The following is a 72,089-nucleotide window of genomic DNA, read 5'->3' on the forward strand; positions in this document are numbered from 1 at the left end:
CTTTGTGTGGTGATTGGAGGCAGCTGTCATAACCGCCCCATAGCTTCTGTCACGACCTGTTTGCGGCGACCTCTTTTCGTGGTGAGTGGTGGCAGGTCAAATGCAGAAGGGGAGTGAATTGCACATGACATAGGTTGTGCTTTGCGTATGGAATGTGGTAGTTAGGCACATGGTGGCATGCATCTTTACCAAGCCCATGTATAACATCTTTACCAAGCACCTGTTCTGTTTGATGATCTGGACCAACACTAACTATGCAGATGACACCCAGATTCTCATCCTACTTTCGGGGGATCATGAACAGGATTTGGCCTTGGTGAATAGGATATACCTCATCATCCAGTCATGGATGGTACTTTATGGTCTATGCCTGAATGATGACAAAACGGAACTCGTCATCCTGGGGACGACACCCAAGAAACTTATCCAGGACTACACAGCCTTTGCTATATAGAGGGACATATTATCAAAGTTGCTAAGGAGGTAAAAACACTAGTTTTTTACCTCGACTCTAGCCTCACACTAGCAAAACAAGTGAACGCTATGGCATCTTCCACAGCCTACACTTGTAAGCTGATTAGATCAGCGAAACCATAGCTATCCACTACCCATTGCACCACCTTGGCAAGAGCACTTGTGCTGTCCAAATTGGATTACTGCAATGCTCTCTACCTGGGAGCTAATAAATACATCACCAAAAAAATCCAAATATTGCAAAATAATGCCCGTAGAGCAGCCCTAGGAATGCCCAATAGAGGACACATATCAACGATTAGAAGACAATCTAACTGGCTTTCAATCACTGACAAAATCAAACTTAAAACCGCTTCCCTTACCTCAACAATCTAGCCCCTAGCTACTTGATAGAGAGATTCAAAAGAAGAGCCACATCCAGACCCACCAGAACAGCTTACACTCATTGCGTAGCAGTTCCCCCTTTCAAAATGACTACAATAGGTGGTCACAGCTTCCCCATTAAAGCAGCCCAGCTGTGTAACTCCCTCCCACCAACCTTAAGGACTGATCAATCTTACCCACATTTTCAAATAAACATCATCAAGTGGCTTAATGATAATGATCTGTAACTCCAGCATGACCGGCTGGCTACTCTTAGTACTTGACTGCAACCTAGATCGGACCCACCTCAGCTGTGGTGACATACTTGTAATTGAATTTGTATTTTAAGTTGTATTGTTGTACTGACCTGTTGATTTGTTCTGTGACTATGTAATCTTGTAACATGTAAGCCTAAAGTATTCTTGTTTTAGCGCCCTGATACATTAGGGTCTGGCGTGTGCTACAAATAAATAAACAAAAAACAAACATGGTTGAATGAAGGTGCGGTGGTTCTGTGGAAGGATTAGACAATTGGGTGCATGGCCGAAGGTTGTAGGCTGTAGGTTGTAGGGCATGCTCTCAAGAGCGTAGGGCTGAAACATACCCACTGCAGACTCTGCATCCAGTAGATGGTGGTGCTTGCATAGTGTGGTGTGTGCAGATTGGTTGCAGTAGGGCCAGTGTTGCGAACAGAATGTGGGTAGGTAGGCAGTGACACAGTACTTTGTAAATGGAAGTGGGTATGCCCATAGTATGTGAATGAAAGTGCACAGGGGTGCAGGAGAGAGTGTTTTGTGTGAACTTTATGTTAACTGTTGCAATGTGTTGGCAGTGCTGTATGTGGATGATCGTAGTTGGTGACATGGTGACATGCATGGTGGCATTACGTTGCTGAGAGTGTGTTCAAGGCCTAGGCTGTGTGCAGATTTGTTGAAGTAGGCCCAATGTTGTAGCTAGTGACACAATACTTTCTGAATGGCTATGGGTAGGGGTGGCTGAGGCTGTGATATGTTTGTGGATTCTGCTAATTGCAACCTGTTTTTGAAAGTGGGTGTTTTATGGTGCAGGGGAGTTGGGGTGAAGTGCTGCTACCTACGTATGTAACGTTTGTGCATAATGTTACCTGCCCACATGGGTGTTATGTTAACTGTTTCAATTTGTTGCTACATACCTCCATGGCGGTGCACAGGTTGGGTAGGAGTGCTGGTGGCAGTGGTGTGTATGTAGATTGTCGTAGTTGCTGACATGGTGACATGCATGGTGGCATTACGTTGCTGTGGGTGTGTTCAAGGCCTAGACTATTGGGTGCATGGCCAAAGGCCGTAGGCGGTAGGCCATGCACTCAAGAGCCTAGGCCTTGAGGACACCCACGGCAGTAACACATTTTTGACTGTGCATCAGTTAGAGGTAGCAGAGACATGTAAGGAATGGTTGTAGAGCACATTTCAGCCGTTTTAGGCCAGTGTTGCAAAATAGAATGTTGGTAGGTTGGCAGTGGCAAAATACTTTGTGAATGGAAGTGGGTACACCCATAGTATGTGATTGAAAGTGCACAGGGGTGCAGGAGACAGTGTTCTGTTTGTACATTATGGAAACTGTTGCAATTTGCTGATGCATAGCTCCATGTTGGTGCACTGTGGTTGGAGATACTGCAGTGAAAAGCCATGCAGTGTGGGCACTGAGTGCAGTGTTTGCATTCTGTCAGTATGGTAGAGTGTATGGTTGAAGGGCAGCTTATATGTGCTTGGATAGTGTGCTGTGTGCACAATGCTTGCAGTATTGGCAATGCTGTAAACATTTTGTGGTTAAGTTGGCAGTGACACAATACTTTCTGAGTGGAAGTGGGTAAGACAAAAGTATGTGAATGAAAGGGCGTATGGGTGCCGGAGACAGTGCAATGTTTATACATTATGGTAACTGTTGCATGTGATGCTGCGCATGTCCATTGCATTGTGTAGGTTGGTTAGGAGTGCTGGTGCCAGTGATGCGTATGTGCATAGTGGTAGTTAGTGACATGCTGACATGCATGGTTGCATTATGGTGCAAGAATGTGTGCAAGGAGCACACCCACTGGAGCAATGCAGGTTTCACAGTGCATGAGGCACAGGGTGGTGATCTTTGGAGAATGGGCATGGAGCACATTGTCAGTGTGCTACAGCACCACAAATGAGTTGCAAAGCGTGTATTGTGCGTTCCATGGTTGTGGTGATAGTTGCAACATGCTAGAGTATTTGGTGTGTGGCAGTAGATGGTGCAGTGAGAAGTTGTGTAGTGTGGCCACAGGGTGCAGTGTGTATGTAATGTGAGTATGGAAGAGGGTATGGTTAAAGTGAAGCTTATATGTGGTTGGTTACTTTGCTGTGTGCAGATTTATTGAAGTAGGCCCAATGTTGTGAAGCTGTTGTACATAGGTTGCCAGTGACACAATACTTAGTGAATGGTAGTGTGTAGGGGTGGTGCAGGTTGTGGTATGTTTGTGGATTCTGCTAAGTGTGACACGTTTTCATGAATGGGTGTATCATGGTGCGGCGGAGTTGGGTAGAAGTGCCACTACGTATGGTACGTTTGTGCATTATGTTAGGTGTCCACATGGTCGCTTGCTTGGATGTATACTGTTATGGTGGGTGTGGAAACGGCTGCACTGTTGTGTGCATGGCCAAAGGTGTGATGGATGCGTCTTAGGATTTTTGTGGATGCTGCAATTGTGCATTCCTTAGCAGAAATGTCTGGTGAAGGGGCTTTCCAATACAATGGAACGTGTATTGAGAGTGTTTAATGGTAAATATGGAGTGGTGTATAGAAATGACATTGTGCAATGCAGAGGTTTTGTATGTGATCGCTGGATGCGTGGTTGAAAATTTGACAGCACCCAATGGGGGAGTGCTGGAAAAATTACAGTGCAAAGGGAAGAAGTATTGTGTGTGCTTTACTGGGCTGTGTCTCTCACTGTAGATGGGTTAGCGCATGTGCCATTATGAGCAGGGTGGAAAGGGAAATGGAATTGTGGGAAATATGCAATTAGGAGTTTAGGGTGTGGTTCACTGTAAGGGGTGGTACCATTTTGTCCCAATACTGTGTCATAAGGGTGGTGGAGATGGAGAGACGCACAGTGCTTATCGTCAGTGATACCTTTGTGTGTCACCTGCACAGGTGTTGCGTGCAAAGAGGAGTTGCTGGTAATTTCTGGTTGGAAGGAGTGGACGCTTCCTGGGTCTGTCAGGATGACTGCAGTTTCGGCGGGATGGTTCGCATTTGGAGAAATGTGATGTCCGTCACGAACATTGACTTTGTCGTGGTGCACTATAGAAGTCTACATTTGGGTTACATGTATTGTTGACAATTTATCTGTCATCTGAAGAGGTTGCTGACCGCAGTGATGCGTATTTTTCCTGCTGCCAAGGTCTTTTTCTCTTGCATAACACCAAGAGGAGTATGGGTCCATGACGGTGTAATTTGTTCCCAGCCAGAGGTCGGAAGGTGTGCTATTAACAGAATTATGCATGAATTTATGCAGACTGCTGGTATGTTCTCCACCCACTATGAGATCATGAGGTCGCAAAATATGCATTGGTTCTGTAGAAAAGGCATTTATTTGAGCGCCATTGGCAATGCCATTTTCTTTTACATGTGCAAGAAGCATTGACCAGAATGTGGTCAAAATGTGAGGAGAGGCAAATAGAAACGCAAATAAAGAGAAAATACAAAAAAAAGTTTCTGACAGGCACGTCCAAAAAATAAAAAATAAAGAAAACCTTTATACATCTACGATGGAACACCGAGACCCCTAACCAGTTTGATATTGTTTACCCCACCACCCCCCCCCAAGAAAATGGCATTTTGTTGTCACCCATTGGCAATGCAGTTTTGTTTGCTAGTCTACAGGATGCGGTGAAGAGTTTAATGTACTAATGTGAGCACAAGAAAACACAAAAACTAATAAAAACCGAAAAAAGGTCTTTCTGTAGAAGCACCTAAAAAAAAAAAAAACAGGCTCTTTCAAGAGCCGCCCCTTACCACAAACTCCCCATACCCTGGTTGGAACTGTGAGGATTGTCCAATCAGATGCTTAGGGTGTGCTGCCCGGATCTGGACATACTTGGGGACCCGCACGTGCCACATTCAGCGCTTCTCATCATGCCGGCCTATGGAAATGGGACTGTAGTGATTGTCCTATCAGGCTGTGCTTAGGGTGTGTGTCACAGCAAAGCACACCAATAGGAAGAAGGACTCTTCCTGCTTTACTGGGGCACAGCCTTCACGGTACTTGGAGAAAGGCACGCGCCACATTCTGCGATTCTCTGCATCCTGGCCAATGGAAATGGGACTATGGCCTTTGGCCAGTCAGGTGCTCAGTGTGTACGTCACAAGAAAGAGCACCAATAGGGAGAAGGAGTCCTCCTGCTTCACCGGGGTACAGCCCTTATGGTCATTGGGGAAGGGCACATGGCACATTTTGAGTTTCTCACCGTGGTGGCCAGTGGGAATGGGACTATGGCCTATGGCCAATCTGGTGCTCCGGGAGTGCGTCACAGGAAAGGGCGGTGTTCACTTTTTCCATTACTTAGTGTTCTGCAGTTAGTAAACATGGCAAGATGCACAGTTTTCTTCATGGGTGATGGCTTTGTGGAAGATTTGTGCATGTATGCCCTCCAAGAAGACTTGTCTGGCAATTTCGGTTTGGAGGGAGTGGACGCTTTGTGGTGTAGTGTCAAAGCATGCTGTTTTGGCAGACTGATTGTAGAATGTAGACGTGTGGCCTCTTCGGCAACTATACATGTTGTCATTGTGCACTTTGGAGCCTTCTTCTTGGGATACATGCCTTGTTCCTGTGTGTTCTGTCAACTGAAGATCATGATGAAAGCAGTGCAGCACAGTTTTCCTACTGCCAAGGTGCTTTTCTCATGTATACTCCCGAGAATAGTGTGGTATTATTACAATGATTCCTGTCGCCAGCCAGAGGTCGGAAGGGGTCTCATCAACAAGAGCATGTGTGACTTCTTGAGTGCTGCTGGGATGTTCTCCTGTGAGATTGTCTACATTGATTCACGATACATACACCTTCTCAAGGCAAATGGCATGTATTTGTAAACCAGTGGCAATGAAATGCTGTTTTGAAATCTACACACTGCACTGAAACCCCTATTGTAAGAATGTGAGCTGATGTTGAAAACACACATTTGCGTATGAAAACCGCAAAAAAGTGCTTCTAGGTAAGCAGCTTTAAAAAAAAAAGAAAAACACAGGGGTCTGCTCCCCTGGTTGAAAGTTATTCCCCCGCTCCCGTACACGACCAGCACAAAAAGTCAGCAAATATTGCGATAGTTGCAGAGTGGCACGTGTTACCTACGCCCCTTTTGCAGCTGACGGCCATAGAAATGGGCCTACAGAGGCTATGGGATTGGGCAATAAAGTTTGTGGGTGTGGTGTGTACAGGCACACTGTGCTACACAGTGTCTTTGTCGACTGAAATGCAGAGGGTGCAGTTATGGCTCTGTGTTTCACGAGGCACAGCGTGCGGGTTTTAGGGGATTCAGACATACATTGACTGAAAGTGAATGGAAAATACTGCGCAGTGGCTACTCATTTTGCAATCTATCATGCGCATGTTTAGTGCTATGGAGTAGCTACAATGAAGTGCCTGATTTTGGTTTCTCTGTGTGGCACTTTGGTGAGACACAATCATGCTGATATTATTGTTGTTCATTGTACAGGGAAAATTGCACAGCATGTTATACGTGTTTCAGTGCCGTTTGCGATGAAGGAGGCACTTGCCCAGATCATGCGTTTGTTTCCGATCTCTTGCATAGGTTTCTATAGCATTATGCAGCCACCAATGTGGCAGAGTCATTTTCTATTTGGGCCATGAATGCAGACAGTGCGGTACATTGCAAAGAAGTGCATTTGTGCCTTTGTTTGACATGTGCCAATGGCATACTTCGCCGACGGGAATATGATGTTACAAAGCACACATACTTTTCCCCAGCTATAAAGTTCATCTTACTATGCTAGATATCCCGATTTCTGCACACCCCATCTAAATTGGATTGGTGCCCTTCTTGAAAGTAGTGATATTTTTTTTTGTATGTGTTGCGCACTGATTCTTTTGAAAATGCTCTGCAACACGTAAAGAAACCTCTTTGCACAGCGACCCCCTTTCTAACCGATTGAACTACAGTGTTTACCACACTGCCATGCCTCCCGCCCTGTATGCCTGCATTGGCAATTCCGTTGTTGATCTGTGAAATGTGCTTTCTTTATTTATCTTTTTTCCTTTGCCATTTCATTTTCAATTATTATGGTGTTCTCACAGACGCCATAGAAGGATGGGCAGGAAAGGTCCGGTACAGAAGGGGCTGCACCTGCCTGGATACTATAGGGGACATGCCCGGAGACAGAATTATTGGGTGGCCCTCACCTACATAGGTGGAAGTCATTGTAATGCTCCTGTAAGGACCATTCCCACACGCTTCCAAGTACCTTCCCTCTGTACAGTAGCGTGTTGCAGTACATGCACAATACAATGATCTTTGGCGGGTAACAGTTTGTAGTGTGGCATATGGTTTGAAAAGGTTGTTTTACAGCTCTGCTGCCCTACAGGAGTGCCCCTCTTGTTGCTCGCAGAACCTGTGGCAAATGCTGTACATGAAAGTATCCTACGTAATTGTTGGAAGGAAGGTAGCCTGCCCACTGGTTCCTTGTGTTTTCATTTCAGTTGTTGTCACATGCAGTACAAACACTGTATGGTACGCCATTAGTGTTAGGGGTAGCATTCCCAGATACACATACATTGAGGAATACAAGAATGTTTACACCAACGCAAAACACAGCTTCATTATGTGCAGCAGGAAGCCATTTATTCTGTGTGACCTTTGCAGCTACAGCGCCTTTCTAACCACCACTTAGATTGTTTGCGCTCTGCATATTCTTCTGTTTCCTTACTTACTTTTATCTGCACTAGTATGTGCATGAGGAAGGTGCAGCAGCATTGCCATTTTGCAGACTTACTACAAACTGTCTCACCTGCAGTTACATGTTTTCTTGAACTGTATGACCAGAAGGCAACCTCTTGATACTTTGCGTCACACTGCTGAGTGCAGACACAATGTATCTGTTTCACAGGTCATAGAAAGGCAAGAAGCAGATCAATCAAAGTAATGCGACATTTACCATGCCCACGTGACATTGCAGGTTGCTGTTCCTTGTTTACCAGTGGCCGTTATACCATTAGGAGTACTTCAGCCACACATTGGTAAGTTTGCAGAGCCACCCACAAAGTCGGCAGCAGTACTTTAAATGCAGTAGCCTACTGCATAAATCCATAGTGCTGGCGACAGGGGCGGTGTTACCAGCATACAGTGGATGACCTATGCATGGGTCTAGGTGTGGAATGGAATTACGTGCGCTTCCACAACTACTTTAAAGTGCATTTGAAGATGCAGACATGCAGTCACTAATGGAGTCCTATGGATACTTGCAGTGTTATTGCACATACGCCAACCAGGTACAGTCTCCCTAGGAAACATCCATATTGCTCATATGTAGTCATCTCGGCCAGTACTGTGTGGCACAGATTTATCATGCACTGTTAACACAAAAAGAGAGCCTACTGACACACTAAACAACATTTACTTGTACATCTGTAATTGTTACGATACACCAACACTATTCGGAAAAGTAAGGGGTAACGCAAATGGATACATACACCAGACAATTTGCCCTTTCCACAAGTTTATCATGAGAGCAGCCAAGGAATCAGTGACAAACCATTGTTAACGGGACGTTACGGTTATGTTGCTGTACCAAATACCTATCCTCTTTACAGAAAACGCTATGCTAAAGCAACGTTCTGCTTACAATGCCCTAATAAAACCCCATGAAATTCACTAACAAAAACAGGGATGTTATGGATACAGGTCAAACCGGCAGCTATAGTAAGCTAAGCATCCATAACTCGTGTCACCAGTGTGCACTGCAAGGACTAACACCCATAACATCAAAGATGCCATCAAAAATGTCATTCATGACATCACTCATTTTGTTTTTTTTTTGGTTTTACCTGTAACCATAAAGTCCCTGAAACAATGTTTTTCCATTGAATTTCATAGGTTTTTTTCTAGTGTAACTTAACCATAATGCTCCTTTAACAATGTTTTTGTTAGAGAATATATATATATATATAATACTAATATAACATGTGTTCATAAACATTTGTCATGCACATTTGTTCACCCTTGTTTTATTCATGCTCACTGTAAATGCATTTAGTTAATCAAACAAGTAATGCTTGATAGCAAAAAAATAGAGCATGTGTTTACTTCAGTGAGCAAAGCATTATCTTCTGGCTTACCTTGTTTCTATTCTATTTTCTTTACGTTTGCTGTATATTATCGGGACAATCCCGACTGCATCAAAACGGATATTCATATATCTCTTATAAGCCCCAGTTACAGGAAAAGCTTCCTTCATCAAATACAGATAATAGCATAACAACAGCAGTGGATAGGCTTCTGCAACAATGTATGGTCCGTCATTACATAGGCCCTCATTATTGGTTTGTACTCTCTTCCAGCGTTGAACATTTGGCTTGTTAACAGCACGTAATGAAACCATGTGCAAGAGAACAACATCAGACAACTGCCTTTCTTAGCTAATAAGCCTACAATCTCTCTTTAGTTAGGCCTTAAGCCAAGGCTTCTTCTTTGTAGTTGACCTTGCTGACTGTTCTCTTCCTCTGAACTTTAAAGGGAGTGAAGGTTCATTGCTACCTTCGTCTAGAGCTTTTATGAATAGGCCTTGTTTTTCAGTCCTGAATCACATGTTAGGCACCTGTGATACAGTCCATTTTGTCCTTCTATATAGTGCTATTTGATTCAATTATTTTGGGTGTTATTACTCTCCACGGCCTCTGGTGACTTGGTTTCTCTATCCTGCAGGTGTTTTCTGCATCTTTGATTGTACAATACTTGGCACTCACAATTATTCACTCCTTTACTTAATCTACGAGAAATAAGTCCTACGTATAAGGCTTATCCTCTTTGACTATTTTAGAGCCATGCAGTTGCTTCTTGCTGTGACATACTTTTGAACCCATGGTGGGCCCTTAAATCAGTAACACGTCATAAAAGGATGAGGATGCAGAATAACTCTTGCACCAAATAATAATACTGACTCAGGAAGTTGGCAAAAGGTCTCATCTGACTGGTTTATTTTCAATTGTCTAAAACAGAGAGTTACAACGGACATCAACGGACATCACACAGCATAAGTCTCAACGCATTTCAAAAAAACAATTCTTTTATAACAGAAATTTGTCATACGTGGGGTCATACTATGCAGCAAACTAAGCAAAACTACGGGGTGTTGTGGTTGGCTTAAGGGGAACATCTAAGTATACTTTCTATATAGGAATGGGTTGTGCTTGGGTCTCTTCTGTTAGGTGGACAACTTATGCCCACCCCTACTGCAAGTCATCTTCAACAATTAAGTATACACAGCGTATAATTAGCTCTCAAACTATAAGGCCCTTCATTATATGGCCTTCTCCAATTGGTTGGCACACTTGTACCCTTCTGGAACATTTGGCTCACTAGCAGAACATAAGCTGGTACCCGCAGCTGTCAATGGTTGGACTTGAACATATCTCCCCATCCAATTAACCCAACGTCTCTCATCACTCATGCCGTCTACCATTCAGACTGTCTTTGAAATTGTCCTTGCAAAGTATCATTGTTCCTGAGAATAAAACGCAGTATAGGCTCACTCTTATCGCATTTCAGGTCTGCACACTAAACTCTTATTTCCATCCTTGACTCACGTGACAGGAGACCATATTTCGGCCTGTTTTGCAGCATTTAATTGTCTTGAATTAATAAACTTGGCACTCATTGTGTTCTTTCCTCGCACCTTAACAGAGGCTGATTCAGTTTCTCACGTTGACTGTTCTTCAAGAATAGATAACCAGTGCTTGGCCACTGAATCCTTTGACAACAGGCCAGGCAGCTATTCCAGGCTTTTCCTCGATCATCAGCTGTTTTCCTACTGCCCTCCGATCATTCTTTCTACGTGGGTCTGAGCTTACTAAATATGTGACACTGATGTCCAGAATTCTATATAATGGTGGCACCGCCTGAAGTCTATTCACTACGTATAGCTAGCCTTTAAGATTACTTAGTCTTCTTTCGTTGCTGCATCTGTACAGTTATATAAATGGCTTGCATTTTCTGCAGTGCTCTTCACACGTGCAATCTTCTTTCTTCATAGGAAAGTTTACTTGATTCTTTACTTCTTTATCATTTTCTATAAGGTCTATGCATTCTCTTCTTCAGCCACTCTTCCCAGTGCATGACGCTTGCTTCTGGTGATGTCACCGGCTTCTCTTTCTCTCATCTTCATATTCCTTCTGGTATCTCCTCCAAGAGACTGTCATCTATATGGGGATGCATCATACAGGGTATTCTCAATGGATACCTTATCTTAAAGGCTCTTCATGGAATAGGTACCATCACTGCTGTTGTGCATGTCACAATTTCCAGCTTCCAACATATAGGTACATTGGGGGCGGGACTTCCTGCAGTGGCATTCAGCTGCTCTTTACACTCCCCCCTCTGGTTGATTGATCGACCACTCTTTCATCAGTCTTCACATCGTGGTATCCTCTCTTGAAGAAGTGCTTCTTCAGAGTCCAGATCTTTATCACTCCTTTCAGGGATCCTGCTTATTTTAAATGTTCAACAACGCTCCAGATCATATGACTGCACTGTCCCTTTGGTTAACAGTAAATCCATTGTCCCATGTACTTCCTGTGATTTTTTGGATGCAGGAACCTTGTTCCCTTAGGTACTAAGAAGCTGGTCTTTACATATTTTCAGATTTTATCATCCGTCAATTCCTTGGGTCCAAACCCTGATTTCGACATTGATCATAATCTTCATTCCTACTGCCTTTCTTGCTGTCTTCTTGCACTGTGTGATTAGTATCCTGAACATGCATAATCCAAACATTATCATCACTAATAATGCTCACAAGAACATGAAGATGTTCACCATCTATTGTCAGTAGATAGACACAAACCAACTGTCATCTGTGATGTCTTCTGTCTTGTCTTCCATCTGATTGTGCAGCTTCATCAGCAACGTTATGGCCTCTGTCAAGGTCCCATTCTCGTCATCATGAGAAGGTATGAATGTGCAACATGATTCTCCAATTTTGGCGTAAACTCCTCCATCCATTGCTGTGATCATATCAAGGAGATATCTGTTCTGGGTGGCCATCATCCTTATGGCCCTCAATTCTTCTTTGATAACATTGAATCCCTGTATGGTAGTGTTGATCCTCTCCAAGAGCTCCCCGCGAGTGATCTGTAACCACTTTGCATTCACCATTGTCTGGATCCCTGGCAAAAAGATAGTCGCAAACATTGCTGAAGTCTGGCTAATCAAAGTGAGCTCATATGGAATAGAATCAAAGGCTTCCATCAATTTAGCTCAAAAGTAATTCTCCCACTTTGTTCGGTTAAGACATTTGAATGATCTTCTCCTCCTCAAATGGGCATCTGCTTTTGGAAACTCTCCAATATTCAGGTCACTCTTAGGAATAACCAATGCTGGAACATGGATAAGCATTATAGAGCAGATCCCTCCCCTTTCCTTAGGCAGCTTCATGTAGGCTCTGGACCCAAAAGCCCATTAAGAAAACTGTTCCAACCTTCATATCTGGTACATTAAAAATGCAGCCACACTGATTATTTTCATCAACTTTCCTCATGCCACTATTTCTGAAACACAAGGATACACTTGCTAGAGGTACTATCTGCAATGGTCCTCCTTTATCGTCAACCCATGTCAACAACTTTGCAATCTCCGGCCAGTGATGTTTGGATTCATTCTCTGCACTATCTGTAACTGGCTCAAAATATCTAGCTAATGCTGCTGCTTTGCACACAATCAGGCCTTCAGCTCATCCTTCTATTTAGCATCTTGTCTTCTTTCCTTCTGATTCCTGCTCTGCTCCTTCCAGACTGTTCATATCTTATTACTAGATTCCTTGTTTCTGGCTTCACGTTTGTCTTCACATATTGCACATAGTTATCTTCTCTTTGATATGTCTTTTCAGTTATCCATACCAAGGGTGCTGTTCTACCTTGGAACTTCCTGTTGTCATTCAGAGTGTGAGATGCGTTAGGCAATTATCTCTTTGCACTGGTACTTCTGTAGCTATGAATATCTTAGTGAATCCCATAGCATAAGGTATGAGAGCGCAAACATAGCAACTCTCCATAAACATACTCTCTCCCACCTTTTCATGTGCTGATACCACATGTTATTACCCATGTGTGCTGCTGTATCTAGCTAAGTGTTTATCCTGCAGTTGTTTTCTTCTGCACTCCTCCTGTGTCTTCCTAACAGGAGCTTTGCAGCCCATGGAAACAACTCTAAAGCAGCCTTATGCTAGGGAGACAACACAAGGGGCTTTGGCTTATCAGTGATGGGCAAATCTGCATGAGCTACCGGAGTGGGGAGGATCAAAGGGACTTCTGCCTTCTTTGGATTCATAAAATATTAAATCAGAAGAAACAAAAAGGCACAAAGCATAATAGTGCATATGTATATCGCAAACCAAATATTAACCCCCACCACTTGTGGCATTCTGGTATCTCTTGGGCTTGCTCATTCTCTGAAATTGTACCATATTCAACATTCCGCATTTTTACTATAATTTAAGGAAGGAAAAACACTTTACTCCTGTAACTGTAGTAGATTGGGCAATTGCAGTAACTCCTCTATTATTGCTACAAGCAGCCTTCTTATTACATGGCCATTCTTAGGATCCAGTAAAAAAGTGTCTATATCCACGTCTCTTCTAACAAGGGCCGGATAAGCTCAAAGAATAAACAGAAAAACATTAACCACAAGACAATGTATATCACTTTCTGGGAGGACCATACATTCAGTCCAACAAATATTCAGTAAGAAACAAATCGGGGTACTGTTCACACTTCCAATTCTTAATCAAATATTGTCATTCAGGCATAACTGTGATATATCAGCATTTCTCTAAAGTTAATTATAAATATTCCTGTGGCTCAAGGAAACGAGTTGCACACCTGCTATACTATCTATCCAGAGTGTCCAAGGGAAACCACAGTCCAAATGCAAATCTGCATTTATCAATCAGTTCATAGCTTTATTGTCCTTCTTCCTTGTCATCGATCAAGTCTGCCCAGGCTGAAATTCTCCTTCTTGTCTTGCTTCTGGATCGATGACTGGGGGTATAGCTTGACGTCGGTCAGGTGGATCCAAGCTCGTCTGCCTTGAACTTTCACTGTTGAGGGAATAACATTCTCTACAATGAATGGGACATCAAACCTTCGCTCATGCCACTTCCTAGTGAAGTTTTTAATCAGCGCAGTGTTGCCAGCAAATAATCTAGGTGATGATAAAAGTTCAGAAGATCCGGTTGCTGAATAGTTTTCATTTGTGTTCTGAGACTGAGCCCTGTGATGCTTGAGTTGACCTGAAATGAGAGAGATGCTATAAGTCAGACATGTCAAATATTCATTTAATTCATTTCCTAATGTTTTTACTGTACTCTGGGCATCCCTTCTACTCCTTGATGGCGGAATCAAATATGTTCTCATTCACCTTCCTGTCACTAGCTCATGGTGTGTTAAGTGGTGGTCCAAACCAGGCTGATTCCTTAGGGAATATAAAGCTAAGGGCAAGCAATATAGCCATCATTTTTTCATTGTTAGCTTAAGCTTGGCTATCTTTTCATTAAGGAGGCTCTTGAGTCTCTCATATATATCCTGTTTACTTGTGGGTGTTATGCAGAATAAAATGTATGCTTTATGCTCATCAATAATCCTATCTGTTCAAATACTTAATTGACAAAGTATGGCCCATTGTTGTATCTCAGCACCTCACACACTCCCCATCTTGGAAAGACTTCATGTACTAGAAACTTTGCTGTGCATGTGACATCAGCGTGTGTACATGGACCTGCTTCAATCCACCTGGAGAAAGGACACACCACTACTATCATGTACCTGTATCCACTACATACTTGCAGCATATCAACATAGTCAGTATGCAAAAGCTGAAAAGGACCATTCGGTCAAGGAATTACTCCTCTAATCATTTGCAGTGTATGTCCAGCAGTACACTTTTGACATACAATGCAGTTCACTACATAAAATGCAATGTGTTCCAACAAATTTGGAACAAACCAGTCTTCCGCAATTGTTGCAGAAAGACTTTCCCTAACATGCACAGGATAGTGCAGCTGTTCAAGCGCTACCCTTAACAAGGTTACAGGCATCTCCAGCTTTCCAGTGCTGTCCTTTCACCATAATGCTTCTGTGGGAGATAGAGAACACCCCCTTCATTTCTCCACAATTCCGGCTATTCCTTTGGTTCACTTCTTTGAATCTCCATTAATTGGGTTCTCTGCAAAATACTAAATCCTTCTTTCACTACCATAATCAAGACTACTTTCTCTTTGGCATCTAGAGTATCAAAACATGAAATATCTGGTGAATATGCATCCCTTTTGGCTTCTGCATCTGCGGCTTTGTTCCCGCAAGAAATAAAGTCAGTTTGCTTAGTATGCAATGTGCATTTAACTATTGCTCTGGCTACTGGGAGTTGTAATGCCTTAATAAGCCTGTCCAATAATGATGCATGCTGCACTGGAGTGCCATCCGCTCAGAGTAGCCCCTCCTTTTCTAACATGCTAGCCCTGCATGTACGGTTAATGTCACATAGGCAGAGTCACTGTACACCGTCACTTCCTGTCCTGGATGATTCTCGAGCATGACAATGAGCGCTACCAATTCTGACACTTGCACTGAAAAGTGAGATGGTAGTCTTTCACTCGCTACAACCTCAAACTCGCCATTTACACTGTGCCTCATGACAGCTGCGCCAGAATGCCTTTGTCCACTCATTTGATCCATTTCTGAAGAAACATCCAAAAAGAGAATTTCCCCTCCTGACAGCACATTTTCTTTTACGCGTGGTCTCTCATCATAACATTCTATGTAATTTGCACTATCATGCACATGCTCACCCTCTGCCACTGACTGAGATAAAAATGTGTCAGGGTTCACTATTTTACATCTGAAAATGTTAATCGCTGGGTTTGAGATCATCACTTTGTATGCCCAGGCTCTATGAGATGTCAATGTATCCTTGGGTTTTTCTAAAACGGCAACAAAGCATGTTCCACAAAAAGCATAAAAGAGGAACCCATTACAATACTTGTAGACTTCTCAATTGCGAATGCGGCGGCTGCTAATAACTGTTTGCAAGGAAAATGCCTTTTCATAACTGGATCTAAAATCCCACTCTAATTTGCCAGAGGTTTGTACCCTAATGTAGTTCCCTGTGTAAGCACTGCTGTCATGACTTGTCCCATTCGTGTGCAAAAATAAAAAAAACTCCTCAGTATAATTGAGAATTCCTAAAATAGGAGATGTACAAATTGCTTTCTTCAGTTCTTCTAATTCTCCCTCCATCTCCTCAGTCCAATCCATGTTTTCCTTGTTCAACCGTGCTTTCTTTAAAGCCTGCAAAAGGGGTCTCATGTATGAAAAATAATCAAACTATAAATGAAAATAAATAAAACACCCATGCTCTAACATACTTACATAGGCCCTCATTACAACACCGGCGGTAACCAATGGCGCTATTAGCACCATGGTTGCTGCCGGTATTGTAACGAGTCTGCCATGGTGCAATGGGGAATTACCACCCCAATCCAAGGTTGGCGGGGTGGTAATTCCCCATGCACCATTGGCCCTTCCCCATTCCCATTTTTGCCCCATAGGGCTCAATGGGAATGGGGAAGGCGGTAATTACGGTAGCGCAAATTGCAGTACCGTAATTACCTTCAAGGTCCCTTTGCGGGTCCCTACTTTAACGACTGGTCCAGACCAGCCGTTACGGTCGGGAGCAGCAAAGGGACCTCGTAATCAGGCGCTAAGGGTTTAACGGCGCCGAAGCCTTTTACCCCTAAGCACCAGGGTCGTAATGAGGCCCATAGTCCCAGACCCTGCTGCATCTGCTTCACAGTGTGTGGTTTTGCAGTTTTCAGAATAGCCTCAGCTCTCTGAGGTGTCACTTTCTTTCCCTTGTGTGAAACCAACTGTCCTATGTATAACACCTCTTCTTGATAGTACTGTAACGTCTGTTTGTTTACCTTATATAACTTGTCGGCTAGGATAGTCATCAACTGAATCGAGTCTTGCCTGCACTCATCTTCTGTGGTGCTACAAATTAAAATATCATCTACGTACTATATCAAAGTGTTCTTCAAATAAATATTGCCTAAGGCCAATTTGTAGGACCATTTTAAAGATTAATGGGGACTCACAGTACCCTTGGGGCAGCCTAGTATGTTTCAGATGGATTTGGCAAATCATAAATGAAGTCAAGTCTTGTGAGTCCTTGTGCAACGGGATTGAGAAAAATGCATTTTACAAATCAATCCCTGTGGAATATCATGCTTCTACTGGGATACTGCATAGTATCGTCGCTGGGTTAGGACCGAAAGGAAACTCTGCATCTACAATCTGGTTAATCGTTCTCATGTCCTGTGTGAAACTCCACGACCCTCCCTTTGATTTTTTCACGCGGCACACTGTGGTGTTGCATGATGATTCTGACGGCAGAAGGATACCTTGTTCCATCATCACTGAAATAGTCTTAAATATACCCTCATCCACCTCTCAAGACATTGGGTACTGTCTTGCTGGAGGTAAAATTGCTCATGACTTCAACTTTATCTTCACTTCCCCGATCACCTTTAATATGCCTATATCATAAGGGCATGTAGTCCATAAGGTGCTCCGCACTTTCTCCAAGGCTTGGTGAAAAAATGCTGGATGCTGCCGCATTATCACCATTTGCTCTGCAATCTCCCTTTTCTCTGTTCTAATCTAATATGTGATGCTCACAAAGAACACTACTTCATCATCCAATGGATCACCTTTAAACATATCATCAGTGACATCAGTCAACCTTTACCCTTCTCCAGTAGCTATCACTGTCCTCCATGGCCTACCCTCGTCATCTGTTCCTTCAAGCATTTCCATTTCCTCTAACACTATGGCTACATCTAATTCTATAGGGATGTTCTGTCCCCCCTCTTCGTTCATGGGTATCTGTGGTCTAAACAAGAATTAATCAGGTATCCTCATAGTCCATCCCACTAAGCCAGGTAGCCAGGTCAATAGAATGCTCACCCCATAAAGAAAAACCTTGGGCTCCATTGGAACCCCTGACAGTGCCACTTGCCCTGTGAATGCCAATACAAATTCACCCACATTCATATAATGTATTCCAGGAGTGGAACACACTATCCCTTTGTCAGTAAAAGAAACCGCCATGTTAAGTTTTGTCATCAAATCTCTTCACAAAATGTTAACTGGTGTCTGCCGTGAATACAACAATGGAACAGACATGTCACACTCTCCTATAGAGACTGGTAATTCATCAGTAAAAATAACTCGACTCGTAGCTCCAGAGAACTCTTGAGCATTCATGGAAATTCTCGACATTCAATATTTTCCCTCTTGTATACAAGAACGAGTAGCCCCAGTGTCTACTAGGAAAGAAAAAGATGTGCCTCCTATTGTCACTTCAACCCTCAGTTCCTCCTGGTGGTCTGGTGTCACTGATAGTACTGAACACGTCAAGCTGCCCTGTGAGCTGTCCTATTTTGGATACATACATACCCCTGTAGTTGTAAAGGGATTCCGTCCGGCACACTGACACCCCCTATTCTAGTTGTCAATAATTGTCCTGTGTTTGAATTCTGCTGTATCTGCTTGGGGGCATGCTGCGACTGCCTTTGCAGTGGATTCATGTGCGCTTGCTTTGGTTGCTGTGCCTGCTTCATTTGCGGAATATGTGTCTGATACACTGTCTGTTCTTGGGCAAACCCTTCCCTAGCTTGTGAGCAACATGCTGGAGGGTAAGCTGTCCCCTCTCTTGAGAATTGGCCATTCTATATTGACCCTTGGCTCCCACATACGTACACAATATGCCCTGTCATCCGACTAGTCCAACATACAGGAGGAACCCTTCTAATTAGTCCTCCTTGGTTGAATCTTCCTTGCGGATTCTGATTCTCATTCTTTGCATTCTGAAACCCACCATGATTGCTTTGGATTCCACCCCTTTTTTCTATAGCCGATGCCTCCACTGCATGGTAGAAACCCATTCCCTCCTTGGTCCATCGAACACTGGCTATTCGACTGCGATGTCCCCACTGCTTGTTGTACTTCCAGCCCTTCTCCGCTTGTCAATGCCACCCCTTCAAGGGCATATTTTGACAATTTCTTCTGAACTAATTTAGCTTCCACAAGTTTCTTAGCCTCATCTTTCTTCTTGTTTTTCTCTTGCAACAGCCGACAGTGATGCACTATCATCACTGTATTTCAGTCCATGGTTTTGCTTCCATTCCCACTTGTTTTTTCATCTGCCTTTGTACTGGCTCAGGCAACCCTTGACGTAAAATGTGGTAAAATAATGCCACTGCTTTTTCCCACTGGTCGCGCGTTTCAAGAGTCCAGTGCTCTTGAATGTCATGAATGTAAGCAAGAGAATCCTCATCTTCTTTCATTTTATGTGTCATGATTGCATACATGACTGATGTGTCAGGATACTGTACCCTGAGAGCCCTCCAGACATCTACTCTGCAATTATTAAATGGTGCCCCATTGTGTGCTGTGTTCTGTGCTGCCCCACTTGAATAGCCTGCTCTCCTCCATATGTCATCAGCTCTTTCCCCAAGAATGGCCACTAGGAGACCCTTAATGTCCCCTATCGCCAAGTTCCCCTGTCATTTTTTCAAGTTCATGAATCCATTTTCCTGCACGCGATGTTAAACTCGGGAGTTCGCATCTTAAATTATCGTTATCCATCTGCGGCCATGGAATATACTGTGGTCTTGCTCCCCCTTTTTCCAATAAGGGAAACTGCATAAACCCTAACCCACAATCAGCTACCATCATCGGCCTATCCATAGTAGGGACAATGGTTCCTGACCGCCTCCGCCCTGGCAACGATCTTAACCTGCTCACATATGGCGATGATTCTCCCTTCTCACTATACAATCGCCCTCTCGGATGCTCTGGATATGCTATCTGACTTCCTTGTCTGCCTGCAGGCTTCCCTCAGGGGCACATGTAACTCCTCCCTCTTGCCCATGGAAGGGTTCGCTCTCCTTGTCTGACATATCTAGTCCCCAACTAGTGTGGCTCTCATCCCCTTAACAATTATCTACGGTCAGTCTGCATAAGGATAAGGCCCTATGGTTGAGACAATGGATTTTCCACTTTGCAACATGATTGGAGGACCAGTGTTTGATTTTCCATTCCTCGGCTTCCCGATTTGCCACCTTCTCCTTACTCTTGATAGGCCGTATTGATTCTATATCTGATGCTTCCAATATTGAAGTTCTCTTCTGTGACACTCTAGATGGTCCTGACATCGCTCCCTGTAACAGTAGGTACTCCTCTATACTGCCCTAGTGTTATGCTGGACTTGGCTCTATTAGCTCCTTTTGGATGCAATTAATATCTCGCACCTGCTGTCTCCTCTTTCGTTCTAATTCTTCATCTAATTATCTTTGTTTCTTCGCTTTCCATCTAACTCTTTCCTCTTCCTGGCTTATTTCTTCTCTCCTTGCCAATGATCTTCTTTCTTCCTTGTCACAACTCCAGATTCCAGGCGCAGGAGTGGCACGAATCAACTACCCCCACTACAGTCTGGGTGCCTGCAAGACAATGCTTACTCAAGCCTCCAAGATCCAAGCAGGGAAAGAGGGTTAGGATCTCAATGGTTGGATGGGTATCGAGCAGAGGATAACCGAATGAGGGTTAGGGAAGGGGAAGTGGACAGGCAAGGGAGCATTAGGTAAAATAACAACTGTACATACACATCATTTCCCCAAACATACACACAGTGTTCTACAACAACTTTTGATACAAAAGAGGCACTTAGCTCTGGGGGTGAGTGCTGGCCTCCTGCCTGCACACTCTCAGGCCTGGTGCTGGCAGCAGTTCAAATGCTGCAAGAGAGGTTTAGAATTAGTGACCTGTGTTATCTCACATAGGGCACAATACTAGATTACCGCCATAAAATACGATGACTTCCCATCCCCGGGTTTGGGTAATTTGGACACAAGCTCATGAAATGTTATCTGACCATGCAGCCTGTTAGTGCCCAACAAAATATATGCAACGGTTCCCGCCGCACGTGGCTACTATATATGGTTCAGAACATTTGGCCCAAGTTCACCACACGTGGGTAGGTAATGACAAGACCCATTGAGTTGCCAAAGTTTTGCCGCATGCGGCTTGATGTCAGAAAACACAGTGTGCTGCTAAAGCTTGCCGCACGTGGCTATAACAAGAAATGCACTCTGTGCTGCCAAAGTTAGCCGCACTTGGCTGAAATATGTTTAGTGGCGAAGCGCTGCGCGCATTAGTGTTCATGCAGCAGGCGGGCCAAAATCACCTGGGATTTAAATGCAGTGAAAAGCATCGTGCTTCCGCGCTCTCTCCCTGCTGCTGCTCTCTAAATTCCAGCGTGGGTTGAATCGCTAAGGTCTTGTGGTACTTATCTGGCTAGGGCGAGGGGGAAAGCGTGGCCCCTCACGTAATCCCCATCAGCTGGAGCTCCGGAAGATGCGTCTGCTCTGGTCGGGTGCTCACTGACCACAAGCCCCGTGCCTTTGTCCTGCGTGCATGCGCGTGCGCAAGCCCCTCCCAACCTGGGAGTGAAAAGGTAGTTCCTGGCCCGGAGGCTGCTGGGACTTGTGGTCCGTAGGCCTTTTTGCCTGCAAAAGGGACAAAGAAGCCTTGGATAAGGCTGGAGGCTGTTCCTTTGGGTCTGTCTTGCTTTGGGTTCTGTTGTCCTGTGCCTGGAGCCCTTCACAGAGCCCTGTCTACCCCTGATAACGCCTTGCACCCTGACAGTACTCCCCCCGCACGGAAGGACTCGGGCTTAGGTTTCCCAGGATAATTCACATGGAATGCTTTCACCAATCTTTGGGCATGCACATTGTGTGCAGGCTCCCAGGAATGTTCCTCGGGACCATATCCTACCAAGTCAACCAAGTAGTACAGCCCATCTGTGCGATGCTGTGAATTCAGAATGGCTTGGACCTCATACTCAGGATGCCCATGTACAATTATGGGTGGTTGCGCGAACGGATGGATGGGCTGGTTTTAACAGGGACACATGGAAAGTGGGATGAATTTTCATTTGCTGGGGTAACGCCAGACTCACTGCCACTGGATTAACTATGTCTGAAATGGTAAAAGGGCCCAAAAATTTCAGTTGCAATTTACGAGGCACAGACAATTCTATATTTCGGGTTGATAGCCAGACTCTATCGCCCTGTTTATACTGAGGATTTGCGCCTCTTTTTTTGTCTGCATAATGTTTATAAGTTAGTTTTGCGGCTTCCAAATTTATCTGAATATCCCTCCATACTTGTTGTGCGTGTGCCTGGCGCCCCAACAGGGTGGGCAGATTAGTGAAAAGATCGGCAGGCGTTGTGGGCAAAACACGAGGATGGTATCCATGAGCACCAAAAAATGGTGTATGCTTTGTGGAATTGTGTACCGTGTTGTTATAGGCTATCTCAGCCAACCAAACATATTGGACCCATGATGTTTTGGTATTAGCTGCGTTGCAGCGTAGATATTGCTCCAGGCCCTGATTTGCCCGCTCGGTTTGACCGTCCGTTTCCGGGTGATAACCGGACGATAGGCTCACCTCCATTCCGATTAGTTGACAAAATGCTCACCAAAACCGAGAGGTGAATTGGGGGCCCCTATCTGTAATGACACATGTGGGTAATCCGTGGAGCCGAACCACATTGTGTAGGAACAATTCCGCTAGCTCGCCCGCAGTGGGAACGCCAATACACGGAATGAAGTGGCTCATTTTGGTAAGAGAGTCCATGACAATTATAATTGAGGAGTACTTTTGCACCGGTGATAATCCACAATTAAATCCATCGTGATTGTATGCCATGGGGTTGGTGGAGTTGGCAATGGTTGAAGCAGACCTGCAGGTTTCTGGTGACTAGCCTTTGGTCTGCTGCAAGTGCTATATTCTAAGACATAAACCCACACATCACAAAGTAATGTGGGCCACCAGAAGTGCCTTGCCGCATTTTGCTGGGTCTTGGTAATACCGGGATGCCCTGCTAATGTGGTATTGTGATACCAACGAATGACCTCCTTTCTTAACGCTGATGTGGGTAAGTATAGAGTTTTGGCATAGTACGGGACACCGTCTACCAAAGTATGTTGCAAGCCCCGAGAACACCATTCCTGCAATTCTCGAGCAGGCATGGCTTTTAATACATCATCAAAGATGCTAGTTCTGCCTACCTGCCCAACTATCCGAGTAGCCAGAACTATTGTGCGAGCTTCGCCCGTACATTTGTCGTCAAGTTCTGGACATCGTGACAAGATATCAGCCTTCATGTTGTTGGTTCCTGGGCGATACGTGATCAAGAAGTCAAAACTTGAAAAGAACATTGCCCACCGTAATTGGCGGGGCTAAGGGTTTTCGATGGTCTGTCATGACAGTGACCATATGGTGAGGTCCTCGCAAGTAGTGTCGCCCTTCATCAAATGCTGCCTTAATAGCCAATAGCTCTTGGTCAGCTATTGTATAGTTAACTTCCGCAGGAAATAGCTTTCGGGAATAGTACGCCACAGGGTGTAGTAGTCCAGTTTTTGGGTCTCGCTGGGACAGTACTGCTCCTAACGCATAGCGGGAGGCGTCAGTTTCAACCAGGAATGGCTGGCTCAGGTCTGGATGTCGTAGTACGGGTGCAGATCTAAAGGCCACTTTTAAGCGCTGAAAACCCTGTTCATCTGATTGGTCCCATACAAACGCCTTCCCCTTTTTGAGCAACGTTGTGATGGGTGTCACTAAATCAAAAAAGTTTTTAATGAAACGCTGATAAAAATTTGCGAAACCTAGGAAGGATTGTACTTCCTTTACGGATGTGGGAGCTGGTCATTCAACGACTGCCTGTACTTTTTTCTGGTCCATCTGCACCCCCGATGGAGTCAGGAAGTACCCCAAAAACTCCACCGTGGTACGGGGAAATTCACATTTCTCAGCTTAGGCGAATAGATTGTATTTGTGAAGCCGCTGCAGCACTGCCTTGATGTGTTTGATGTGCTCCTGCATATTGGAAAAATATATCAATATATCATCGATATAGACTACTGTAAAAACGTCCACAAATTCGCGTAGCACTTCATCCAGGAAGTGCTGAAACGCTGCTGGGGCATTGCATAATCCGAACGGCACCACCTGGTACTCATACAGGCAGAATTTGGTTCTGAAAGCAGTCTTACACTCATGCCCAGCCCGCACTCGCACCAGGTGATAAGCCCCCCGAAGAACCAACTTCGTGTACACTGCAGCATTTCGTACCTGATCCAGCAATACTGGGATCAATGGTAGAAGATACCGTCTTTTAACCGTAATACGATTAATTCCCCGGTAGTCTATGCAGATTCTCAAGTCACCCGTTTTCTTCGGTACGAAGAAGAGTGGCAACAAGACTGGCGAGTTAGAGTGTCGGATAAATCCACTTTTCAGATTGGTTTCAATGTACTCTTTTAAATGTGCCATCTTAGCCTCAGTTAGGGCATACACACGACTGCAGGGCAGTACTGCACCTGGTTCAAGATCTATACGGCAATCAAATGGCTGATGTGGTGCTAATGTTTCAGCTGCCCTTTTGCTGAATACATCCTTGAACTCTAGGTACTCGGGCGGTAGGTCACATGGCTCTGATGTCTCTACAGTTGTGGCGATAGATCCTAACATCGCTCCCTGCACCAAGGACGTGGCCTGCACCACTAATATACAGTGCGAAGAGGACATGGACACTATACCCTTGGACCAATCCATGAGGCGATTGTGTTTCGAAAACCATGGCAGCCCCAGAATTACGCCAAACTGTGGCGCAGCTATAAGATCAAACCTGATCTCTTCTCTGTAGTTTTGTTGACAACATAGTGTCAAGGTTTGAGTGCAGTGGGTTATGTGGCCAGAACACAAAGCAGTTCTGTCCACTGCCCTTACTGGTACTGGTGTTTTCTTCAAACACACAGGCACTCCCAACTTAGTAGCGTACGTTATATCCATAAAGTTACCCGTGGCACCGGTATCCAGGAGGAGGGCAGCCCTAACCTCCCATCCCAAAAATCTCAATGATTCAGGCAGGGTGATGTGAGGAGCATAGTTTACAAAATCTATGACTGGGGTAACATTCTTTCCCTGGCTCGGCTGTAGTACCCCTACAACCGCTGAGCCGAGGCATTTCCCTGCGCTTTGGGTTTTGTAGGGCATTCTTTAACGAAGTGTCCAGTGGTTCCCCAGTACCAACAAAGGCCCTCTTTATGCTGCTGCTCTTTTTCATCCTTGGTGAGTGGACCCCGGGTCGACCCGATCTGCATAGGCTCGTCCCCGCCTGATTTTTCCGGGGCACGAGTCATGTGTGTTTGATCCAACCTAGCTATAGGGCGAGAGTCCCCTTGTTTTTTGTCCCCCTGTCATTCTGCCTGACGATGGTCAAGGCGTAGTGCCAGGTCGATCATAGCAGGGCAATGTTGGGGTTGAGGGTCGACTTAATCCTTGATAAAAGAGAGACACCCTTTCATCCTCGAGGCCACTCTGCCTCTGCCACCAGCCTGTTAAATTGAGTCACATACGTGACTAATTCCTTATTGCCCTTATAACTCCCTGTCTTTGCACAGAGCGGCAGCCCAGCGATTGAATATCTTACCAAACTCAGATTGGAACTCATCCCAACTATACAACACCCCATCGTCCCTTTGTACCAAGGGATTTGCCCAGGCCGCTGTGTCCCCGGTGAGATAAGAAATAACAAAGGCTGTCCTAGCCTGGGCTGACCAGAATGCTGTGGGTTTGGTGAGGAAGTGGAGCAGACATTGAGTTAGAAAGGTTTGGTATTTCTGGGCGCGCCTGAATACCTTTTTGGAGGGGCTAATGGGACCAGAGACTCTGGGGAAACATGCACTTGGACAGGAGTGGGAGCGGTAGCGCCACCCGGAAGAGGAGCCGTCTGTGCTGTCAGGCAAGGGAGCATTAGATAAAATAACAACTGTACATACACATCATTTCTCCAAACATACACACAGTGTTCTACAACACCTTTTGATACAAAAGAGGCACTTAGCTCTGAGGGTGAGTGCTGGCCTCCTGCCTGTGCACTCTCAGGTCCGATGCTCGGAGCATTTCAAATGCTGCAAGAGAGGTTTAGAATTAGTGACCTGTGTTACCTCACGTAGGGCACAATACTAGATTACCGCCATACAATACGGTGACTTCCCATCCCTGGGTTTGGGTAATTTGGACACACGTTCATGAAATGTTATCTGCCCATGCATCCTGTTAGTGCCCAACAGAAGATGTGCAGCGGTTCTCGCCGTACGTGGCTACTACAGATGGTTCGAACATGTGGCCCAAGTTCGCCGCACGTGGGTAGGTAATGACAAGACCCGTCGTGTTGCCAAAGTTTTGCAGCACCCGGCTTGAAGTCAGAAAACGCAGCGTGCTGCTAAAGTTTGCCGCATGTGGCTGTAACAAGAAATGCACTCTGTGCTGCCAAAGTTTGCTGCACGTGGCTGAAGTATGTTTAGTGGCGAGGCGCTGCGCGCATTAGTGTTCATGCAGCATGCGGGCCAAAATTGCCTGGGATTTAAATGCATCAAAAAGCAGCATGGCAATTAGCTTTCCCATGAGCAGGGGATGTGGTGTGGCTGGGCTGTGCCCCCTGCGCGTGCCCCTCTGTGGACTGGGAACCCAGGAGCTTCCCTCTTGCTTCCGCACTCTCTCCCTGCTGCTGCGCTCTAAATTCCAGCGTGGGTTGAATCACTAAGGTCTTGCGGTACTTATCTGGCTCGGGCGAGGGGCCAGAAAGCTTGTTCCTTGGGGCGTGCCCCTCGCGTAATCCCCATCAGCTGGAGCTCCGGAAGATGCGTCTGCTCTGGTCGGGTGCTCAAGCACAAGCCCCATGCCTTTGTCCTGCGCGCATGCGCGTGCGCAAGCCCCTCCCAACCTGGGAGTGAAAAAGTAGTTCCCGGCCCAAAGGCTGCTGGGACTTGTAGTCCGTATGCGTTTTTGTCTGCAAAAGGGATAAAGAAGCCTCCAATAAGGCTGGAGGCTGTTCCTTTGGGTCTGTCTTGCTTTGGGTTCTGTTGTCCTGTGCCCTTCACATAGCCCTGTCTACCCCTGATAACGCCTTGCACCCTGACATTCCTCTTGCTTTTGTCACTGTATTCTTTTATCCCTTAATGTATGCGCTTCCTCCTCTTCTCTTTTCCTTTCTTGCCTATCCCATTCTTCTTTATGCTCTCTGTCTGTTATCATACTTTCTTGGCTCCTCTGCCCTTTCTTCTTTCTTTCGTTGCTCCTCCTGATACATCTGTTCTTGCCGCTGTCTACTCTTTCTTTTATGCTCATCTTCCTTAAATCTTTTTCTCGTTCCCTGTCTTTTCTATCTTGTTTGTCCTGGTCTTTACTTTGCCTTACTTCCTCAATGCTTTTACCATCTAGTTTGAGCAATATCTGTCCTCCCATCAACTTGTCTGTACAAGCATTACCTCGTCAGCTTTATCCTTCTCTCCCTTCCATCTCTTAATCTATCGTTCTATGTCTGTTGATACATTCGATTGTTCACTTTTCTCTTCCTTGTTTTACAATATCTTAAAGATCTCCTCTTTTCTCTTTGTCTCCTGCTATAAGCTGGCAGTACTTTTATCGGATTACTGTACCCCGTCGCTGATTTCAGTTCCTTTACGGATATAATCCTGCATCTTCCATACTATCGCCTTTTTCTTTAGGTGGGGTAAAGGAAGCAGAAGGCTTGACAACTTCCTCCCTGCACTGGTTAGCCATCCACTCTCTTCGGGTGGCGGATCTTCCTCCTGGTACATATTCCAAAGCTCTACAATAGCTAACATCTTCTCTAATTTCTTTTCGTGTACGCAGCGTGCACGTATGTGATCATGTGTTGCAATAGCGCATTTGACAATGATCCCCCTTGTGGCCATTGCATGAACATCTTATCTGCTGGTCCTTTCACCCTTTCCGCACTATACTGTTTGAGCTTGGGCATGTGCTTTGGCAATTTCTTACAGCAATACATCAGAGAAGTGATATCTTCCAGGCACATTTCCTCCTCCAATTCCCCCTCGCCCACAGTTTTTAGAGCTGTCTGCACCAGCCATTGTCAGTTTTCTCACAACTCCTGCAAACACAACTCCTACTACACTCTCTTCCTGTACACCACACCCAGCAAACCTGATTGGCTAATAGCCACAGTCCTCCTTCCATGCCAGTCATCCTCAAAAGACCCATATGTGTCATGTGCCATCCACAGACTACTGCTGTGTCTGTGTACCCCATAACACAGGGGCAGCCCTCTACCCTTTTCACATTCATGTTCTCAACAATCCCTCATTGGCTGCTTCCAAAGAGTCACACATCCATCCACCAATCACATCCAAAACCTCTACACCTAACTTTGTCATCTCACGTCAACATTTCAGATGTACACTAGAACTCTCAGAGTACATATCTCATGTTAATGAAAGACATCTGCTTCAACAACTACTGTGCAACTGTCAAAGATTTCTATTTCCAGATTCAACAAGATCGCCATCTAACAAAACTTAGTAAGGGTGTGCTTATATTTTAAAAAAATGTTTTCTTCAACTCTCACAAATGTGTATATATATATATATATATATATATATATATATATATATATATATATATATATATATATATATATGGTTCCTGCTACTTACCCTGTAATGAGCTTTTCAATAAGCATCTTCTCTTTTTTAACCAATCTATCAAATGCCATGCATTGCAGCATTCATCACCTGCTCACATGAAGCAGCAAACAATTACAATGCTCTGCACTTCAAAATGTTTCTATTTACAATCATGGTGATGAAAGTTAGAAAATGAATATGTGTATGCATAGCAGCACTGTGCCACTGTTTCGTGAAATAAAGGAAAAGCATACAATATAGAGCTTTAGACCATTTATTTTTAACTGCCACTCAGTGTATTCCAGTTTAATATGTTGGCAGCACATGCATACATACCAAAATCACCCATTCCAATCTATATGTGCTTATTAAATCTTTATTTTTTCCTTTGCATTCTGTCACTTCCAATTAACTTCGCCCATTATAAAACTCAAACTACAACTCGCAGAATGCAAAGAAAAAAACATGACATAACTTCAAGAATCAAACTATCACCTGTATATCAAATAAACATATTACATGCTGTGCTTCTCAATAATACATATCTGCTTTGACAGCAGCACTGTGCCACTTTTTCATAAAAGAAAGTAAAAGCAGATAAAATAGATGTTTACACCATTTATAATTGGCACCCAGTGTGTGCCAGTTTAATATATTGACAGTACATGGATACTTCCTAAACTAATCCATTGCAATATTCAGCTGCTTATTTTAGGAGTGTTTAGCGTGTTTTGGGAGCACAGAGTACAGCACCACTCCACAGGATCAATGTATAGCATGTTTTTTTTTTAAGTGCAGCGCCACTGCATGGGTTTGGTGCATTGGTACGATGCAGTTGTTTCAAGCTATGTGTTGCCAGTGTAACATGGACATATAAGTAAGGGCAGGTTATTCAGTCAAAAACGATTTTTACATATAAAATGCAAATACATTTTTCACAGTTAAAAGCACACATCTGTACCTTCAAAATGCACACCATTTCTCACCTGAAATGCCTATGTTGCAAGAGACACATTTGGTAATTAACAAACTAATATCACTAACAAGACTAATAATTATAACTCATTAATAAAAGAATGTGGGCCTCATTACGACCCAGGCGGTAAGGGGTTTACGGCAGCGTAAACAGCGCCGACCCTTACCGCCTGAGTACGAGGTCCCTTAGCGCCATGGCGGATTTAACACCTGCTTTTAGCAGGTGTTAAAATCCATGGCGCTAAGGGACCATGGAGTTAATTACGCCACCGTAATTTACGGTGGCGTAATTAACGCCTTCCCCACTCCCATTATGCCCTTTGGGGCAAAAATGGGAATGGGGAAGGGTAAATGGGGATTGGGGACTTACCGCCCCGCCAAGGTCGGAATGGGGCGGTAAGTCCGCCATCCACCATGGCGGAGTTGGGAACTTAGCGGCATGGACCATGGTGCTAATAGCGCCATGGTCCTCCGCCAAGGTCGTAATGAGGCCCTGTGTCTTCGCTGCAAAAAGAGGCAGACTCTGAAAATCAGTTTTAAACACACATTCAAGTTTTTTTTTTTTTTTTTTTTTTGTTAGCATTTATTTTTTATTGCACGTTTTTCCAGAACAGAAAATACACAAAGAAAAAAAGGTGCTCTAATAAAGAGTACAAACAAGTGACGTTAAAAACAGTTTTAATAAGTTGTCACCAACTAAAAAACACGTATTTTCATACTAAAAAATGTGCAAACATATACAAGGCATTTCACAATGCTTTATGAAAAAAGCAAGATGTGTTAGAATATCTGAAAGAACATCAACAACGGTGAACAGTCACGTTCCCATCAGTTAAAGTGACTTATGCCCAGGATGGGCACCTGGACAGGTCCTTCAAATATATATGAAATGTTAATTCCCTCTCGCGGCCCTAGGCTGCCTGGCAACAAAGGGATATCCACAGTGTTGCCCACAAATGCAGAATATAGATGTAGCAATAGACAAGGGTTTTATCCCGACCTCCGGATGGATATTATTGGTGATGACCAATAACTGGTTGCACCAAAAAGCAGCAAACTATAACCGTTTCTCCATCGTTCCCAAAATACCCAGTGATTTCCCACAGCCACATTACACTCACTTCAGGTCACAAGCACCTTCCAGAAGGGGAAGAGGACCAGAGGGTCCGCCTGGAAACAGATACCGCCTAAGAGGGTCTATTTATGGGCAGCGAGTATGTGCACCATGCCAACACTCGCTAGCTACACTCCACACATACTGTTTAGAGCATTCACTTATATCGTGGTATTTAAAATTCTGAGCACAGGAGGGCATTAAGAAATAAACTGATAAAATCTGTCACTGCTGTCTCACGTGTCTGACTTGCAAGCATTCAGGCCCTCAACAACCTTTTCTCTGCACTTTATCACACATGAATTTTTCTTTATACAGGGATTGTAAACTGGAAGTAGGACTAAGAAATGTCCTGTATGTGGTCACTACCCAAAAATGAACTCTAGAGGTATGTGGTCACAATTTTGAGCATTCTTTTCAGGAACAACCACTAAAATCAAGCTGGACACCCATGACGGATAGAAACGGGCTAAATTATCCACCTCTGAACAACCAACAAAAGCAATTTAGAATGATTCTCTGACACAGCTCCTCGGAAAGCACTAACATGTTGAGTTGCATACGTCCGGTATCCGCAACAGGCCTCTTCGAGGGTAGACTTATATGGACCTCAAAAGCATTACACTTTCGACAGAAAAATGTTATGGACTCACTTTCGATGCGCATTAATGACATGGCAACTCTATAGTTTATATAAAGTCAGTGATATGTACAGTAATGTGATGCAAGCACCATTACGTGATAGCAGCTGTGGTCGATGACGTTGCCACAAACGAGAAGCCATGCCGTTATGAAATATCCGTGCGCACTAGTAATAGAGATTATACACCAGGGTAGTGTTGCAGTTAGTATGTTGGTTTGACTTTCTCAAAGTCTACCTTACTTAGACAGTACTTCAACGCTATGTAAGAAGTTTAGCATTGCTTGCGTAGGCATTTCAGGTGAGAAATGGTGTGCATTTTGAAGGTACAGATGTGTGCTTTTAACTGTGAAAAATGTATTTGCATTTTATATGTAAAAATCGTTTTTGACTGAATAACCTGCCCTTACTTATATGTCCATGTTACACTGGCAACACATAGCTTGAAACAACTGCATCATACCAATGCACCAAACCCATGCAGTGGCGCTGCACTTCAAAACGAAACATGCTATACATTGATCCTGTGGAGTGGTGCTGTACTCTGTGCTCCCACAACACGCTAAACACTCCTACATTATGCAGTCATATATTTTTCCCTACATTCTGTGACATGTGCTCCAACTTTCACAATGTAAAAAGTGGAACTACTAGTCCCAGAATGCAAACAAAAAATCAAGGACTACATAAACACTGACAGATTAGAATGCATCATGTGTACATATACTCCTAACATATTAAACTTCCACACACCAATTGCCATTTAACAGTGTACTACAAACCTTTTCTAACACATACACATTTCTTAACGTTCATCAAACGCTGCTAAAAGCAACCATTTTTAACCATCCACCAATTGTATTAACTGTTTTTCCCCACCACTCCTCCTTTCTATATAAATATGAACCTTGCTTACAAGGTGTATGATATGATATGATAGTTTATTTATATAGCGCCTATACACAATGTGTTTCAAAACGCCTTTGAAGTACTTTGCCATTACCACATATCCCCACTAACTTTCATTTACTATTACAGGAAAGAAGCACATTACCAAAGAAAACACCCAAAAAACGATGTATAAGTGTCTAATTACAGCAGCACATTTCCAAGACATATTTCCCCAGGCTACCCTTTTCAAACCAACATTTCTTTCACTCTAGCCCATTATATTCCACCATTCACACTCTTACTATTTGCATCTACACAAAACCATTGCAACACCCACTCTGTTGCTCAAAATAGCACAATTACGCTACAGATTCTTTGACACCACCACTCCCTTACTCACTAACCCAACACCATCACACCTCCACAGACTCTTACTCTCATAACCTTCCCAACCACAACTACTATACCACCTCACAATCAAACAGCCCTCTATTCATCTTTACAATCACATCCACAAACCTATGCACCATACATGCAAATACATTGCACAACTTTCCAACGCAAACTTTCTCTTTTCTCAACAGACACAACAAAATGCCTACTAAAAAGCAACTCTGTGGAAAAGAAAGAAAAAATAGAGCAGATAAGACTAAGGGCCTCATTACACGGTAGGCGGAGGACCAAGGTGCTATTAGCACCTTGGTCCATGGCGGTAAAATACCGGCACCGCCTTGGTGGAAAGGGGAATTACTGCCCTATTCCAAGGTTGGAGGGTGAAGGCAAGCGTCCCCAACCAGCACGATCCTCCCCGCAATGAGAGACAATAATGGACTCTCCCAGGATGGGAATAAGGCCAAGACAAAGTGCGGGTGAGCGTAAATGGGAGTTTATCAATCAAAATAGGGCATGCAAAGAACTCTGCAAACTCTGAGAGCGCTCTGTCTGACAATAGCAAAGACAGGCGTATATATTTACAAAAAACGTCATCAGAACCTACATACTATAGGGGGCACAAGTTCAGTGGGATTGGGTGACGACGACTAGCTATAGGTGCTGCTGCGATGTGGTTAGCCGTGGCTGGAGGACGTCACTGGTTAGCCTCGTGGGTTGGGCTGGGCCTGGCGGGTCAGCGTGGTTACTCCGGGCGGTGTCGTTGTGCCACTGAGGCCAGTGTCAGAGATGAATGTCTTTTCCTGACTTCTTTGCCCTAGGCCATGCACACCGCAGTCATTCAGTCATTTGCAATATTATCTTCTTTTGTAAATCTTCCAATAGGTTACTCTATAGGTTAATGCAACACAGGAGGAATGCACCTACAGCAGGGTTTGATGGCGATTCATCAGTACATGGTTACCAGCGTCCTGTTGACCAGGTACCATAGGTCGTGGGGTTGGGTCTCGGGGCATGGGACAGGCGGTACATGTCATCATGTCTTGTTAGAAGTCATTATGGATGTGTTTCTGTGATGTTGCCATAATATTGGATGTCCTAATTCTACAAGGGCCATTAACCTAAGGATGGCCAGTGGGTCGTGGGTCTTAAGAAAGGGTGCCTCTGGATTTGTGTTTTCAGGCTGAGTTTACTGCTGGGTTGTAAATAATACAGGTGGCGGGCCGTGGCCTTGGGTGCTGCAGAGGGAACTATAAATCTTTGAAGCGGCTCCAGCTGAGGTGGGGGAGGTGGTCATTCTAAAATTCACGTTTTAACATTGTTAATGTCTCTCATATAGCCAATCCGAGCACATTACTCGTACATTGTGTTTTTAACAACTACAACATTTTGTTATATGCTTATACATTCATAGTAAGTGAGGTAGTAGTGAGGTTGGTGGAGCGCATAGAAACGACTCGCCACTACAGCTAACGGCAGTGGCACATAGTGGGCTTGAACACACACACACATGAAGGGTGCATTTTCATGCACCCTTTACACGAGCCCTCAATTTGGTTGCATTTGTCTTTCTTTGCACTCTAGCAGCATTAGTTCGGTTATGGTGCGGGACTGTGGGGTGTAATCTTTTCAATGATACGCATAACAAAACCCCCCCCCGGGACGCTTTTACTACTTGTGCATAACTGCAGTGATGTGGGTGCTTCATTCCTAATGTCATATGAGAACGCATTCTGCCATATCTATATATTTTACAGGTTTTTTAGTCACAGAGGTTGTGGAGAGAACGCTTCCATCGCAGGTAGTTTTGTCATTAGTATTTGGGAACTTTTGCTTTTATCAAAGCACCATTCTACAGTTCTTTTTCCATCTAGGCTCTGCTGGCCGGGTCATGCTGGGAGCAGCGATACACTGCGGAAGGTGAAATGTTACAGTGTTGGTATCTTACACTAGCTCATGTCCGTCTTGTTCGTGGGAACGGGCTCACAGCGGATCTGCCAGGGATCTGCGGCCACAGGGATAATTGAAACTCTCCAAAGGTGGGGGCCGCGCTACGGTGCGCCAGGCTCACCCCATCTTCAGTAGACAAAATGGTTTCCGAGGCCTAGCTAAATTCAGCAGGTTTGGTCAATGTCTTCAGCAGGTGAGCCATCCACCACCTGGGCCCTGGTGGTAAGGAGGGGACCCCTGACGAGCCATGGCCCTCAACGGAGGAGAGGGTGCAGGGGAGGGGGGTCTTTTGGACCAATCCTCCCCTACATTTCCCCCTTTCGTTACTTAAGTAACAAATTCTTTAAAACCTCCAATCTCCTACACTCTTCCTCGTCAATTAATGCCTCATCCCATGCAGGTGTGCCTTTTATGGGCATCCATGCTCTGCACACCCCTCTCAAGCTCTCACCTCTCCTAGCATATTCTTCTGGGGTACAAGTCAGGTATATACATCCGCTCTCCGCTTCCAAGTCTACCCATACCTCCTCGTACCAGTCTAGTATGCGGGGCTCTTTAATAGTAGTATGCCACAATTTATCTACTATATCCTTGTCGTAATACCTAGGCACTAGCTGATATCTCGGTGTGTCATCTGTTCCTGTTTGTACCTGTACTTCCAGCATAGCTTGTATTGTACCGCGGGTGTTGCCCATTGTCACCATCATCATTGCACCATTCGGTACTGCGTTAGCACAACATCGAAGACCCACCTGGCACAGGCAAAAAATAAAGAGGAGGAATACAACAGCCGGTATCAAAAATTTCACAGTCATTTCCAGCCACGATGGAACCCAGGAGAAGATATTGTCGAACCACGTGCTTTCTTCTGCTTTCTTCTGCTCCACCTTCCATTCTCATTCTTTCTCCCAGGTTATGTACTGCTTCGATCACATGGGACAGGGAGCCGTTGTCTGCGTCTTCGGAAGGTACGAAAGTGCAGCAGGCACTTCTGATTTTCCGGCAAACACCTCCGTCCATCGCTGTCAACAGGTCCAGGACATACCTGTTTTGCATGGTCATCAGCCGTAATGCTCTTAGTTCCACTTTTATTACGTTGATCCCTTCTTCAGTGTCATTTGCCAGCTGGATCAGCTCCCAACGTGTGATTTGGAGCCATTTTGCATTTGCTCGCGCCTGGATACTTGGGATGAGTGAGGCGAAGAATGTTTCTGCAGAGCTGAATAATCGATACCTATCCGGGATCTGTGCCAGCAATTCTGACGATGCCTTTGATATGTAGTTTGATGATTGTCTGTTTCGGGACAGCATCCCTTCCTCGTTCCCTGAAGACAGGACATATACTAGTGGCTCTACAGTTGGCTGGGCCGCACTCTGTTGGGTGTTTTCTCGCATCTTTTTGCTCCCATCAATGTGGCTTTCCGGGATTACCATTAGTGCTGAGTGCAGAGTGGCCATCGAGCAGCTGCCACTCCATGATTGTGGGAGGTGCAGGTATGCCTGGTTGCCACATACCCAATACGTGTCCATGAGGGCCGCTGTCCCTTTTCTTAGATCTGGGATGGTGAGGGTCTTGTTACAGTTCTTGTTTGCCCCCATGGAGGCTTTCCCCTCTCCTTTAAAACACAGTTCATAGTCTATTTCCTTTTGCAACTTGAAGGGTTTTTCAATGGCCGTTACCCAAGTTAGTTTTGAGATGTGTTCCTTCCATACTGGTGTGCATGTTTCTTCTATCCATTGCAGTTTCTCTGGTGCCACACCCCTCAGTGCTTCAGCCTTACACATTACTTCTTCGTCCTTCCACTTGTTGTCTGAAAAAAGTGTCCCTTGTATTATAAAAAATGGCTCTTCCAGACATACCACTCCTACGGTGGTAATTTGAATTGCACACCAGATCTGTGAGTTGCCTGGTCTCTTCGTGGGGATTGGTCTCTCCAGCTTCGCTTTCTTTGAGCCGCACGGGATCGCTGATTTGGGGAATACCGCGGGCGGTGTCTGGATGTTTCTTGAGACCGATGGTGAGTTTGCGATACTACTCGAGGTGGGTCAGGAGAGCCCCCGGCGGAGCTTATGGGACTTTCAGGTGAATCTTGCCGCAGCTTCGGGATTCTTGATGGATAGGTAAAGTGAGCCTTCAGTGCGTCTCTTCGATCGGTTTGACGTTGGGAAGGACTGTGGACACCAGTTCTTCCTTTTTTAGATTGTCGTTCCTGGGTACTGTTCTTAAGGTCCAGAGTCTTTATTTCAGACAGCAGCAGGCCTTGCACTTTAAGTTCGTCGCTGGCTATGCGGCATATGTCTTGAATTGCAGAAGAATAAATGTGCAGGTATGCTTTGGCTTTGTTATCTCTATGATAAGGCTCAACCCTTTTAAAGTCTTCCGAATTTAGTTTGCTTAGCGAGGGTGTAGCCGATGTAATTTTTAACACAGTTCTTCTATTCAAGATGATGTACTTATCTTTGCTGGAAATTTGCTCTATTTTGAAAAGGCGCGTAGAATTTCCCCTCATACAGACAGTAAGTTTGTCTGTTACGTTTCTGGCTGTCCGCATCCCTTGCTGCGGCGACCTGGCTGATTGATTTCTCGCACTGGGTCTGCTTTGGAAATCCGGCGAGTATCTTGATGGCTCATCATTATGTCGGATCCGTGCCGGTTTATTCAGCTCAGGGGCCTCCATCGGACATGAGAGAGGGTCTGCTCTGGAGTTCGAGTTACGGCCAGAGGGAGAAGTTGTCAAGGTCTCACGAGAGATTGGTCCTTTCTCGGGAGCGGATTGCACCTTGCCAGGCGACGTCACCGATAGTAGGCCTGAATTCAGGAATTCTTCTGTCGATCTAGGGGACTGGGTAAGGTCCGTCACAGAGCCTGATCGCGTGAAATTTTGAGCCGCACTTCCGGGAACTCTGGAGTTGGAGGTCAAGCCCTTCCGAGGGGGGCTACGTTGGTTTGGTTTACAGGCTGGTGCCATTGATTGATCGTTCACAGCTAATTTCAAGACTTTCTTTCCGTTAATCGGATGTTGGATCGGGCCCGGGCTGCTTGCCAAGGCCAGATTTAAAGTCGGTGTAGACAGATTAGACGTTTGGGGTAATTTTGCTTTATGCAAGAATACTGGAGCAATTTAATTTAGCTGCTTTACCTGAGTCGTCTGTGTAGATTTATGCACTGTCAGCGGTGGTAGAGAGACTTTTGTTGTCAAAGAGGCCACGGACATGTCCGGTGCTAAGGCTACCACCTCTTTTGTTAAGTGCAGGGTTTCGTACTTCAGGTCGATGGCTGTTATATAGCCTTCCAGGAAGTTTAGCTTCGACTGTATGCTCGCTAAGATGGCCGTGTTGTCTTTAGAGACGTCACTTAGCGTTTCGTACAGCTTACAGAAGGGGGCCATGGAGATAGTGATTGCAGACATGATTGTTGTCAGATCTTTTCTGGTGTTGGGTGAGTCTTTCTGAGATGGTGAGAAGAAGTCTGATCTTCCACTCGCTGTCATGTCCCTTGCTCCTAGAGCTGAAGGGTTCGCCAGTGAATGCCTACGCCTGTAATTACCGTCTCCAGGGTCAAGCGTGCTGAAAGGCCTTGGAGTTGGGTCCCTTGTTTGGGCTTTAGAATCATCCAGGTGTGATGGGTGAACCAAGGCATCTTGGTGCCTCGCAGCAGGAAACGGAGTCGTTAAGTGGTTCTTTGCCCAGAGTTGGGGAGACATTTCTCTTTGTGGGCCCACTTTGGGCTGCAACAAGTCAAAGATGTCCGAAAGGGGCTGGTATGAGGCCCTTGTGTTACTTAATGGATCAATCGTTGTGGTAACCGCCGGCCTTAGAATCGGTGGCGACGGAGCCTTCGTCTGAGAGTTCTCTGGTAGAATTAAGGAAGAAACCTCCCGCCTTGGCGTGGCTAGCGACAATGCCTTCGGCTGGACGACTGCTGGGACTATTGGGGTCGTGGTGACCAGATGATCGAGTCCCAGGTCAGACCGGGGGGGGGGGGATTCGATAGAAGTCCAAGGGACAATGTGGCTGGGGCCGGGACTTGCCCGGCTGGTGTGTCCTGGGGGTTGGCGAGAGCGGTAGTTTTCCTGGACTTAGAAGCCAGTGGCGTCTCATCCAAAGCTTCAAGGATTTCCGCATCCAAAAGTTCCGAGTCATTGGACAGTTTCCTTTTGCCTTACATCTGGAAGAAATTCAGCAAAGCGGTAGACAGAAGTGGGATAGGTAGAGCAAGTTTTGTGTGGCTCTTCTTCTTTTGGCCTTGCTGTGGAGCAGCCTTTTTGGTCTGTCTGGAGACTTTTGAAGAAGGACCTGACAGATACTGCTGTTTTCCTGTGGCGGCCATAGATTTGGCTGTGGATAGTGTTACTATGGGCTTAGGTGCAGAATTGCCTTTTTTTTTAAAGATTGATCTTTTTTTTTTTGGTCGGGAGTCAGTTTACGGCTGCACGTGTCCGAGGTTACAGAGCAGCGGTCAGAGTCTGCCTCGCTGAGCTCCTCTAGAAGAGGATTCGAGGAAATTGATTGATTGTGCAAGACTGGGGGCGATATGTCAGACGCCCTTATTTCCCCGGTGTCTGAGGTGTTGCCGGGAGGGGCTGTAGCCACAACCGTCCCGGATGACGTGAGAACGTCCAATGCAGATCGCTGGATGGTCTCATCCGGCGTAGCAGAGACCGCTGGATTCCATGGGAGCCCTGCACCAACATGGTCCAGGTTGCCCGGTAGACCCGCCGCAACCGGGTGGATCAAGGCCGTGATGGTCTGGGCGGCCAGAATGTTGTGTGAAATGGAGATCTGGACCTGGGCGGGTGGGTTGGTGTCCGGGTGGAGTGGACGCAGTGCGTCTTTTGGCTGCTGAGTCAGAGCGGAGCCAATTGTACCTTCTTGGAGGTTGGTTGACGGCCGGGCATCCCGTAGCTCCAGGATGGCAGCCGGAGATGTGAGGAGTTGAGAAGCAAATGGGGCTCCAATTGCCGCTTGACCCACCCCCAGACTCCCTGACAGGGGCCCTCCGGCCCCCGCACAGGACTGGTCACTCGCTGAGGCGGTAGGAGGGCGGGCAATAGCGGGTTCTGTTGCCAAAAACTGACGATGGCCCGGAAGACATCCAAGTGCTCTGTCTTTGGGATCCTTTGGAGATGGAGAAGTCCGTGGGTCCCTGGGCAGGGCAAACAGAGACACTGCAGACATAGTGCCTTGGACCAACGGGTGGGGTACTGGTGTTTGCCCGTGGTCATTGCCTCTAACGGGCAATAGAGATTCTTTATAGTCCCCTGATTGTGAGTTGCCCAAGTTTGATCGAGGAGGCGGGTTACAGGACGCTGGGGCTCTCGCCGGGGATGGTAGCGGGGCGGAACCAGCAGCGCTACAGGACACCAATGAAGACGCAGTCAATAGAGTTTTTTTTGTGCGGCTCCTTAGGAGACACTGATCCAGGTCTTCTTCCATCGCAGGTAAGACAGGGGAAGGGAGAGAGGAAGGGACGGGGGGGGATGGGGGTGAGGTGGGGAGGGGGTGAATGAAAAAAAAAATGGGGGTGGGGGGTGGGAAGGGAGGCAAAGAGAGGGCCAATGATGGGAAGGGAGGAAGGGGTGAGAGAAAAAGAGGGGGGGGAAGCTTGCCGGAGGCAGGAAGGGGACGACAGGAAAGGCGAAGGGAAGGGAAAAGCAAAGTCAGTAGCTTGCCGCCGGGTAGGCTGTTTTCCGCCGACTCACAGATACGAGAATCCGGGAGGCTTGAGCCAGGGGGGACAAAAGGAGGCGCAGAGTTGTAACTGCCTGCAGTTCACAAGTTCACAAAAGGTGCCGATGGGCACAAAGAAGCACAAGGGATCCTACCTCTTGGTCCTCGGTGCACAAGATGCCCTTAAAATCCTTGAAGTCCTTGGTGGAGCCTTGGTGGAGCCGTCAGCCCCCAGCTCCCGGGGCGGACTGGGGCAGACTGGAACTCAGCTCGGAACTCCGCGCGCGCTCCGCGCGGCCACGAGCTTTTTAAAGGCCAGTTGGGCTTGTTCTTTTCTTAAACGTGTACACCGCGTACACAGTAGAAATGGGTCACCGCTACAAAAATCATGTCCTCACACAGCAGAGCTCTGGGGCAGACTGGAACTCAGCTCGGAACTCCGCGCGCACTCCGCGCGGCCACAAGCTTTTTAAAGTCCAGTTGGGCTTGTTCTTTTCTTAAAGGTGTACACCGCGTACACAGTAGAAGTGGGTCACCGCTACAAAAATCACGTCCTCACACAGCAGAGCTCTGGGGCAGACTGGAACTCAGCTCGGAACTCCACGCGCGCTCCGCGCAGCCACAAGCTTTTTAAAGGCCAGTTGGGCTTGTTCTTTTCTTAAAGGTGTACACCGCGTACACAGTAGAAGTGGGTCACCGCTACAAAAATCACGTCCTCACACAGCAGAGCTCTGGGGCAGACTGGAACTCAGCTCGGAACTCCACGCGCGCTCCGCGCAGCCACAAGCTTTTTAAAGGCCAGTTGGGCTTGTTCTTTTCTTAAAGGTGTACACCGTGTACACAGTACAAGTGGGTCACCGCTACAAAAATCACGTCCTCACACAGCAGAGCTCTGGGGCAGACTGGAACTCAGCTCGGAACTCCGCGCCTACTGTCTTTGGATAGCATGTTTTCTCGTTCTGCAACATTCTAAAAGTCACTTCATGTGCCTGGAAGGTGTTCTTAATTCTGCACAACGTGAGATGAAGGAGACACTGGGCATCTACAATAGGCAACTCTTTGGGTAACAATACTTTGGGCGTGCCTGAAGCATGGGGAATGAGGGAGCAGACATAACAGCTCTCATTTGTTGTTTGCTTAGCTGTTGCACTCATATCTGCATACCATTTATTTGTCTGGTGGGGGTGTCGCGGGTCTTCCATTTTGTCTAGTCCTAACCCATAATACACATCATACTTCCTCCTCCCCGCCTCCTTTTTCCATCTGTTATTTCTTTGCCTAATGTATTTCCCGGCTTCATGGGCGATGGACAAGGTGGGCCCCCCTTTCTCCTTCCCGCCCCCCTTTGCCCAATCATCATATAATATTTCATATGTTGTTGTCATTTTTTCATTTTCTTCCTTTATGTTATCTAACAGTGTGTTTTTGGTTACAGGGGGCGGGTTGGCTGGTGGGGGTGTTATACAACCAGGATATGGCAGAGGGGTTTCGATCATTTAGACTGCGGGCATTGTAATTAGATATTTTTGGCGGGGACACTGTGTTGTTTTGCATTTTTCCCTGCAGACCTTCATTTTTTGAGATGACAGCATTGGATGGTGTCGTGTAATATCCCCATACAAGTTTAGTTCCATCCCATACCAAAAAATCACCTTCTTTAGTATTTGCAATTGCTGTTGCATTAGTCACATTAGTCCTGTTAATCCCTCCCCCCTCGTTCATCTCGATAGAGATGAACGCTATGAACCAATACGTAACCAGGCAAAACATAATTGTAAAAAACAATGTAACGCACACAGATAATCCGCACTCATACGAATATCTACATCTCTCAGCTAATAATTCTCTATATCTAATAAATCTATCCGTTGCAGGCTGCCCGTTAGATGCCATGGTGGCTCCTGTTTGAGATATAAAAGTGCATTAAGTGCATGCATGTAAACATTTTGTTGGCACTACCAGTGCCAAAATATCATGGAAGGGGAATGGAAGTGGGTAGGGGAGTAGGGTTGGGGATGTACAGACAAGGGAGCAGACACTATACATTTTGACATTATATTATTTACATATAAATCCACATTTTTTTTTTTTTAGATACTCTTAAATGTAATTATTCTCGTCAACAACTTTCTCAATCAGGTGCATTTCCGCCGCACACATGTTCATATTCACTCATTATTTTCATTTGCATTGTTTGCTGTTGTCTGTGCCCCCTCATCCACCTCTTCCTGCACACTATTATATGCCCTTCATACATCCGTCAAATGTATCCAGTATTTAAGGTCCTTCACTTTTACAGCCGTAGGGGTGCAAAATACCACTTCGTATGGGCCATGGAACCGTGGTGCATTCCACCTGCGCACAAAGCTCCGGACATAGATGAATTCACCCGGCATCAGTTGTACCTGTGCTTCCTGTTCCGTAACGGACCCTGTTGTGTTCCCCTCTTCTCTTGTGAATGGTGGTGAGAGCTGCTTTGATATTGCGCGCGCTGCCCTTGTTAGCTTTTTCAAGTATTCTTTGAACTCATCTCCCAATATCGCAGCGCTTCTATGCGCATCTGAGTGTTCGCGCAGTGGGGAGTGTGCTGTGTGCATTCGTCTCCCGGTCACGATTTCGTGCGGGGCCAAATGGTGGTCCTTGCTTGGCTGATTTCTCAGCTCAAACAGCGCAAGGGGCAAACAGTAAATCCAGTTCTTCTTTAATGAGAAGCATAATTTCGATAATCTTCCTTTTAACAGGCCGTTCATTTTTTCTACCACGCCATTACTTTGAGTATGATAAATCGAGCACAATTTATGTTTTATTCCCAACAGTGTCGTTACTTCTTTGAAGAGTTTGTTCACAAAGTGAGTGCCTTTGTCTGAGCGAACCACGTCACAAATCCCCCAGCGTGGAAATACTTCCGTCACTAGGAACTTTGCGGCGCTTTTAGCATTAGGTCGTGCACATGGGCCTGCTTCCACCCACCTTGAAAATGGGCATACAACCACAATCATGTAACGTGCCCCAATACACCTTTCTCCCATGTCTGCGTAGTCAATGTGTAGTTCTCTGAATGGCCCAATCAGTTTTGGAATTGTTCCCCTGAGTGTACGTAATGTCATTTCTGAGCTGTATATCTGGCATGTTGTGCACTCCATTGTCAATCTAGATATGTGCTCCTGGAGACAGGGCACAAACCATTCTTCTTGTATCTCTGCTGCAATGTGTTGTTTCGTGTTGTGTGTTGGGAAGTGTAGTTGTTGAAACGCTATTTCTAATAACTTCACTGGCATTACCACTTTTCCTGAGTTATTTTCTCGCCAGAGTAAGTCTGATGCTGATTGGCTGCACCCTCGTTTTACCCACATCATCTTTTCATCTTCACTTGCTCCTTCCTGTAACTCTAGTATTTGTGATATAGGCATCGTATTGTACCCATCTGGAAGCTCCTCGTTTGTCTTGTGCTGCAGCATGTACTCACCTGCTTCATGTTTCTCAAAGTATGAGGCTTCTTTGGCAGCAACGTCCGCTGCTGCGTTTCCCAGAGATACAACGTCTGTGTTGGACGTATGTGCTTGGCACTTCACTATTGCTACCACTGTGGGATCTCGTAGGGCCTCAATTAACTCTTTCAACAATTCTGCATGTTGCACTGGAGTCCCATCTGCTCGTCGAAACCCCCTCCGCCCCCATCTTGCCAGACCTCCATGTACTGTTGTCGTCATGTAAGCTGAATCTGTGTAAATTGTCACTGCGCACCCTTCAGCTGCATGTAATGCTTCTATTAGGGCAATGAGTTCTGCTGCTTGTGCCGAGAAATGTGATGGAAGGCGGTACTGCACTAGTGTCTCATACTCACCGTCTTCTAATCTCACCACTGCCAAACCCACATGTTTCTCTCCCGTGTCCATGTCAATCGATACTGACCCGTCTACAAAGTACACTTCCCCCTCGCTCAGGGCATCCTCGCACACTACTGTGTCCTCCCCTCTTTCCCCTGTGTAAGTTGCACAATCATGTTCCTGCATGTCTTCTAGTGTGCATGCTTCTGTAATGAATGTTGCCGGATTCACTGTCCTGCATCGCACCACATGGATATTGGCGCTGGACAATATTATTTCATAGGCTGTTGCTCGCTGTGTGGTCAAGGTACTCTTTGATCTCTCAAGTATTGCAAATAATGAGCGCTTCACAAACAATGTTACAGGGCATCCCATTACTATTGTGGCGCTTTTCTCAATTGCGAACGTGGCGGCGGCGAGAGATTGCTCGCACGCGAAGTGTCCTTGCATTACCGTATCCAGAGTTCCACTATAGTAAGCCAACGGTTTATGTCCTAGGGAAGTCTTTTATGTCAGTACAGCTGTCATGAGTGTCTCCTTGCAGTGTGAGAACAGGTAAAACTTGCGTTCATAATCAGGATTGGCGAGTACTGGAGCACTCGAAATCAACTCTTTTAACAATTTGAATGATGTGCTCATTTCCTCTGACCATTCTATTTTCCTGTTCTCTTATTGGGCCTCCTTGAGTGCTTGCAGTAAGGGTCTTGTGTATGCTGCATAATCTAATATCCATGCTCTACAATAGTTGCACATTCCCAAGAATTTCTGCATCTCCTTCACTGTTGTGGGTTCTCTTACTGATCTTATTGCTTCTACCCTGTCAGGTATTATTCTTTTTCCATCTTTTGATATTAGCTGTCCCAAGTATAGTACTTCGGTCTGACAATATTGTAGCTTTTCCTTGTCTACTTTATACCCCAACAGGGATAGGAGTGTTACCAAATCTTTTCTGCATGTCTCTTCATTCTGTGCGCAGATGAGTAAATCATCTACGTACTGAATTATTGTGCTTTCAACCGATAAGTTGCCTAAGTCTTCATGTAGTATGCGGTTGAATATGCTTGGGCTCTCACAGTATCCCTGTGGTAATCTGCAATGTTCATATCTCTTTCCCCCTAGTGCAAATGCTGTCAGGTATCTGCTTTCTTCTGCCAAGGGGATGGAAAAGAATGCTTTTTTCAAATCGACCACTGTGAAATGTGATGCTGTTTTTGGGATACTGTATAATATTGATGCAGGGTTCGGGACCAAAGGGAACTCTTTCTGTATTACATCATTTAGGGGGCGTAAATCCTTGATCATCCTCCAAGCCCCTCCCTTTGCTTTTTTGATCGGGTAGATACATGTGTTACATGGGGAGTTTGAAGGCACTATTATCCCTTGTGCTAGTAGCGCATTTATTGTCTCTTTTATCCCTTCTTCAGCTTTGCGGGACAATGGATACTGTTTCACTCGTGGTAGAATCGCTCCTTGTTTGAGCTTTGGTGGTACTCCATGCAACAACCCTACGTCATGGGGGCCTGCTGTCCACAAATTGTTTGGTACTAGTCTCATGTCATCATCAAAAAAGGACGGTGGTGCTCCCACCACTGCCATCAACTGGACAGGAATCTGTGTAGCCTGAATCAAAATGTCACAGGGCATTGCTATTTCCATTATTATTTCGCCATCGCTTTCTAAATCCGAAAAGAGATCTTCATCAGTTAAGTCTCGCAGGGCAATATCAGCATTGGTACACAGTACTGTGCGCCATTCACATCCGTCTATGTCCATTCCAACCACAGAGATCCTTTTTGCAGATACCTGTACAGCATGCAAGTCTAAGGATACCAATGATCCTGGTGCTATGTCAGGGTGCACTATTGGGCGGAAGAGGAACTCCGCCGGTATTCTCCAATCCATTCTTTTTAGCTCAGGAACTATGTGGGCCAGCGTCTTTAATCCTTCAATAAACATTCTCTCGTCCACTGGCAAGCCACGTATTTCCGGTGCAGTTGTGTGAGCCTGTACTACCAGCATTACACGTAATGGGCAAATTCCTGGTGTTGAACACACTATACCCCTCTCAGTGAAAGATATTGTCATGTTGAGTTTGCTAAGAAGGTCCCTTCCTAGTAGATTTATTGGCGAATGTTCATAATACAATAAGGGTGTTTTTACAATTTTACCCCCCACTGTCACATCCAAAGCTTCTGTGTAAGGAACTTCAATTACAGCCCCAGAGAAACCCTGCGCCTCTAACTTCCGGTTAGATAACGGGAACCGGCCCTCCCTAATGCATGATTTCTCCGCTCCCGAATCCACCATGAATATAAACTGCTTGTCTCCTATCTGCGCCCCTACCAATGGTTCCTCTGCTGCATCGTAGGTGGTAGATAGAACAGGACACGCAAGTGTTCTCTGTGGGCTGTCCTATGCGGGGTGCCTCACTGCCCCCCCGTTTAAACACACTCCCTGAAACCACTGACACGCCATTATAGGGGGCGGTGCTGGAGCCCCGTTGGCTGTTGTCGCGAAAGGGTTGCCTGGCGTGTAGTGCATAGTGTCATTGTTTTGTGGGTAATTCTGTTTTCTGTATTGGTGTCCCTGCTGTTGCTCATGGTGCCCCTGTGCTGGGTTCCTTTGTTGTTGTCCCATTGGGAGACCATATGGGCTCCCCGGATGGGGATGGCCATTGTGTTCTACCTCTGGAAATCCGCTGTTTGATCTGCTTCTGCACTCCCTGGAGTAGTGTCCCCACCTCCCGCAGTTCCAACAAGTCCCTTGCGCACCTCTGGGACTCTGCCATCCATTTCCTCCCATTCCCCCGTACCCTTGTCCACCTCCTCTTCGGCCCCTGTACCCACCTCGTCCCCCTCGAGGGGCCCACTCTTGCCACTGCGGACCTCCACTCTGCTCCTGTTCGTTCCACTGCCGCTGCCCTGCTCCTGCCCAATTAGTTGCCATCCTTCCTTGTATTGCTACCAGCCCCTCCGCCTCCTCATCTCCCTCCCTACTGTGTGGGAGCGCGGCTACTGCTGCAGCGACCTTCACCAACTTTGTTTGTACTAGTTTCTCTTTGTCTGCCAATCTTCTCTGCGCCACCTCCTTCTCCCTCTCTTTTATTCGCTTACAGTGGTGCACTATTATGCTCTGAATTTCAGGCCATCCTTTCGCTTCAATACCCGCTATTTTGTCGAGTGCTTTTTGCACCTCTTTTGGGAGCCCCCTCTTTATTATGAAGTAAAACAATGATGTCGATTGATACCAGGGCGTGCCCGTTTCTGCTCTCCACATCTCTTGGACCCAAAAAATGTAATCCATAGCATCTTCCCCGTCATTCATTGTGCATTGCATTACTGACTGCAAATCTGGGGTATCAGCAAAGCATCCCACACCCTTGCACGCACTGTGTTAAAAGAGGCACCATCATGGCGATCACAATCTAACGTTACTCCTGGGAAGCCAGCTTTGACCCATACTCTGTCTGCCTGATCCCCTACTGCTGATACTAGCAAACTTTTCACGTCCCCTATCGCTAGAGGTACCCTGGCTGTGTGTTTTTCAAAAGCATATATCCACTTGCTCGCCCCTCCTGATAGCGGGGGCAATAACTTTAGTAAATTGGCCTTATCCATCTGAGCCCAGGGTATGTAATTCGGCCTCCCTCCTCCCCTGTGTATTAGTGGGAGCTGCAACTTACCCTTCGTCGTTGTATCTGTACTCACCTTCATTCCTGATTTTCCTAATGATGCCATCTTTCCCAACCTGTTCCTTAATCGCCCTGTCCACTCATCATCCATCGTTCTCATTGAGCATGCGCCATCCAACCCTTCGCTTCCTCCTCCCATTGCCATACATAGCCTTTCACTTTCTTCTAAATCATCCCCTATATCACATAGAAGCTCCTCTCTGCCTCTTGTGGGCCTCTCTTCGTTATCAGTACATCCCTCTCTTTCCTCTAGTTCAATTATTCGTGTTGGTTCTTCCTGTATTCTAAACAGTATCTTGCCTTTTTTCCACCCTTCTTCAAATGTTCTACTCTCGCTCTGCACTCTGGATGCATGCTCTGATCTAGCCGCATTGAGTGCGGCCCGCTCACATATGCTTTTTATCCTCGAGAGCTCATCTTTGGCTATAGAGAGCCTTGATTCTAAATCGTCTGTAAATTTTTCTATGTCCACCCTTGGTGTGCTCACCTGTGCTTGCTCCCTATGACTCTCGTATGGCAGGGTTGCTGTTGGCCCATGGGTGGTGATAGTTGTCAGTGGGAGCACATAAGTTGGGTCACTGTATCCCTCCACGGGCACTGGCTTGTTTAGTATTGGGTACAACCTAGTTACCTCTATCGGAGGTTCCTCTTCAGACAATACTTTATCATCTTTTTGTATCATTAGTGGATTGTCAGTGGTAGATCAGGATCTAATTCCCTTGTCTTAGGCGGGGGTATCTCTTCAAACAGCCTCCAAAGGTCTAATATTTCTCTCCTATTATGCAAATGCTTCCCCTTGTATTTCAGACAAATGCATGTGGCTACCATATCTAGGACACTCTTGTCAAATGAACCCCCTTCGGGCCATATCTGAGGTAAGCCCTCACCCTTCAACTCTGTTATCCATTGGTCATGATATTTCTTAATCCGTTCCGCATACCCAGGTAGGTTCTTACAAATATGTGATAAGGGTGTTTCTGCCCCCATACTTCGTGCTCACCTGACATTATGTATCCCTATCTATCTTGTTATCTCAATATAGACGTATCACCATATGAGTTCGCGTATTTATGTCTTACTTAATCGTGGGACCCTGCGTATTTCTCCCTCCACCTGCACACCATAAGAACAGCTGCGCACAGCCTCTTTTCTATCCTCTTTGGGGCACGTACAAGAGCAAACCGTCAGTAATCTCGACAATGTTACCCAACAAATCAAAAAGATAAACACTCACTTCACCACATTACTCTCGTCTTTATGATATTTCGTAGGGTCACACTTACCATGACCACTCCATAGCTATACATTTCTGGCCACATTTACACAACCATTATAACAAATTATGTTCTGACACATACGATGTTCACACACCCATATGTAGCACTCTATTCACAGTTCAATTTGTCCTCCCTTTCCTCCCTAGCCGGCTGTCCCTGTCCGTCTTATTCTGATATATATATATATATATATATATATATATATATATATATATATATATATATATATATATATATATATATGTTTGTTCCACAATTTTAGAGTAAACTCTCTTTCTCTTTAGTTTAACTCCTTGTTCTTGTACTAACCCGCTTTTATTTTTCCCGTAAACCTAAAGAAAAGAATAGAAAGAATAGCAGTCACTAATATATTCTCCGTGTCTTCCTTTACCAGACACCTTTATCTTATTTTCCACTTCTTCATATATTCCCAGTACTAGTCAAGATAGCACTATGCGGCGCCGCCTTCCACCCCCTGGCGGAGCTAGGTTCCCGTCACTTTATCTCTTATTCACTTCTTAATCCTAATGGCCATATGCAAAGAAAAAAGCAAAGAAAGTTTAAGATGGTCCTTTGTAGACCCAAAGTGTCCCTTTCTGACGTGCTTTTTAACCCGCCTCGTTCCCTGTCCTAAATTTCCTCTTCTACTCCCTTTATGATCGCTCGCACTCAATACTCACGTGCCCGTCTTGAACCGAGAGTCTCCGAAACTGGGTCCGTCCAGGCAGTGTTGCCATACGCTCAACAGTGAGCCCCGGCTCCGGCGAGCGGTACTCAAAGGGGATTTTTCAACCGGGATCCCCTACCCTCTTTCTGTTGAGTGCACACTTCTGAGCGTACCGGTCGCCGTTGGCGGGCAGCCTCCCGGAGCCGGCGCACTGTGCGTATCCCTTTTCGACCGGAGATTTTCGTGCCAACGGGGACGGTAGGGATATGTTGGGAGAAAAATAATAATCACGCTTTCGGGGTCACCACTGAAGGCAAGCGTCCCCAACCAGCACGATCCTCCCCGCAATGAGAGACAATAATGGACTCTCCCAGGATGGGAATAAGGCCAAGACAAAGTGCGGGTGAGCGTAAATGGGAGTTTATCAATCAAAATAGGGCATGCAAAGAACTCTGCAAACTCCGAGAGCGCTCTGTCTGACAATAGCAAAGACAGGCGTATATATTTACAAAAAACGTCATCAGAACCTAGATACTATAGGGGGCACAAGTTCAGTGGGATTGGGTGGCGACGACTAGCTATAGTTGCTGCTGCGATGTGGTTGGCCGTGGCTGGAGGACGTCACTGGTTAGCCTCGTGGGTTGGGCTGGGCCTGGCGGGTCAGCTGGGTTCATCCGGGCGGTGTCGTTGTGCCACTGTGGCCAGTGTCAGAGATGAATGTCTTTTCCTGACTTCTGTGCCCTAGGCCATGCACACCGCAGTCATTCAGTCATTTGCAATATTATCTTCTTTAGTAAATCTTCCAATAGGTTACTCTAGTTACTCTACAGGTTAATGCAACACAGGAGGAATGCACCTAGAGCGGGGTTTGATGGCGATTCATCAGTACATGGTTACCAGCGTCCTGTTGACTGGGTACCATAGGTCGTGGGGTTGGGTCTCTGGGCATGGGACAGGCGGTACATGTCATCATGTCTTGTTAGAAGTCATTATGGATCTGTTGCTGTGATGTTGCCATAATATTGGATGTCCTAATTCTACAAGGGCCATTAACCTAAGGATGACCGGTGGGTCGTGGGGCTTAAGAAAGGGTCCCTCTGGATTTATGTTTTCAGGCTGAGGTTTACTGCTGGGTTGTAAATAATACAGGTGGCGGGCCGTGGCCTTGGGTGCTGCAGAGGGAACTACAAATCTTTGAAGCGGCTCCAGCCGAGTTGGGGGAGGTGCTGGCAGTGCGGCACGGCCCCCTGCGGTCTCGTCTAGCAGGCTTTGCTGGGAGGGAGGGGGAATGGCCTTGCACTTGCTCACAAAGGTCTTTTCCTCGTGTGTTGCTGATTTTAGGTGAAAGTAGCATTAACATTCAAATAATATACAATACTAATTGAGTCATTCTAAAATTCACATTTTAACATTGTTAATGTCTCTCATATAGCCAATCCGAGCACATTACTCGTACACTATGTTTTTAACAACTACAACATTTTGTTATATGCTTATACATTCATAGTAAGTGAGGTAGTAGTGAGGTTGGTGGAGCGCACAGAAACGACTCGCCACTACAGCTAACGGCAGTGGCACATAGTGGGCTTGAACACACACACACATGAAGGGTGCATTTTCATGCACCCTTTACACGAGCCCTCAATTTGGTTGCATTTGTCTTTCTTTGCACTCTAACAGCATTAGTTCGGTTATGGCGCGGGACCGTGGTGTGTAATCTTTTCAATGACACGCATAACAAAAAAAAACCCGGGACGCTTTTACTACTTGTGCATAACTGCAGTGATGTGGGTGCTTCATTCCTAATGTCATATGAGCACGCATTCTGCCATATCTATATATTTTACAGGTTTTTTAGTCACAGAGGTTGTGGAGAGAACGCTTCCATTGCAGGTAGTTTTGTCATTAGTATTTGGGAACTTTTGTTTTTATCAAAGGACCATTCTACAGTTCTTTTTCCATCTAGGCTCTGCTGGCCGGGTCATGTTGGGAGCAGCGATACACTGCGGAAGGTGAAATGTTACAGTGTTGGTATCTTACACTAGCTCATGTCCGTCTTGTTTGTGGGAACGGGCTCACAGCGGATCTGCCAGGGAGCTGCAGCCACAGGGATAATTGAAACTCTCCAAAGGTGGGGGCCGCTTCGGTGCGCCGGGCTCACCCCATCTTCAGTAGACAAAATGGTTTCCGAGGCCTAGCTAAATTCAGCAGGTTTGGTCAATGTCTTCAGCAGGTGAGCCATCCACCACCTGGGCCCTGGTGGTGAGGAGGGGACCCCTGACGAGCCATTACCCTCACCGGGGGAGAGGGTGCAGGGGAGGGGGGTCTTTTGGACCAATCCTCCCCTACACAGGGCGGTAATTCCCCTTTCCCCCATTGCCCTTCCCCATTCCCATTTTTGCCCCATAGGGCTCTATGGGAATGGGGAAGGCGCTAATTATGGTGCCGAAAATTGCAGTACCGTAATTAGCGCCCTGGTCCCTTTGCGGGTTGGTTTTTAACGGCTGCTAAACAGCAGGCGTTAAAGTACCTACCCACAAAGGGACCTCGTAGTAAGGCGGTAAGGGTTAACGGGCACCGGTACCATTACCAGTGACCGTTAACCCTTACCGCCTTCCGTGTAATGAGCCCAAACACTACACCATATAGTCATCCACCTCTGAAACATGTGATAGAAAACATTAAAAAAAAAGAGCTAGTATCTTCACTCAACAAAACTAAACCAGCCACTACTAAAAAAGATAAGGCCCCTCTTGCAAAAACAAAAAGCAAAAAATGATGTGAAAAGAAAAGCAGACCTACTAACAAACCTAACCCTCTATCTACCAGTGTTAATGTAGACACAGTAAATAAATCCAAAACAAATATGTTACAAAAAATGTTCCAATGCGGAGTTCTTCACAATCTTTCAAAAACTTCTGAAAAGTCACAATCTACTCTTAAAAACTACTGCAGGAGACTAATGCTGCAAGCTCTAATTGACAATGCTTTTCTACTAAAGAGAAAATTGTTTATATTGATTTTAACAGAATGGAACCACTAACTAAACGAATCAATAAATTAGAAAAAGTACTTCTAAACAAGCCCAGTGTCAATATAGACGCCTCTTCAAACCTCTGTGCAGGTGAATGTATTCACACAAGCAGTACAGAGCCATTATTCAATGAAGAGCCTTATAAACAAGAACAACAAAAAAGAATTGCCATAGGCAATAATGGTCAAGTGTATGAAATGGTGCAACACAACATTATGGTAAAAGAAACCCTTATAGAAAATGAAAACTTTACCAACCATAGACTCCTGTCCAGTGCACATCCAACAATGAATACTACAGACATTTAAACATAGAGGAAAACTTAAGAGAAACCACCCAAATTATTCAAGACTCACCAGCAACTGGCCAATTTGAACATGTAGATTGTGTTACTGCAGCCAACGTTTTAGACCAGAATACAGTTCACCGACTACAATCCAAAGACACAATTGACGATGCATTAGAAACATGCCAAATGCATCAAGTCAAAGGATACCCAATGAGCATATGGGAAAAAAGTGTAGACGAATGTTCTTTTCCTCTACTCTTTACTAAAGGAAAAGAAGGAATATATGACAAAAGGGCAGAGCAAATTAGTGCATCAGAATATCACTCTTTAAGAATGTATTCTGAAGACCCCAGATTCAGAAAAAAATGTCAATACATTTTCCACCTCCTCTTCAAAAGTGAACTAGCATATCTATGTTATGGAATTGCACACACATTAAAAACAGGCTCTTATTTTTTAAACATATCCGCTACCCAACTGCTTAAAAAATAAAAGACAAAGATGAAGTTTTGCATTCAAGTATCACATATTTCTTGGAAACCATGTGTGGTACAAAAGAATACTGGTTTATGATGTCACGCTGATGTACATTGTATGCTAAAGAACCTAGGCCCACCCACATGGTTTGTTATTTTAAGTTGGGCAGACTATGCATTGGATGACTTGCATGCCTTTTTACACACTGTAAACCAAAATAAAGATGGGAGAGATATAAAAACACCACGAGAACTCTGTTTTCATGACTCTGTCAATTCATCAAGGTACTTTCACCATCGTTTCATTGCCATGCTGCATTTTATCTGCAATAAAACTACCACTCTGCTGAGAGAAGAGCAACACTTCTTTTGGACAAAAGAATATCAATGCAGAGGATCACCAAACATCTACATGATTTTTGTGGATGCAAGATGCTCCTAAATTTTGTTTTACAGTTCATTGAAAAATACATTACCAGCGACATTACTTCAGAAACAACAGATAGTGACCTACATACACAATTGTTATGCTTCCAAAAACATAAATGTGGCAAATACTGCCAACCTAGATATAAAAACAAAGGCAAATACTATACCAAATGTCGTGTTGGCTTCCATAGACCAGTTTGCACAAAAAAGGACAAGTAAATAGCTTGATGTCTTCTGTTAGACACAGTGCAAAAGCCAAATCCCCTTAGAATACTTAAAACATTAAAAGTGATGAAGTATCCAAGTACATCAATGACTATAATGCAATCATTGTCCTCTTGTCGAATGCAAACATATACATAAAATACATTGCAGACAATTCCATTGCAGTTGCAAGACATGCCACATTCTATCTCACCAAGGCTGAGAAAACAGAGCTAAATGACCTCTGGGATGACATATCATCTGACAAAACAATATCACAAAAATTCCACAGCTTTGGTATAACAATGCTCGCCCACAGAGAATGTGGGTGTTACGAAGCTACAGACCATTTAACAGGTACAGCCTTATATGGCAAATCTGAACACACTATCTGGCTGAACTCTGGACCAGCTTCCTCCCGAAAAAGAGTCCTAAAATCCTACCAAGAGATAGAAAACATAGCCACAAATGATCCCAGCAGCCAGGACATTTTGAAATTGACACGTACTACCCAAACAGAAGTACTGCTTTGGAAAACATGGGTCTTTACGACATTGCCCAAAATGACACCTGCTAAAACAATGTCACACCAAATGAGACAACTGGCAAATATTCAGTCTCAACTTGTGAAGGAAGCCTAGTGAAACTCACCAAACTAAGTTTAATTAATCATATAAAGTTATAATTTAAATTTCCACAATTTGGAAAACTGTATTATATGGCCCTACTTCAACTTTTTAAACCTTGCAGAAACAAACAAGCATTATTAGCTAACTATGGGCCTCATTACGAGGGGGCGCTAAGGGGCTAACGGCACCAGTAAAGGTGCCGGAGCGTTAACCCCTTACCGCCCTATTACGAGGTCCGTTCGCAGGACCTGCTGCGGATGCCTGGTTTTACCAGACATCCTTAGCAGGTCACACGAGCGGGCCAGCATGCTAACAACAGGCCTGTCATTAATGGGCATGTTGCTAGCATGCTCCCCATTCCCATTGAGCCCTATGGGGGCTCAAATGGGAATGGTCCAGGTCCGGGTTCCCTCAATGGGGAAATACCGGGCCCTCCAAGGTCAGAATGGCCCTGTATTTCCTCATTCAGGGAACCCGGCCCCAGGTTTGGAGGCAGACATGCCCTCAATAGGGGCATAGCTGCCTCCAAACTCGTAAGGATGCCCTATGACTAATTTCAAGCTGCATTCAAAGCAAATGAAAGCAGTATAACAAATGACAATTTCATACAATACAAGCAAATGTTGGACAATGAGCGTCAACAAGAGGAAGACATTGAAGCTCAACTAGACAAAGACACACCTGAAGGCAGTCAACCTTCCCTTACAGGAAGCCAAGAACCACTTGGAAAACCACTGATTCTAAATGAAGCAGAAATAGCAGCCATGACTGAGGTAGAAAATACCATGTATCAATATAAACAATTGTGGAAAACTTGTCAGTGCTGGAATAACAGCTAAATGATGAACAACTAAACATTTATCTAGAAGTCACTCAAGAAATTGAACATGGTTTTAAACATGAAACTAAAACCTGTAGCTGTAAAAATTATATGACTCTACTCCTGTATGTAAGTGGTGATGTTGATTCCGGTAAAACATTCTTAATTAAAATAATCAGCACATTTCTACAGAACTTAAAAAACATCAAATATATGGATTTAGTAACAGCCCCCACAGGTTAAGCTGCCCATGACATCGGAGGTGCAACTTTACACTGACTACTACTCCTCCCCGTAGAACACCAAAACAATTTTCGATACTACAAATTATCTGCAGAAGCTGCTACTGAAGTAAGCAGAATTCTAAAACAAATAAAAGTGCTCCTGATAGATGAAGTAAGCATAGTTTCCAATCTCATGTTGGCTTTAATTAATCTCAGAATGCAAGAAGTCCTAAAAACCAACTATGATGAACTGTTTGGAGGAAAACACGCTATTGTTTTTGGAGACCTCCTACAGTAAACTATTTTCAAAACATTAGGACACAAACAATGATGCAATACCCTCGGCAACATTGGAAAAGTAAATCTCTGGAAACTTATTCACTACAGAGAACTAACTCAAAACTTGCACCAGTCTGCAGACCTCGCAAATGCAAACATTTTAAAAAGCAATATAATTGGTCTGCTTACTAAAGATGCAAAATCCATCTTAAATAGTGGACTAATCCATGAGTTATATGGACAAAACACATTGGCTCCTAATGTCATGGAACAATTAATTCAACAACATCTGAAATGTATGTCCTTAATGCCAAACCTTGCAAGTTGTGGTCAATTCAACAAGACAATGTTGAAAAAAGAAATGCAATTCATACTGCATATCAGCTCCACAGACAAACTAGAAGTACATGGCATGACATTTTCTATAGGTAAAGAAGCAACAGCACAACTGCTTAGAAAAATGAATCTCCAACAAAGCTAGATAGGAGAAAATAGTGACTTTGGGCCTCATTACACGGTAGGCGGTAGGGGATTACCGGCACCGGTAAGGGCACTGGTGCCGGTAATCCCCTACCGCCCTACTACGAGGTCCCTCAGCGCGTCCCGTCCTTGACGTGTGTTCAGACCGCATGTTAAGGAAGGGACCCGCAGAGGGACTTCAGAGCAAACAATGGTACCGCTAATAGTGGTACCGTTATTAGCTCTTTCCCCATTCCCATTGAGCCCTATGGGGGCTCGAATGGGGAATGGTAATTGGCATGGGGACTTACCGGGTCCTCAAGGGTCTGAATGACCCAGTAAGTCCCCATACCGCCTACCCGGATCCAGAAGGTGGTAGGGAGTAGCCATGTCGCTAATTGCGCCATGGTTACCTCCTACCGTGTAATGAGGCCCTTTGTGTCTAAACTGCAGAGTAGTTCTTAAACGTAAACTTGACGTAGAACATGGTTTATTCAAAGGAACAATTCGCATAGTTGTTGGCTTGCAAACATATCCACATGACAACAACATTCAGTTTGTTAACATCCAAATTGACAAACTTGCTGAAGTTAAAACATTTGCCAGAACATAGAACATTTCCTTCTTTTCATAGACATGTATGCACACAAAGAGCAATTTTCTCTATCTCTTGCATATGCTGTCACTATTCACAAATCACAAAGTATCACCCTAGATCAATCATTGATTGACAATGGGAACACAGTCTTTAAAGAAGGTATGAGTTATATAGCACTTACAGGTCTGCATACACTTAATGGACTATTCCTTGTTATCTTTGATGCAAACAAGGTCAACGCTGACATTCCTTGCATCTTGGAATACAACAGACTAAAAGCAGTACACCCTCCATCTAGATATGAACCCTGTACCTCAAAAAAAAAGAAACCTTTTAAAAGACAAGTGATGCAAATAGAAGCTATATCAGATCTCCCAACAAAACAATGACCAACTACTTCTGCAACAAATAATACAACCACACAACTGTCTAGTACAATGTCAACTGCACGTCGATCAGAAAAGAAAGACACAAATGTCTCTTTTCCAGAAAGATCTGCAGGCCCATCAAAGGATTCACAAACAGAACTCTCTGGTCCATTCAAATTCAGAAACACAACTTGAGCAAATTATTATGCTAAGGTGACAATGAAACAGGCTTCACACAGCCAAGTATCTCTTGGAAAAAAAACAAAAAAAACTTCAAAGCACTAGGTATAATATACCACACCGGTGCCACAAAAACTTCAGGGAACCACACAGCATATGTCAAAAAAGAAGTGGTTGGTTTGAATGTAACAATACCTCCATTACTCCAAAACATAGGTTACCAGCAAATTTAACAAATGCCTACTTCATATTCCTTCAACCTAAATTTAGTCACTACACTATAGCACAATTAACAGTTAATTCCAAAACACTTCACATACACCATCTCAATTCTTATACGACAAAACATTTTAGAATACGCTAACAGGTATCTAACTACTTCAAGCTTTCCCGCAATCACAACATACTTCAAACAATCATACTATCACTGTTACAATTACATAACTGTAATTTCTTTTTATTTTTAATCCGGCACAGATTTTTTTCCCAATAACCCAATGATTATGTAATGTCAAAACAACGGCAGTGTGTCATACTCTAATTTTGTACCAAACATACTACTTATAATGTATGGTTCATGAGGATCTAAAAAAATGTATATGTAAAATTGTATACAACTACAGCTTTTAAACTATCATGCTTAACAAATTGTACTGTTTTTTTTCACAGAAAATAAACCAGAGATTCCAGCTTCATAACACTATAAAACTAAGTAACCACAGCAATTATAATCAAATATATATTCTATGATCACTATACTCAATTGTACTACAATCATAAGTACCATAAACAGTTCAATGACATCATTCCTCCATATTACAAACACTTTGCACTCCCACTACATTACCTATAATTATTATACACATAATACTGCTGTGGTGGTTGTGCCCAGTGCACATATTCTTCGGGCCATGGCCTGTAGTCATGCCCCCAAAAATCTGGCCACTGACCTCAATCACCACAATACAATGAACTATGTAAGAGGTACGTACCACAAACCGTCTAGTAATAAAACTCACACGGAACCCCCTGCAATCAAAATTATGTCTGCGGACAATGAAATTGACAGCGTACTCAGCGGCATCTGCAAACCCTTTGTCAATGACATTTGTGATGTCATATTTCATCTATTGGGTGTTTGCCTTAGCAGTACACAGTAGTAGCATGAGTTATTGTTAGCTTACCATGACAGGAACATTTCTGGGGTTTTTTTGGTTTTATTGTAACCATAATGTTCCTTTAACCAAGTTTTTCATTGACTTCCATGGGTTTTTATTAGTGCAACTTAACCATAACCTCCCTTTAACAATGTTTTTTCATTGAATTTCATGGGTTTTTATAGTGCAACTTAACCGTAACGACCCTTTAACAACGTTTTTTCAGTGAATTTCATGGGTTTTTACCAGTACACCCTAATTTGCTTCAACTTACTAATATCATACTTACTCCAATATAGCAACATTTTTCTACAGTTTAGAAAGTTTCACCTTAAAACTCTGCCATTCCCAAACTTCTCACATCATTTTTAACACTTCTATACACTTTTTGCAATTATTTACACTACTATTGTGTTCACTGCCATTGGTGAATGTCTGACATCATCGCTGACTTTTCAGACAGTGTCACGTGACCACACGCTTGCACGCGCCATGGTAGCATGTCTGCCAACGCGTACGTATTTCGCAAATGCTTCCGTGCTTCTCAAACTGTTTGGAACTGCATTTTCTGATGATGTAGGCACTTTGGAGCTCAAATGTCTCCTTGCACAGCTCCTATACCTATTCTCACTCATAATCCATTAGCAATCTAGCACACAGCAGATACTTGTAAAAATATTAGGGAAACTGCTATTTACATTAGAATTGGCATCAGCTATTGCCATTCCCTCCTTTCCCTTGCCACCACCAGCTGAAGGACCTGCACAACGGAAGATACGTAATACTTCAAAACACAATCAAGAAGACCAGGAAAATGAGGTAGATGAAGTGCCTACCACTACCACCCAGGGACAATCAATGGTGGGGCAGTTCTTTATCACGGTTGGAAATGTACCAAAGGCTAAAGCTACCAAAGTGAAATGCACTACTCAGTCGCGGAAAACCTGGGCAGTACTCCTATGAGACCACCTCCATGCACCGCCATACCAAATCCAATCACATCAATGCTCTCAGAAAGTCTACTTCTTCCTCAACCTGTGCTGTAACCACACAGCCTTCTTCTGTGGGACACACAATCCCACCAGTGACCTTGCAAGCAAAAAATAGGCTGTTGATCCATATCTTTCAAAAACAACAGTACTCTGTATATATTACAACACACCACTCTGCAGGGAAGAGCAATTTTCAAGTGCTTTTGAAGCTGTGATCAAGGAGCAAGAGAAACAATGCCCTCTACCTTAGATTTAACAAACAGGCAACATCTTCCCCTGTCACCGCCCCTTCATATGTGTGGTTGGTGCCCCTTAGCTCATTTCCCTCCACACCTTACTTTCTGGGCTCGCCTTAAAAAAAAAAATACAAAAACATTCTAAAAGGTTTCTTTAGGAACTACCTTTCACAGTTAAAAAATAGAACTAATAAATTAAGCTTATAGACTCCATCTACTTTCCATTTTTCAGTGAAGTAGTTAGATTCAATATGATTCTCCAACATTCCCATTAGCATTTTCTATGATACTAATGGAAATAATTGACATTTTTATATTAGAGAAAAAGAAAAAAAGAACAGAAACACATCTCTGTCTGAAATTCTTCTCTCTAGTGTACAACAAACACCATAATCCATTGCCGTTTATAACTATCCAACGTCTCTACATTATGCTGTCTGGCCCATGCCTTATTAGAAAACATGGATTGCACCTGCACACCATCAATCAAAGCAGCCATTCTACTTTTTTTTATATTTATTTATTTATAAATTTACAAAGCGCACAACGGGGCATCGTGGTGCTGTTATGTTTGTAACACTCCCTCATTACCTGCTCTAAAGCATTCATTCATAAATCCACCAATAACTTAAAAAACTCTACATATAGCCTATCAATATACTAAACTTCCACGTACCAACTGCCACTTAATCATGTTCTACAAATCGTTTGCATCTATATTTCCCATAGATATACCAAGAGATTGTGCACAGTGCTCCAATAAATGCACATATGCACTTTGCAATGGCAAGTGCATTAATAAAATGGGCAGTACGATGGACAAGTGCTCATGCCAGCCCAGGAGGGAAGTGCCAAAAGATCACAATCTCAAAAAACTAAAAAACAGGACAGATTAGCAAAAGCATCCTTTTAGGTCTTGCTGATGCTCCTCAGGCAAGATTGCTGGAATTCTGTCCAACACTCCAAACTGCAGCTGCAATCAGAATATTTTTCTCCCATTTCAAGCTAGAGCTATAGCCATGCAGCATGCCCCAATGAGTAACTTAGAGTAGGCATTCGTCCTTGCCGAGGGCCAGGCCCATTGTCCATGCATCAAATTTATATCAATATTTTTTGTGCTTACATTTGGACACTTTGGAAAAATAAAACACAAAACAGATTTGCAAAACAATGCTTTTCAGATCCTTGCTGATGTTCCTGGCACAGGTTTGTTGTCATTCAGTACAGCACTTCAGGCTGTAGCCAGAAACATAATATTTATTCCCATTCAAACCTAGGGTTCGGTTACGCTGCATGCCCCAATAATCAAATCAGAGTACACGATTATCCAGTAATTGCAGGGTGGTAGAATGGGTAAATATCTGCACTTCATCTAGTACTTTAAAGAGATTAACGTGCTGCTGGTGCTGGGGTTCTTTTCTGAAGGTGCCCTTCCTTCTTCAAGTGTTAGGTTTCAAATAGGAGAGTGAGGCCTGTTCACCTCCGCAATGGGTTATTCAATATGTAACTCTTGTCGCAATAAAGCAGTCTTCAAAACCATTCCATGGCTATATTTATTGTTAGAACTCAGCTGACACTTAGTTTGACTCTCTAGAGTCTTTCTTAAGGAATATGGATTGTGGGCCAGTCATTGCTGCGAGGTTGTGGAAATGAGTCCAGCATCCAATCCCAATATCTTGTCCCACTATGGTCGCAAATAAGGGTGGGTAATGATTTCAAGGGGTGGCCTGGTGACGATGTGGGCACCTGGTTCGACGTGCTTGCTAATTATCTGCTGATTCAAATTTTCTCAGAGTCTATGCAGTGATAGTCACTGCGATCTGTTAATTAAATCATGTACAGCACTTCGTCTTTAACCACGGGCAGAATTTTAGCCACGGGCAGGATTTATTTTCAAACCTATCCTGATTTTCAAAAAACTGACCACATATCCAGTCCCTTGTGGCCATGCCCACTTAAACCCCATTGCCAGTCTCTCGTGGTCATGGCCAGTAGCCAGATTATCCAAGTCATGACTCAGACAATCTGGCCACTGCTCATGGCCACTGGCGATACCTCAGTCACCAATGGTATGTCACTATATTTTGTACCTACATTATGACACTTTCAAAAAATAAGACACAGATCATTTGTAATGCCATGCTTTCAAGTCCTTGCCAATGCTCCTTGCACAAGTTTCCTGCAGATCCACCCATGTTTTATTTGTTCAAAAGTGTGAAAATGTACATAGATGAAATAGTCATATAATTTAGCTCCCAGTTGACAAAATCCATTCAGACTTTGCAGAAAAATTCAAAGTTGGGTCTATAATCTTTCTAAAATATTTTGTGCACATTCATCAAACGGCAACAAAGTTATAACCCATCTAATAATGTTAACACACCGGCTCTAATTTTAACCCCCTCTTCAGAAAATCCCACTAAACTTTGCAAACACATTCAAATCTGGGTCTTCAATCCTTTTTGGAAACTATTGCGCAGATTCATTAAAAGGCACCAATTTTATAAGCCTTTCAAATAGTTTGGGACCCCCTCTAATTTTGTTTCCTCTTGGCAAAACAGCACCAAACTCTGTAGAACACTTGAAGGTCACTACTAAAATAATATCACAACATTTCACACAGTTTCATTGAGTGGCACCAAAGTTAAACTGATTTCACCAACCCTGTAACGCAAAAATATGTATGGATGCCCCCAAACATCTGAGATGTTTGCGAACATTACAGCGCTGTCCCTGAACTGTTCGAGGACATCAGAGATTAAAAGCCTTTTTTGGACTTTTTAGGGCCATATCCCATTCTATCTTCATCAGCCCTCACCTCCCCAGAGAATGTTTCATTAGTTTGACAAGTGCAATGTTTCATTTTTTAATATGCTTTTACTATGATGTCTGCTGACAACGAACACTGTCAACGAATCCAGCTTGGCGGGCATTTCCCAAAAATATGACACACCTCACGCTTTTCACCATCCAATCATCGGGTGCGTCCGATGTCCGCGGACATCGTGTCATCCTCTGGGCCAATCGGATGTCCGTCCGCGAACCGAACAGGGAAGTGAATATGCAGACCAAACCCAGATATCACTAATTTTTTTACATACGTTTTGGCTGTTTAAAAAAAAAATACTGAACGGATTTACACCAAATTTACAAAAGCATGATTTTGGGACCAAGCCGCTGCTCCTGGTGCACATTTGGTGAAAATCCGTCCACCCTTTGGGCTATAGGCATGAGCAACATTTTTTATCCATTGCATCCATGGGAAAAACCACTCATTTAATTAGATTGTTGTGATAATAAAAGTAGATATTTGTATACAATCTCAACTGCACACTCCTTTTATCATTCGGTAATAATTGTATTTGTGCCGTTTTGCTAATAACCAAAGATCCATGACCTTTAGAAGACATAAGTCTGCCGTTCTGTCCACGTTACCAAAATTGGACAAGGATGTTTATCATTTTAATTGTATGCCTGTTTATTTCAATGGGACTCATTACACGGTAGGCGGAGGACCAAGATGCTATTAGCCTTGGTCCATGCCGGTAAAATACCGGCACCGCCTTGGTGGAAAGGGGAATTGCCGCCCTATTCCAAGGTTGGCGGGGCGGTAATTCCCCCTTCCCCCATTGCCCTTCCCCATTCCCATTTTTGCCCCATAGGGCATAATGGGAATGGGGAAGGTGCTAATTATGGCACCGCAAATTGCGGTACCGTAATTAGCTCCCTGGTCTCTTTGCGGGTTGGTTTTTAACGCCTGCAAAAAGCAGGCGTTAAAGTCTCCAACGCGCAAAGGGACCTCGTAGTAAGGCGGTAAGGGTTAACGGTCACCGGTACCATTAACGGTGACCGTTAATCCTTACCGCCGTCCGTGTAATGAGGCCCAATCTGTTCGAATCTTTTCTACTGTATTAGAGGTGTGGGGCTGATTGATGGTTTAGAAACCGATAGTCACCCATGGATCACTTGTACCCCAGAATGTAATTAATCACATGGGAAGACAGGACACTAGGCATTGGCATGGCCATTCTCTTGCCAGCCCACCTTGTGTTTGGCTCTTAGAGTCAGGCAAAGCCTGCTGGCTCTGCTCTGACTCAGTTCTAGCCATTAATTTTCTAGCGTCTCAGATCTATTTTAGTGTCAGACAGGTTCATACTAATATCTGTTGGCTTGCCAGACTCCAATCCGGCATCTCCATCTAGCTTTCTGGTATCACCATCAAAGCAGAACGGAGCTGCTACCGGATCATATAATTATCACTGTAGAGATAGCAGCAGCACTAGTAACCAACAAGAACATATCTTTTCCCAACTCGCAACCCCCAAACGGAATCTTATCAGCCACCGCCAAACCAATGTTGTTGAAATCTCCCCTGAGCACAGTAGTGCCATGCTCTTGCCTCTGACAGGCTAGACGGCATTGGATTGGGTCAGTTACATGACATGATCCTGGCATGCAAATGGACCTAGCACTGCCCAGCCAGCATTTAAGAGGTACCAGCATGTTGGTAATTTCCCCATCTGTTCACACCCAATCTGCTGGCCAGGATGCATTGTCAGAATGTGGAAACAATCCAAATGTCCTGTGAAAAAACACGTATCATCTGAGTCCTATTGGAAACCATTATGGTGCAATAGAAATGCTTTCTGGATTACACTAACTTGATAATGGGGATGGCCTTGCATATGAATCACCTGCCAAGTAAGGGAACTTGAACACCCAGGAAAGCTAACATTGCTGAGATGCTACTGCCCACTAGGCTCACAGACTCATTTCTAAAGCAATTTTCAGAAAAACACCTTTCTGATTTCCCTCTGCCCCGTCTGAGCTAGTCCACAAGAGCCAACGTTTTAGCTCACACCATTTTGCATTCCTGTGCAGTACAATTTTCTCACTATAAAAACAGCTCTGCAATTACCAGAATGAAAAGTGATGGAAGCCTAAACACCTGAATTGGCTCATCCCCTGACAACCGAAGTAGGTCATTATGGAACATCTGTAAACTCTCCCCTTGTTTGTATTTATCGACTTCTAGGCGCAGGCTAAATTAAGCAACATGGGTATCACTGGTCAGGCTCTGGCATGGCTGACCTCTTTCCTTTCCAGTCGACCCTCCCAGGTCCAAATGGGCTCCTTCCTCTCCGACATCTTTTTCTCCACCTGTGGTGTCCCCCAGGGATCCAACCTCTCTCCCTGGCTTTTCAACCAGTATCTGGCACTCCTTGCCCACCGCATCGCCGCTCTCTGCCCCCACTTCCAGTGCTATGCGGACGATACCCAGCTCATTTTCAGGCTACCCTCGGCCTCCTCCTCTTCTTCCCTCATCTCCGACTGTCTGTCTGCTATCCAGGAATGGTGTGCCGCCAATGACCTCTGCCTTAACGCCAGCAAGACTGAGATTCTTCTCATCGGCACACCCGCTCCCTTCTTCCCTGCAGCCCTCTGGCCGGCCTCCCTTGGCCCCCTTCCTGCCCCTACCTGCAAGGCTAAAAACCTTGGGGTCATCTTCGACTCCACACTCTCCTTCTCTCCTCATATATCTGACGTCTCTAAGAAGTCACACTACCAGCTGCACCTCCTCAGAGGTATTCTTCCCTTCCTCTCCTTCCCCCAGAAGCTCACTGTCTCCCGAGCCCTGGTTCTCTCAAGGCTGGATTACTGTAACAGCCTCTATCTTAATCTGCCTGCCTCCACTCTCCGCCCTCTGCAACTTATCCAGAACAGAACTGCAAGACTTGTCCTCGGCCTCAAGCCCAGGGACCGTATCTCTCCAGGACTGAAATCTCTTCACTGGCTCCCAGTGGCTGCGAGGATTAAGTTCAAAACCCTCTGCATTGTCCACAAGGCCTTCTGGGGCCTGGGGCCTAAATACCTTCAACTCTCTCTTCCTAAATATCTTCCTTCACGAGCCCTTCGCTCATCCGTCTCCAACTCCCTCATGGTCAGCCGCTTCTCGAAGCAACGAGCTGGGGGTAGATCTCTCTCCGCAGCAGGGGCCTCCCTCTGGAACAGCCTTCCTGCCTCCCTGAAACTTGAGGAGAACCATCTCCGGTTCCGGAAGCACCTCAAAACCTTCCTCTTCGCTTCTGCCTTCTCTCTCCCTCTCCCCTGCTAAACCTGCTTAACTCCCCACTGAAATTCTGCACTAAACCTGCATCTTGGCCACTCTCAGCGACCTCGGTCCAGGGCCCAGCCACTCTCCACTTGCACTGCCTCCCTGGCTCCCCCGGCACTGTGGGACTGTCACTGTATCCCTACAGCCCCCTTCCTAGCACTTGCTCTGCACTTACCTCGCACTTGCCACCAGCTGGCCCTTTTATTTATTATTTATTATTTTATTACGCTACTTACCGTGTACTGCACTTTCCCCCCCTCCTCCTCCCCCTGCACTTTCTCCTTTTCCCCTTACCTCTGCACTTGCCCGATCTGAATGACACCTGGCCTAGTAGGATCGTTTGTCTGTCTTCCCCTTGTTTCCCTCCCTCCCTGCCTCGTCGCGCCTTGAAACACTTGTGTATAGGCGCGTTATAAATACCATATCATATCATATCATATCATATCAACATGAAAGAAATGATGGCTGGAAGGTTTGGAATTAATCCTAACCTGTGGCATTGCTCTGGGCAACACTACAGACCATCGTTTAATCAGCCTGCCAAGCCATTACAGAAGGGGAAAGACCATATGAATATCAGGCTTGGTCCCACCTCTAAAGCGGCAGTCCAGCCCGAACTGCTTGGTCACATCCCTTCTGCAGGAGACCACAAGCACCCCCAGACACGTTTCAGCCTCCTTGGGTTTCATCAGTGAGCAGTAGCTTGTGTCTCTAGGTCCAGCAGGCTTGGGACCCATGTCTGGACATACCTGTGCTACTCGGGGTGACCTATGCAACACAAAAGAGGTGACCATCATTCTTCGGCCTGCTAGGCTGAATTAACCTTTCTGATAAAGAGCTTGCTTTTTATGAGTCATTGACACCTGCAGACAACTTGTTCATGACGTGATAAAAAGGTACAGTGCAATAAAAATGAAAGTACATCCTGAGCATAGACTTACTAGCTTAAAGAGGTTTAAGAAATAGGGTTTACCTACTGTAATTAGTCTGCCTAATTATTCTTTGGTTAGAAGCGTTAGTAGTTTGATAATGTGGAGTCTTTGTGTGTGTTGGCATTCATCAGCTAAAGTAGCATCTCACCTCTAATAAGTAAAACATTCCACAAACGTGGCTCACAATTAGTGTCAAGCTGCCACCACAGCCCCTGCTGTGAATGTAGCGCCTGCTCCCTCTTCAGAGCTGTGAAGCAGCCTGTGTGACTTGACGCCCTCACCCACCTGCCTCTTCACTCTGCACTATGTACAATCACATGGAAATACAGAGTTCAGGAAAAAGGTCAGTCTGCCATTTTGAAGCTCAGTGATTTAAGAGCTACCTATGGTTTCTGGGTTTACCCTGAAGACAAATGTTGAAATTCCAGCAAGGCTGTCTCCGCCTTTTATCCTTCAGAGGTTCATAAATTAAGTGCAATTGAATTATGTTATACTAAAACTATTATATGGAGGATTGAAGCGTGATAAATGTGAAATGAAGTACTTTACAACTATTTGATATGCTGTACATGTAATTCCCAAACAAAATGTCTTCGCATCGGAGACTAGATGCTCTTGTTTTAAAATTCTGTAATGCTCCTAAGTTTGGGGAATAGAAACATTTATCGCGTAAATGAAAAGGTGGACACCCTTAGACCCAAATGCAATGATAGATGTTTCAGCACTTTAGCCTTACATCCTAATATGTTGGCTGCCAGAATGAGTATGTATGGAGAAAGGCTATTAACATTTTATTGTAACTCTAACCTTACCACTTCCTTTGCCACCTTGGCAATGTGAAGATGCAGATGAAGGTAAGAAGAAGCAAATGCATGAAGAAGAAAATATCTGATGAAGTGAATGCAGAAGAGGTAAGTGTAGATGATTTCTGGGTACACAACGTGGGGATACTCTTGAATGTTAAGGTAAGTGATGTGAAAAATGAAAGGAGCAATTCCAAAAGGAGGAGCAAGCCGCACACTGGACGGCCATTCTGGTCCATCTAGTAATACCTCAGCCTGAGTTTAATAAAGTCACACACACACACACACACACACACACACACATGCCACATGTGGATGCACGATTCCTCTAAAGAGGCTACCACAGTCAAGGTTATTTTCAACTTAGATTAATTCCATTACGTTATTAACTTCACACAGTTTTAAAGAATGTTTTCCTAATTCTCAATGGGACGTCTATGCCCATCATGATCTTGTGCTAGTTCCGATTTTGATGATACCCTCTTGGGCAAATGCTCTTTCATCAGATCAACCACTGCAACCAAAATAAATAAATGGAAGTATTCATAATCTCTTATTATCACATTTTAATTCTGCAAAAAACTATCAAATATATAAAAGAATGTCACGCTACAAATAGGAATTCACTTTGAAGGGAACCATGGCCCATCATGGACAATGGGCCTCATTAGGACTCCGGCGCTAAACCATGGTGCTATTAGCACCATGGTCCATGCCGGAGTCCGCCATGCCGGAATGGGGAATTACCACCCCATTCCGAGGTTGGTGGAGCGGTAATTTCCCATGCCGCCATGGCCCTTCCCCATTCCCATTTTTGCCCCATAGGGCTCAATGGGAATGGGGAAGGCGCTAATTACGGTACCGCAAATTGCGGTACCGTAATTAACACCAAGGTCCCTTTGCGGGTCCCTACTTTAACGGCCGGTAAAACCAGCCGTTAAAGTCAGGTCCCGCAAAGGGGCCTCGTAATTAGGCGCTAGGTGTTTAACGGCGCCGCAGCCTTTTACGGCGCCGTTAAACACTTAGCGCCTGGGTCATAATGAAGCCCAATGTGTTTTAACTAGTGATGTACATACCTTTGTGTGAGTAATTCGACCACCCCCATGGGGAGGGTTTCTCTGGCTTGGGCTTTTTTAGACTTTACGGATAATGAAAATGAATGATGGGAGATAACCTCCTATAATGTTTGAGGCCATTCCACACACATTTTCTCTGCTCACCACACAAAATGCATAATCACGTGTACTCTGGGAGGACACAGCCAACAGGTGCTGTCCTCCCCTGTCATGTTCAGATGGAATGTGACAGCCAGAGGTACATCAAAGCAACTCAAGAATGGGGAAGGCACACCTTCCACCAGCCATGGCTGGCGTAATTAAAATATCAAAGGCTCCTTGGATCTGCTTTCCTATTGTTTAGTCCAGCTGGTGGCAGTACATACTAATGAGAGATAATTGAGGCAAGGCTGGTGAAGGGGCTTGGTTGCCGAACAGACAACAGGAAGGCGGGCTAACATCCCTATGCTATGCAATGTGTCAACTTGAAGCTAGTTCCCACCCCTCTGTATGAAAGGCAGTGAATGGCATGTCTGGGTCCATTAGTTACCGTACATAACCCTGCAGAGCGGACCCCTTTCAGAAGGGAAAAGTATGTGATTTGAGGGAGACAGGAAGTCTGCTCTCATCAGAAACTTCAAGGAAGACCTGCACTTTAAACAAGAGTCACAGAGGGCTCAATTAACCAGAGAGAAACTTTGATCTACAACAGACTGGAAGATGGATGGTACTTAGGACTATCTCATCACCCCTTACCTTTCCTGTTGCAGAGTACTCTGGTCCTGACTTCATGCATAACAGAAGATTGTTGATGGGGACACAGAATTGGTCCACTAAGGTAGGCTTAGCCTGCATCAATCCCTGGGGCCCTTTTGTCTTTACAAGAGGGCTTAACCCATCACTTGGCAGATCATCCGATGACTTCAAGAGTATTAAGAAGAAGGACTCATTTGGACTCTGGCTGAAGGTACAGTCTAACTTACATCTGCTGCCAGTGAAGGAAGGCCAGGATTTCCAAGAGGGCAGCAAGACCCCTCCACCAAAGGTCTCCAAGGGAACAGAGAGAGATGCTTGACTCAGAAGACCTGTCCAGCAGCTCCAGAACTTGTACCCAGATATCACATAGCATGCCCTCTTAGGTTCTGCCAGCAAGCTTCCTAGGTGGGAATTGCCGGAGAGTATCCAAACCAAGGACAATGCGGTTGCCTGCAAACACTCTCCTAATCTTTGGGCCGTCTGCCTTGAATGGACGACATGAGCCCTCCGAAGAAGCTAGCAGGAGTGCCCCTACAAGCATCAAAAAGTGTGCATCATTTAAGCACTTTTTCCAGACAGTCGATGTTGCAAACTGCAACCGGCTGCACTGCTGACTGTTGTCATGCCACATTCATCAGAGCCATCCCAGATGCCTCGACTAGTGCTTCAGATCCGCAAACCAGCACAGAGACAGCAATTCTTGGCCCTGAGCCACCATGTAGTCCAGCTTGCAGCTCTCCATCCAGCCTTGCTTGCCGAACTGGCTGCCGCCTGATACCTGCAGCTGTCTCCCGCCTCTAACTCTTGTCTCAAGTGCTGCGAAGAGCCCTGGGACTGCCTCGATGCTGTCGAAGATCATGAATCTCTTAAGCAACAGCTTTATGGTGGTTCTGCCCACCCTGGTTCTTCTCGGAAGGCCCAGAGAGACAGTTAAGACCCTTTGACCCTGGAAGCTGAAACCAAATAACCTTGAACAGTAAGACTGATTACTTTACCAACTACCCTTCTGTCAGTATCCTGAGTGCATCCCTTTCCTTTATGAAATTATCTGTCCTCTGTGTTCCTTTACAGGGTTGGTTGCATTTTGTATTGTGCTAGAACTTTCTGTTGTAGTAATAATAATAAAGTAGATATTTCTATAAAAACTTGACTGGACAGTCCTTTTTATCATTGGGTAATAATGGCATTTTCTCTATGTTGCAAATAACCAATGATCCACAACCTTGCAGAGGTATGACTGCCATTCCAGCCACATTACCAAAAAATGGATAAGGAGGTTTATAATTTACTTGTGTTCCAATCTATTTGGATCCCTTCTGGAGTACTAGAGGTGTGAGGTTGATTGATTGTTTAGAAACCGATATTCATCCCTGGACTACTGGTGCCCCAGAAGTTGATTGGTAACATTGGTGGATAGTAGTCAGATCAGTTGGATCCTTGTGCACAGCTTAGTTACCCAATAATAAAAGTACTGTTGTAGACAACGTTTTGTCGCTGCTAGGTGTTAGTAATAGTCATGGAGCTTGACATGGAGACTATAAAAGTCATGACCAAGGATATCCTGCATGGCTTATGTCAAGAGAGGGGATTTTCCCCACACCACTAAGGTTAATAAACCTGAGTTGCTGAACAGCCACCAAGATTGGGTAGAAGTGAGGGCGGTTCAGGAGAAGACCCCAGGAGATGGGCTAAGCCCTGTCTACCCAAACGGACAAGACCTTCCGGAGGAGGAAAACGATGAGGACTACTGCATGAGAAGTGTTTACTCGCCAATCCTCCCACCAGAGGACAAGTGTGGTTTCTCAACACTCAAGCGTGTCAGTAAGGACAGGGGCTAGTGCACCATCCCGCAGGTCCAAGGCCTTAGCACAGTCTCTAAGTGGCCCAATCATTGTTCCGGCTGTTAATGAGGTAGCACCTACAAAGCTCCTGCTCGAGGAGAAGAGTCTTGTGCTAGAGGAACAGAAACAGCGGGACAAGGTCACCATAGAGCTGCGCTAACTGGCACTTGAAGAGCAGAAGGAGGCCAACAGATCCAGCTCTAGCGAAAGCTCCACTAGTAGCTCAAACCAGAGTGCCTGGCATAAGCCCTGACGGCAAATCCAAAAAGACTTAGTCCAGGCTTATGAAGTGGGTAAGGATATTTCTGACTGGTTTGAAGCACTCAAGCTGGCTTTCCAGCTACAGGAGGTGGATGAGGTACTGTGGGTTGCAGCCCTGATGAGTTGCTTACCGACACCAGGGACTGATGCAATTCTTCAGTTAACTCCTG

The sequence above is a fragment of the Ambystoma mexicanum genome, chromosome 10 (assembly GCF_040938575.1).
Source record: "Ambystoma mexicanum isolate Mex_15411 chromosome 10, UKY_AmexF1_1, whole genome shotgun sequence".
Taxonomy (NCBI): Eukaryota; Metazoa; Chordata; class Amphibia; order Caudata; family Ambystomatidae; genus Ambystoma; species Ambystoma mexicanum.